The 72,089-nt window shown below is 29.6% G+C and overlaps 1 protein-coding gene across 1 annotated transcript; it reads left to right on the plus strand.

Annotated features, from left to right (window-relative positions):
• Positions 1–15,416: 15,416 nt before the first annotated feature.
• Positions 15,417–53,757, plus strand: LOC129960738 (homeobox protein Nkx-2.2a-like). Its single transcript, XM_056074353.1, has 4 exons — positions 15,417–16,239; positions 43,934–44,369; positions 45,567–45,668; positions 52,358–53,757. The coding sequence occupies exons 1-4, from the start codon at positions 16,023–16,025 to the stop codon at positions 52,647–52,649; spliced, it is 1,047 nt and encodes a 348-aa protein (XP_055930328.1). The 5' UTR covers positions 15,417–16,022; the 3' UTR covers positions 52,650–53,757.
• The last annotated feature ends 18,332 nt before the right edge of the window (positions 53,758–72,089 follow it).

Below are 72,089 nucleotides of genomic sequence, written 5' to 3' on the forward strand. Positions count from 1 at the left end.
AAATCGGACCTTCAGCGTAGAATATGCTTGGCCGGTTGGGACGGATTAGTAGTGAAAGTGATATATGCCATACAATTTCGACATATCAATCCATCTAATTCGTTCCATAGTTTTAATTCAAAAGCATTTTGCTAAATTACTTGGATTAGAAACTAAATATTCCGATAGGAACTATAACAGATCCGTTCTTCCCTTTCTATTGATAAGGGATACCGTAGGAAGGGTAAGTCAGGTCGGAGGAAGAGCAAGAGCTCCGATTCAAGTACGCATTCCATACGTAAGAATGTTATTCAGAAAATATGCAGTTTTGAGACACGACAGCGCAAATGCCAAATCGCAACTTCAAATGATTTTTTTTAACTTTTTGATATATGAATTATAAAATAAATAATGTAATCGTCGAAAAATTCGAAATCGCGACTTTAACGAATCTTCACGCTTTAAATCTTCCAGGGTTCGAAAAATGTAGTTTTGAAATTATATCTGTCTATAAACACGATAACATAAAAACGCTTTGAGTTGGGCAGATGAAATTTGGTTTGGGGGCAGACTATTCCAGCTGTTTTAAATTTTCAAATCGCAAATAAATCTCTTTGGAAATGACTAGCGAGAATTTTATGTCCCCCGATTTACCGTAAGTTTATCACAATTTGGTATGTTTTGTTTTTAACTTCGTTATATAATGAAGATAATCGACAACACTTTTTGGACATCTTTTCTTTCACAAATTAAGTTGATAAAATTTTACACATATTACATAAGATACAATACTTCAATATTTTGTTTTCAGTCTGCCGATTAATTACAGTTTTAATTTTATTTCACTTAAGAGGTGCTGTATGGTAGAAATTTTTTTTTAAAAAATGATAATATTCCACGATATTTGCATTAATAATTTAAGAAAAGTATTGAAAACAACAAAAGAAAATAAAATTATAAAAGAATTTTTTTTAAATACACTTTTACTATTGCACATAAAAGTACGAAATATATTTTGAATCAAAAATATAAAATTAAAACAGTATTAGGCAAAGAAAACGCAATTTAGCCATAATGAATGTCATAAAAGGCATCCATTAAAATATACCATCCATCCTAAACATCCATTAAAAACATGCTAGCATCACTAAACATCCATTAAAACATACTTACATCACTAAACATACATTAAAAATAGGTTACAGGGTGATCAAGAAATAAGAGGAGATGTTCGGAGGGCTGTAGCGTGTTATGTATTGGACAAAATATAACAAAATTTGACCACCATACACATTAAAGTATGCGGTTTCGATTTATCAAATAATAATAATTAGTACCAAAAAACGCCAACAAGGGAAATCCTGGCGCTGAGATGGAAAATTTTATTATGTAATTTGCTTATACGGGTACTTTGTGACATGACATCAAAAATAAAAGGAAGGGTTGCGGGAATTTAATTCATTCTGCAAGAATTCGTCCGTCGATTGCGTTGTCATTTCGTGAACGCGCCATATTACTCAAGCTGTTTTATCAACGGGATGAAAATGCCACTGCTGCTCTTCGTGAATACCGGTGGTTAAAATAGTTACGTAAAGGACCGATGACCACAACTAACTTACGAAGGATGGTTGAAAGATTTGACACAACAGGAATTCTTGGTGTGCAGGTATGCTGAGGACGTAAAGTTATCAAGCAAGAACAAGTTGAAGAAGTTGCAACTGCCGTTATGGGTCAGGCGATAGCTAATAAGCAGGTTATGAGCAGTGCACGTTCAATATCACGACAAACAGATACCCCGTTCTCGACGATGCAGAATATATTGCGTAAGATCCTGAAATTTTATCTGTATAAGATAACACTCATTAACTGACGACACTGATATGAATCTTGGCAATTTCTGGTTGTGAGGTGGTTCTAGTTCACTTGAAAGGAGTTGTGTATCAAGGACATGTTCCTGCCATTCCTACTTTAAAAGAATCAAATAACGTTACAAGTCAGACGAATAAATGCCGATATGCTGCGAGCCACCGTCGAATACCTCGTGTACCGCATGCAATTATTGAAACATCAAGTTGGTGTCCACCTTGAGCCAAATTTGTAAGTTGCTATGATAAACGTTTTTCATTGGTATTTGGTGTGTTGCTATTTACTGTTTACATTGGCAGTTATGTATTCTTTTCACATATTATGCACTTGCAGTGCCAGGATTTCCTCTATCGGCGTTTTTTGGTACTATTTTTTTTCTTCTTGATAAATCAAAAGCGCACACTTTAATATATATGGTGGCCAAATTTTGTTACATATCGTCCAATACATAGCATGCTACAGGGCTCCGAACACCTCCTGCTATTTCTTGATCACCCTGTATAAATGCGGTTATAAATTATAGTTTACGCGAAGTATTTCCATTTGCGTATGTGTTAACGATTTTGTTTTGATCATTATATTATTTTTATTCGAAATTGTTCAACCTTTCAGAAATTATTTTTATTATTTTCTTACTAAAATGATTTTGCTGTTCTTTCTCTTTTTTATATTAAAATTGTCTTCCTTTCAAAAGAAATGCTTATTTTAATTTCATATGAAAACTTTTTTGCACATGATAGCGAAACATGAATGATAGTTTCTTATTCAGAGTGTATTTACTTTATTAAGAAATGTTACTCATAATTAAAGTCCATTTTCAGAGATTTTGACTTTAATCAATCACTTCCTAAAATAAATTCAAAGATTTCTGGGGAGATAATAAGGTTGAATATTAGAGAATTACGCAAGTCAGATTTCATGCCATTGTTTCTCAAGGCCTTTTTTTTTATGGAATAGGCATTTACTTAATTATAAGGCTATTGTCAATTACGAGAGCGGTATATTCTGTAAGAATGGAACTGAATTCAATTTTTAAAAGGAAATTTTATCCAGGGATAATTCTTTTTAAAATCTCAACGTTGTAAAGAATGAGAATTTATTTTTTATGATCGTGTTACCTGTTGGAACAATATGCTATTGATTATGCGAATATGAAAAACAGCATATAGTTATCAAAAATACAACTGTTTCAGTTTATTTTGATCAAAATGCATGCATCTATGGTATTTTAGTATGTGTTTTTAAATTTTCTTCATGGCAGTCAATTTTTTAGAAAACAGAAAAATGGTACAATTTTACTGAGCATTTTAGAATTAATTACTGCAGTAGAAGTTGAATTGATTGACTATGGATACAAATGTTTATAAAAAGTCTCTAATTTCAAAATTTTTAAAATTTTTACTTTAATTGCAGGATAATGTCTAAATTGATTAGAGGAATATTTCATTGATTAAAAGAGCAATTGATGCAATTACAAAGTGACGATTTAGGACTTCTGCTTTGCATCTCGTTATCTTGCAGCAGTAGAACTTTTTTCCCCCTTGCGCTATTGAAAACATAAATATCTGCACCTTCTCCTCTGTATAAATTGAACTGATTTTGAATTAAAATAATTTAAATATACCATTTGAGAATTAATTTCGCTTTTGGACTTTTATTTTTGACTTATAGTTATATGGAAAAGGTGTCATTAAAATCAACAGCCATATCATCTTCCAAATCATAGCAATGGAAGATAATATGCTTGTAACCTCGACGTCAGGTTTAACTTGTACAATGCTTAATTATTCGAAGATTTCCTTAGAAGAACTAGATTTCAAAACTGGAATTCTTTGGTGTCAAAGTAAAACTTTATCAACAGTCCACAGCGAATCTAAAGGTTTTTAATTTCATTTTCTTTGAAAGTAAAAAACAAAGTCTTGTATTTTATATGTACTCAAGTACCTGATGTTAAAAATGGCTACTTATTTAGAATTGATGCTTGTTTAATTTTCCATGGACTTACCGCTAGCTAAGGTGGCGTCATCTCCTTCTGATTATGGCTCAAAATGAAAGAAGTTTTATAAATCGTGTGGCTTCGAAACGGGGAACTTTAACGGGCGTAAATTCGGAAGGTGAAATGAAAGCCAAGAATTTATCTTACAATAAAACTTATGAAGTTTATTAAGTAAAACAAATGAATCTTTGAGATGGACCTTAATTGCTAAGAGAAGTTAAATCAGATAATTATATTTTTAAATAAATCTTTTTTTTTAATAAAATGTAGACGAAATTTCAAGTTTAACGGGCTTTTAACGTGGTTGCTCTACTGAGGACTTCCAAAGGATATTCTTCAATAGGCAACAGTCGTAGTCAAACAGAGAGATTATTTCCTTTTCAAATCATACGTAAGAGACTGAAACTGACATGTATTATTAACTAAAATACATGAAAGTTTCAGTTTCTGAAACTTCAGGAGTGACTTATTATCATAAATGTTAAAACTGAAACTCTCTTTTCTGATTTTAAACTACATTTAATTTTGAATTTTGTGATTTTAATTAATTCTGAATTTAAAAAAAACTCATTTAAAACTTATATAATGCTTGAATTATTGTCTTTTTTCTTTTAATTAATTCTTCGTATTTAAATTATTGTAAGGAATCCAATTAGAGAAATTGAGTTAGTTATTGGAAAAATTGTAATGTTTGGAAGTTATTTGTCTCTTTCATCTTAATTGATAAAAGTTGTGTTAAAAAAATTATATGACCATCAAAAGATAATTATGAGCCTATTAATAACCCAATTTAGCTAGCTGATACTAGTTAGTGAAATAGGTGAAAGTTGCCTAATAATAACCCAATTTAATTACCTAATAGTAGTTAGTGAAATGGGGGAAAGTTGCCTGAGAACCGAGGAACGAATATTGACCTAAAATCTGGATCGGATCCAATAGTAGCATAGTCCATATTTTAGTAAAATTAATTTGTTTGGACAAAAACTGATTCCTCACGCAACAATTACAATACTGTACTTCGATATACAATTTTGCAAGATTTCAATGTCTGATCATAGATTGAAGTAATTTATCATGACTGAGGTAAAATAAGCCAAGATTACTATGTGCTGCAAAGACTCTTTATGATTAAAAAAAAAAAAAAAAAAGAAGATTATCAATACTTATTTTAATTCTGCATTTTACATTTATATTTTTTGAAGTAATATTTGTATTTTGAAATTGTATTTTTATTTCTCGTTCATAATAAATTTTTATATGATTTAAATTGCATACAGAGCACGACATCTATTTTGAATCCATTGACATCTATTTCTAATTTTGGCTGATGCATTTCATAAAATTTCAATTAGCCTGTCATTTTCGATAAAATACCAACAATACAAATATTATAAACTATCCCTCAACTGTTTGATGAGATAGTTCAAATAATTACATTTCTGTTCAAATAATTACATTTCTGTTCAAATAATTAGATTTCTGTTCAAATAATTAGATTTCTGTTCAAATAATTAGATTTCTGTTCAAATAATTAGATTTCTGCTATATAAATTCGATTTTAAGCCCCATATTTTTTTAGTCATCTTACTCATACACTGCTACATATAACATTTACAAAAAAAAAACCTACAAAATCATCAAAACCGGAAAAAAAAGCGAATTTGAATTTTTCCCACTGTACTGAAAGGCAAACTATAGACGTTCGGGGGCATTTGAATGCTAAGGGAGAGGAAAGAGGACTGACCCTACCTAGGATGTCCACTTTTCGAACAAAGTGACGAGCAAGACAGGTGTTGACATTTGTGACAGCTTCCTGTTGACAACTCATGTCACAAAGGAATCGTCTCTGTCAAAACCACTTTTGATGGGAAATCAAGGATTCACCTCAGGTGACGATCTGCGCAGCCTCTATATCGGGAACATCGTTTGACACGTTTTCCCACCAATATATTGATAGTGAATAAAAAAGAATACAAAAGCAACATTTCAGCCAAACAGAAAAAAAGAGCCCAGATGTTAGAAATATTAGCAATCAAAAATGTTACACCTAATCAAAAATGTTACACTAATCCTGCTTTCCTTTGGGAAAGCATGATTAGTTTGAGTTGCATTTTAGTAAAATAGATATTTAATCGTTTGTGTAATTAAATTATTCGTATTTCCGCAATTAAAAATATATAAATAAACAAATTTTGAAACTGAAGTACATTAGGAAGAGAATGAGAAATCTACTGCAGAATTCTACCTTACAGTCATGAAACAAGTTTATTTAAATTGGAATATTTTTTTTAAAAAAATGACTTTCTGATTTTTTTTTTCCGTTATAGAAATTACAGTATAAAACCTTCTCTTTTTGTGTTCCAAAATATAAGTATTTCTCTTTTAAAAGATTAATACTTAAGATTTATTGAAGTAATCATAATATTTTGATCATAAAATATGCATAAATAATTGTTGATGTCTCTAAAATGATATTATATATACATAGGAAAAAAGATTTCGACTGAAATTCTCAGTTTCTCTTGCTGAATTTTGTCATCTGGTGTTGCAAGTATAAAGAAAAATTATTATAATCGACAGTGAGTTCCTAATTTGATGAATCTTTATGGTTTCCTTGAATCCGAGAAAAACATTTTTGGAATTATATTTCTCTGTCGTGAGCACAATAACTCAGATTCTCAGTTTCTCTTGCTGAATTTTGTCATCTGGTGTTGCAAGTATAAAGAAAAATTATTATAATCGACAGTGAGTTCCTAATTTGATAAATCTTTATGGTTTCCTTGAATCCGAGAAAAACATTTTTGGAATTATATTTCTCTGTCGTGAGCACAATAACTCAGATTCTCAGTTTCTCTTGCTGAATTTTGTCATCTGGTGTTGCAAGTATAAAGAAAAATTATTATAATCGACAGTGAGTTCCTAATTTGATAAATCTTTATGGTTTCCTTGAATCCGAGAAAAACATTTTTGGAATTATATTTCTCTGTCGTGAGCACAATAACTCAGATTCTCAGTTTCTCTTGCTGAATTTTGTCATCTGGTGTTGCAAGTATAAAGAAAAATTATTATAATCGACAGTGAGTTCCTAATTTGATGAATCTTTATGGTTTCCTTGAATCCGAGAAAAACATTTTTGGAATTATATTTCTCTGTCGTGAGCACAATAACTCAGATTCTCAGTTTCTCTTGCTGAATTTTGTCATCTGGTGTTGCAAGTATAAAGAAAAATTATTATAATCGACAGTGAGTTCCTAATTTGATAAATCTTTATGGTTTCCTTGAATCCGAGAAAAACATTTTTGGAATTATATTTCTCTGTCGTGAGCACAATAACTCAGATTCTCAGTTTCTCTTGCTGAATTTTGTCATCTGGTGTTGCAAGTATAAAGAAAAATTATTATAATCGACAGTGAGTTCCTAATTTGATAAATCTTTATGGTTTCCTTGAATCCGAGAAAAACATTTTTGGAATTATATTTCTCTGTCGTGAGCACAATAACTCAGATTCTCAGTTTCTCTTGCTGAATTTTGTCATCTGGTGTTGCAAGTATAAAGAAAAATTATTATAATCGACAGTGAGTTCCTAATTTGATAAATCTTTATGGTTTCCTTGAATCCGAGAAAAACATTTTTGGAATTATATTTCTCTGTCGTGAGCACAATAACTCAGATTCTCAGTTTCTCTTGCTGAATTTTGTCATCTGGTGTTGCAAGTATAAAGAAAAATTATTATAATCGACAGTGAGTTCCTAATTTGATAAATCTTTATGGTTTCCTTGAATCCGAGAAAAACATTTTTGGAATTATATTTCTCTGTCGTGAGCACAATAACTCAGATTCTCAGTTTCTCTTGCTGAATTTTGTCATCTGGTGTTGCAAGTATAAAGAAAAATTATTATAATCGACAGTGAGTTCCTAATTTGATAAATCTTTATGGTTTCCTTGAATCCGAGAAAAACATTTTTGGAATTATATTTCTCTGTCGTGAGCACAATAACTCAGATTCTCAGTTTCTCTTGCTGAATTTTGTCATCTGGTGTTGCAAGTATAAAGAAAAATTATTATAATCGACAGTGAGTTCCTAATTTGATAAATCTTTATGGTTTCCTTGAATCCGAGAAAAACATTTTTGGAATTATATTTCTCTGTCGTGAGCACAATAACTCAGATTCTCAGTTTCTCTTGCTGAATTTTGTCATCTGGTGTTGCAAGTATAAAGAAAAATTATTATAATCGACAGTGAGTTCCTAATTTGATAAATCTTTATGGTTTCCTTGAATCCGAGAAAAACATTTTTGGAATTATATTTCTCTGTCGTGAGCACAATAACTCAGATTCTCAGTTTCTCTTGCTGAATTTTGTCATCTGGTGTTGCAAGTATAAAGAAAAATTATTATAATCGACAGTGAGTTCCTAATTTGATAAATCTTTATGGTTTCCTTGAATCCGAGAAAAACATTTTTGGAATTATATTTCTCTGTCGTGAGCACAATAACTCAGATTCTCAGTTTCTCTTGCTGAATTTTGTCATCTGGTGTTGCAAGTATAAAGAAAAATTATTATAATCGACAGTGAGTTCCTAATTTGATAAATCTTTATGGTTTCCTTGAATCCGAGAAAAACATTTTTGGAATTATATTTCTCTGTCGTGAGCACAATAACTCAGAAATGAAAAGAACTATACAAATGTAATTTCATATGCGATCTTTGTTTTAAATTGTAGGTTTCTATTAAATTTTGTAAGAAATACAGCTACAGGAAGTCTGTCAGTCCAAATTTTTGCACATGAACACGATAACTCAAGCACACAAACAATTAGACGATGAAATATGGGATTTTTTATTACTATAATCTAATTTAAAACAATCCTATCATAATACTGTTTATCTGTTTATTCGTACTACAGCAAACACAATAACTCCAAAATTTAAACAAGCAAAATAAATGAAATTTGGAATTTAGTCTTGAAATAACACTTTATATCAAGACCAAACTTTGTATACCAATATCGCTTTTTTTTTCACTACAGCTAAACATAAAACGCGTCGTATTGTGTAAATTATATGAGAGAGTTGATAGAAGTAACTTCTGCTGGTACTAAAATGTAAGAGTTTTTAATCCTTTCGTTGATAGTTTATAAGGATATGAGTATTTTTGTTCTTTGTGATTTTTTTTAATTCCTAGCATGTTTTGCTTTAAAATATGGATACCAACCCAAAGAGTCTTTCCCTAAAATTAAAACTCGAATAAATTCTGAAGGCATAAAATCAAACGAGGTTTCGATTTTGTTTTAGTTTTCATACACAATCCTTGGGATATGTCGAGTTTAATCCTTCAGACTGCGGCCGATTAAACAGTTGACACATTTATCAGATGATGCCAGAAATAGATACATTTCAATGCAGAAAAAAAGTTAAGCTACTTATCTCAGTCCTTATGGTTGAGTAGTTCCGGGAAAATGCCATCTTTCCCCTTAGCTTTCAAAAGACTGTTCGATGCAAGGTAGCTTTGAACATGAATACGAGCATATCTTGTTTGAAATTTCTTGTTGGCAACGATATCGATGTTTGTAAAATAATATTTAATACTGCCTTAAATTTCGCACAAGCAAAATTTAGCTTGAGGCATTTACAAGCTATATAACAATAAATTATATAAAATCTACATATAGTGCAGATTGGAAAAAATTAGATTAACCCTTAACTGGGGACGTGCGGTCTGTGAGACCACTAGCGATGGATTTTCTGTCACCACTATTCTATTTTTAGCTGAATTGAATGGATTGTTAATGTAGCTTCCTGTTTTGTGACCTTCAATACACGTGCACTTTTTCAACCGATTTCAGCAAATGCTTTTTAAAATAATTCAGTTATTTCTTCGAGTGCGGTCTCTAAGACCGCATCTCCCTGTTAGTGTCCCAGTGACAAACAAGGCTTAACAGATGGCACAAAAACGTGGGCCCGAAATATCATTCAGTTTACTGATTCTATAATGAAGCAGTGCTCCAGACACTTTTAAATGAAGCAGAAAGTGGTTTAAGTGATAAGATTAATTGTACAGAAGAGTTTTTCGATGAAAGTTCGCTTTCAACTGATTTTGATATGTATGTTCAAACAAAATAAATTTTCTAGTGATAATGTATTTTGAAAAATTTATAAAATATATTAATATACCAAGAGATATATATACAGAATCTATAGGTTGATTTTTATACTAGTTCTTAAATTGTATGTTTAAAACGTGCTATGAAAGTCAAATAAGCCGATAGAAAAAGGGCCAATTTTACCTATTGTCATTTTTTGTATTTTTCATATAATTGTTGAATTTTACATTTTATTGTCTTCTATATACCTTCATATACTGTAAAAATAAATATGATTTAAAAAGTAAAAAGTAATATGTTTTTTCAAGAATATTATTTATTGTAACATGTCATTTGAGAAGAAAATGTATGTTCCAACGCATTTACTTTTTTCAATGATAATATATTTTGAAAAATTTCTAAAACATATCTATATATCAAGAAAAATATCTGCAAAATAGATTGGCAGTTTTTCATACTAATACATTCATTAAAAAATTTAATTTGAGTGTAAATGAAATGCGGTCTCGTAGACCGCACCTCCCCAGTTAAGTCCTAAAATTTCACCTCCTCAGTTAAGGGTTAAGATTATTTAAATACCACCGAATAATCTGCTCAGAGTTAGAATCCTAGCTCTGAAACATTTCAGGAGTAGTCAAAGAACCATTCAGCCGATGGCTCGGCTCGCAGTTAAGTCAAATTTGCTAGTAGATGTTTTTTGGACTACAAAAGTATTTAAAATCTGATTTCCATTGCAGAAAAACCAAATGACTCACTTGTAAAACTTTAAAACGCTCGTTCTCTCACACCCTCTGAAATATGAGCAATGACTGAGAAAAATAGACTCTTGCTGTGTTTGAATAAGGAACTTTAAGCGATATATTTGGCGGAAATAAATGTGCTATTGGAGAAGAATCAACTGAGAAATTTACAAACTGCTTAAAGAGACGGATATTATTAAATCTAGAAAAATACAGACTATTAAATGGGCAAGATTTTTAATAAGATTGGACGACAACTGAACTACTAAAAAGATCTTTCTTGGTTGAACCATCTGGTACCCGAAAAAAGGAGGCCAAAACTTAGGTGGAATAACTGCCTGAAAAAGGAATCGAAAACTATTAAGGTGATAAACTGGAAAACCCTAGCAAAGAGCATAACTGCATGGAATGGAATTTGGAGGAAAGTAGGGCCAATTCTGAGCTGTCACGCCAGTGAAGAAGAAAGAATAAGAACTTTCAATGTAAAGTTTTTGAAAAAAAATTGCAAAATTAAACATATGATGTTACATCCCGAGCCGAAAAAAAGCTTTAATTTTAAAAATAACAATGACATTTACAAATGCAATCGATTTATATGAATATTTGTTATAAATGGCATCTCATATTTCGAGGAATATATCTACGAATCTATTTGCACGATCTGTCGCTGCAAAAATGTATTAAAACAAATAATATAATAGTATATACACTATGCAGAAGCACAACTGAATCTCTTTCTGAAATAGAATACTACATACCAAATCCTTTAAATGTTTATATAAAAGGAAAATTTAAAGGTCAGACGTTGCGATCGTTGCGATCACACAACTGGATCCTGACTTTTAATCCAATACTCCATAACAGCCGCGCAATTGTTGTTTCTTTGCTTAATCACCTACCATCCACCTCCTTTTCAATTGCTCTCTTTTCCTAAACCAATGGAGCACAACGACCAATTTTTACAATAAAAAAAATGTTTCTCAACCGTTTGGGGTTTTTTTTGAGTTCAGATTAGTTTATTTTTCTACTCAAGTGGCGGTTCGCAATGTTTCCAATGTGCAGATGCGACTCCATACCTTTTCTTTCGCGTTTTCTCGAAAACTATGCGTTGTAAAACTATGATCATTCGGACAATTTTAATGTATCAAAGCGGGAATTCTCTATCCGTACAGTTTGTATCGGTGTATTATATAATTTTCCATGAGACAAGGGCTCGCGATGAAGAAAGGGCAACCTTTTCTGATGGTTGAAACAGCCCCAAAGCATCTAGGTATCACCTGAGGCATAAATCTACTTCATCTCCTAAATGCATTCACAAATGTGCTTCTCAAGGGAAATTAACGCATTTTTGTGTTCCGTTTTGTGGAAAGTCCTCAGAAATCTCTCCAGTAATAACGAGTAATTTATTACTAAAGCGCTCATTGGTCTTGCAGTATTCAAGTAACACTTGTTAAAAATACAATCAGAAGATAGAACCCAGAACCTCCTTCGTCCGTTTCATATTCCTCAGACATTCCTAAACCCAATAATCAGTGCAAGTTACACAATTTAATTAGTCTTTGAAAATATTTGTATGAGATACAAGTTTTCATCAATTATTATTAATTCTAGATAGTAATTTCTGTCCCTTATACTTTTGTAATTATATTTTTGAATTATTTATGAGGACTGGTTATTCTTCAAGGCATTTTTCTGATTTATATTTATGCTATTTATAATAACACTATAACTGTTACTTCGTAATTTTATTCTGTTTGCAAACTTTCGTATTTGCAATATCTATCCTACCATTGTGTTCTGCCCCGAGATGTGGTTGTGGGAGGTAAGAAACTAAAAATACATATTAAGAATTTCAATTATAGAATTAATATCAACAAGAGATCAATTTCTGTTTCACTGACATTTCAGCTATGCTCTGTCGTCTTTTAACTCTGACCATCTCTATCTCTCTTTCTCTATTATTATTATTTTTTGTATAAAAATGCAGTTTAACAATTTAAATTTAAGCAGAGCTTAAGATAAAATTTCCAAATAAGGAAAGAGCTGAGTACGAGTTGTGAAGTAATTGCCAGATAAAATCCTTTAATAAATTTTGTTCAAATATATATCATGGAAATTATTATTATTTTGGAAACTGTCAGATTTTATCTACTTTTGCTTTAATTGTATTTAAAAAGCTTGATCAGCTTTTGATTTTAACGCATACTTTATCGGGAAGAAAGACGTATTGATATACTTCACTATATCATTACGTTTACCTGCATTACAATCTTAATTTTGAGTGCGATTTTATTTATTCATTTATTTTTGGATTAAGAAATATCGAATGTCTATACGAAAAAGATACCTGTTTCCATGTGTGTCAAGTAAATTATTTTCAAACGTCATGCTTGAAATAATTTTCTTGAGTGAGGTACTTGAACTATTTTACTAAACAAAACTGATGCTAAACAATTTGCAAGTGAGATACTTAAACTATTTGTTGCCGAAATTGCGTTTATACATAATTATGGAAGAGAGAACCATTTTCAAAGTACATATTTTGATATATCACTCGTTTGTCTGAAGATTATCACAACAGGAAAAGCAGGAGCTTTACGAGAGATGCATTAGAATGTTGACGATTTATACTTATTTTCCCTTAAGATCAAAGGCTGTTGGTTACATTACTTTTCAGTCTCCGAACTGCCTTTTCTATTTATCAATAGTAAAATCAAGATTGTGAAATTATGCCTCAAAAAATAAACGTAATCAATTTTTTTTTTATGCAAATGAATGATATAACTATTTTTGCAAAACATTTCCAAGGAAAATTATAATTTAGTATTTTTCAAAAACTAGGTATTGTATCATAAGTATTCAATAGTGCAGCTGATTGAAATGTGAAATGCAATTTGAAATTTATAAAAAAATGCAATAAACCTGAAATCCATAGTGCATTTCAGTTCTCTGTCACAAGAAGATAAGATCAATTCATAATTTAAACTCCATTCGCCACACTGATGAGAATTTTCTGATCCATGGTATATTTGAAGCTGATCAGGCTCACATTAAAAGCGGAATTTTTTTGGATCGAATGGGATCAAAACACAGTCCACCGATCCCGAATCCATGACTTCTACATCTATACCATCTTCGTAAAGTCCTAATCAATAAAACTACTCTAAATCGAATCTTCTATTAGGATAAAAGTTTGCAAAACACAGTAATTTCCTGTTAGATATTCTTTAGTTTCAGTTAAATTATTTTTCAATTATTACTCAATTTTTTTCAAAAGTTCTCGATAAAAGTTGAAGGCACACGAATAAATATCTGCTACAGAGAAAATTTTGTTCTCTCTGGCCCTCTCTCATCAGTTGAATGAATTAAAAAAAAAAATATCATCAGGAATTACTCAAAAATAAGTAAATTATTCTGAAAACATGTAAAGAAAGAAGGAATTAAATTAAAAATATTAACAAAACTCTGTAATATATCTTACTAAGCAAAATCTGACGATTTTAATTCTGAGTAATACAACATAAATAATCAGAGTTTGCGACTGAAAATTCTTTGATTGATATTAATCTATAACTCACTTTTACCATTATTTGTCAATCAATTGTATAGACTAACCAACAAAACACGAAGCTAAACCCCTTCGTAAAACACTAACCTGAAAAGAGTCAACCTACTCAATCGTCCCGTCCCTTTTCCTCCACCCCAAATCGAATCACTTCCCACCTCCACCCCCTCACTTCCACCAAACGATATCACTCCCGCAACCTGTCAGCAACTCCTTTCACTGCATCACTTGCCTCTACAAAACATTCGAGCGAGCAAACAAACAAACAACGATCGAATGGCAACGAGGGGGGACTAAGGGGGTTTCTTTCCACCCCTCCTTTCTCCTTCTCCAATAGGGGGAAGGTGTAAATACACCGGCGCCCCCCTCTCTCCTGAAGGGGTGGTTCCGTACATCACGAGGGTGGGAAAATACAAACGCCCATGCGCGGATAGATAGTCTGCGTGACTTTTATCCTGCCCGCCCAAAGTCCGGAGTCCGGCCGCTTTTCTTGGGTTCTTCGCTTTCCCGGACAGAGCACGTAAAAGTGGCTGCAACCATTGTTTGTTAACAAACACTGTGAAGCAAAATACTTGTAATGCATTCACCATAGATAAGCCTCAGATGGCTTATCTCTAGAAGTTTAATCTGTTATCTACGGAGGAATTATCAATGTCCAGGAATCTGTCCATTGATATGAAGTGAGATTTTAGATCTTGAAGTGTTTGGAAGAAAGTGAGATGTGTTCTTAAACAAGTGGAATAAAGGAAGGAAAAGTTTTGCAGAAGCGAACTAATAGGGCAATTTATTTTATATTGATTAACAATGGAAATGAAAGAGAAAATACATTAAATGGAGTTTTTGTCTTAGAAATGGACTGCTAAACAAGAACGCAATTTTACGGAAGTTGTTTTGTTTGAAGACTAAGTATCCTTGTCTCAAGAAAGGGAGAAAAGTTTTCGCTTCTTTTCTGAATTAGCGGATGGTAAATACTTTTTTGTAACCTTTCTCATTTTTAAAGAAACAGGAAAATATTGCCAAATGTTTGTGTAATTCCTGTGATCATTTGCAAGAAAATATGCTTCTTACTTGAAGTATTATTAACTTTCATGTTAGGAATCGATTCTTTCTATAAAATATTCCTTTATTAAGAGAATTATTATATTATATTATTTCTTTAATATAATTCTTAACACGGAATCATCAGAATTGTTAATTTAACTTGAACATCAAAGTGAAATTTTTAGTTTTAGAAAACTTACGTTGTAAATAACTAAGAAAGCTGACATAATATTATCTGGACCAGTGGCTGTGGATACAATAAATTCAATACACCTTAGTCAAGATACGGAACTTTTTCTAAGAATCATCGTCCCCTTACTTCAATATATTTGCCATAAGCTGTATTTAAAAAGACAAATCTATCTGCACTTTAGTGCCAGTATTTAGGATACTATCCATCATTCAAGCGGATCCCTTTATAGAATTCTTTGAAGTAAGGAGAAAAGTACTTGGAGCGAAGGGGAAAAAAAAAAAACATTTACCGTTGCAACTGTGACTCTGTGTTCCCAATCAACCAGTACATTTCTTCAGAAGACAATAAAAGTGCATTAACCATCCTTGTCTAATTCCCAAACGTAGAGTGTGCCCTTAATCAACCAATTCAGACGATTGTAAAAGTGCATTAGCCATCTTTGTCTAATACCCAAACGTAGACTGTGTGTCCCCAATCAACCAACAAAATTTCTTCAGAAGATGGTAAAAGTGCATTAGCCATCCTCGTCTAATACCCCGATGACCATGACGGCTACCACCAAATCAAGCGGCTTCAGCGTGCGGGACATACTGGAACTTCCCGAGCAGAAGGCCGAACGAAGGACTAGCCCAGTGCCTCGGGCCCTTGATCTCTCCGACGTCACTTTGCCTGCCTTTTGCTACGGAGGTTTGTGCCCCGATGTCACCTACTCCAGATGGCTGGCCTCAGAGATCATTCCTGCGTATGCCGCACTGCGTAAGTATCTCTGTCATTTTTGCATTTTTCAGTAAAAACTCAGATTTATTTACTTATTTAAGGGACAGAATGTATAAATCAACCATTTATTTAATTTAAAAAAAAGAAGCATAAATTTTGAATTTTGTTATATTTTCTATCATTCTGAAGAGGAAATACAAACTTGGTGACGATACGTATGGCCATATAATATTTATATTCTTATTATTGATACTATAAATGTGATGAAAACCGGGTTTCTAAAAGACTAACTTTAAAAAATATTCTATGTAAAAGAGTAAAAAACATAACAGAATTCAGAACAGATAATAAATATAAATTGCTTTCTTTTCTTTGTTTTTTTAAACATATTTCTTTTTTTTTTTCTTCTTTTATTAACGATGATCTACAGGAACAAACTATTTTTACTGAATGATTTAATCCAAATATTTTTAATAGCTTGAGTTTGAAAATTAAACCAAATATATGAAATTATTTTTCGACTCTTTTTTTCCTATTTTATTCATATATAATGCCGATAAAATTCTATTTCTGTACTGTATGAATTTATTTGTCGACCTCGGATCTTTCTCATCCTAAAATCTGATACATTTCATAACCAAATATTTCATTTTTTTATAAATAAATTAGTAGGTGTGTCCTAAGAAGTAAAAAGAAAAAAGCCGTGAAATTCTAATTTTTTTTTAAAAAAAAATTTAAATCTTAAGAAAGAAATGTTTTGTAAACACACAAAATATAAATTTGTGTGAAATTGGAAGTCTAGGAGTGACGAATTAGATTAATATGTAGAAACTCTCTTGTATTTATATAAGAATTTAATGCCGCAAATAGTTTAAATGTGAATTAAATTCAATAATTAATAACTCAATAAACCCATAATTCAAGATGATTAATTTTATTCATTCAACTGCATTTACTCTCCTTAAATTTTGTCCGAAAAAAAATATTATGCACTTATTATTTTTTAGTTTTTTTAATTTTGAGCAGACGATATTTTAATCACAATTTATTGAAATTTTTAATTATTAATTTCACGATTACGGACAGTCTGAAAAAATTTTCCTTTTTAATTTTCAAATAATTTAAACCTACATTATGAGGCAGTAAAATTATAGTTATTCAGATATAAACCGCTACTACTATTTTAAGTTTAATTTGTTTACAGATTAAATATATTAATAACGATTTTTAAATGAAATATAAAGATTTTTGCGAAGAAATTTTAATTGAGCTATAATTTTTACTTCATTGTCCAATTTTAGTTTAAAATTCAGATTCAAAATTAAATTTTCTGATATTCTATTTTAAAAATTTCATACTTTGAGACTTACTCAACTTTTCAAAAAAATTATATTTGTACTTAGTCTTTTAATATAAAGTAATGGAAATAATTAAATGTCATTTAGTTTCCTTAATGAAAAAGAATTTAGAACAATTGACAGATTCGCCTTTTTACAGAAAGCGAGCTATTTGTTTTAACTTGATAATTTTAATGGGATTCTACCTGTAAATTGCTACTTGAATAATTAAAATTTTTTGCAAAAAAACGCTGCAGATAAAATCGTTAAACTTAAAGTTATAAAATTTGACAAACTATTATTTCTCAAGAAGTAAGTGATCAATTAGAAATGTTGTAAAAATTATAAATGGTTTTTATTTAAGAATTTAACTTAATTAGTTTTAAAGCTTTTCCTAAATTTTTCTAAACATATCTGTTATAAAAATCATTTATATATTTTTTTAATTAAAAAATACCTTTCTAGTGATATAAATTTTATTTCTATACGTAGCTGTTTTGAACTTTAATAATTTTTTTCAAAACATTTTAAATATATTTTGTAATTAGACATGTCATTATTTTAGTACATTAGACTTAAATACGCTGCATACAGTGGCATTAAATACACATTTTTGTCCTATTCCCATTGTTATATAATTACGAGTCAGTTTAAAAAATGAAATAAAAATAAATTAGAAATTGTATGAATAAATCCGTCAAACCTAATACATTATCATGCAATCATGTTTCAGACTAGAATTTTGACATCCTTTAATGTTTTTTGGTAACATTTATAAGATTCTTCAAAGTGCCCTTCCTGAATTCTCATTTTCAACTTAATTCTCAGGAGCAATTCTGAGGAATTCTCATTTCCTCATTCGAGTTCCCGTTTCCAATTTCTTATTAAAAAATTTCAAAATCATATACCCTAATTAATAACACTCAGTTAATCACTACTCTGGACTATTCCGGCATACTACATTATATTTCAATATTTTTCCGATATGAGTAAAAAAAAAAAAAAAAAAATTGCTTCGAGGATGGAATTTCTACATTGATATTAAAACATTAAGATTCCTTTTCATATTTTTATTGGAAAGTTATTGTCAAAACAAAATGAAATGGAAACTGAAGATGTAGGAAGTCGTACGGTTATCTATTTGAAATGGGATACTTGTGACGAATATAAACATGCTCCCTTTAGCTTTTACTTGTAAGGGTCGTTATATGAATTACGTTGGATACAAGCTTTTGGGAAGCATATTTCTTATTAATTTTTTCAAAATGAGTAGTGAAACAGAATAATCAGATGAAGTCAAAATTAAATTTAAGGATATGGCAGTAATGGTTTGTAGGAAAGGACTGAATTCTTTGTATTATAAAGTTAAAAACGGGGCAAGAATTTGCAGTTAAAAATTATAAAGCTAAAAACTGAACGTTGAACAGAAGCATTTTAAAAAGTGTAACTTTGCATTAAATATATAACAGTGCAATAAAAACTAAAGAATTTTGAAAGAGAAACAAAATCTTATTCATCGAATCTGTTACCAACTTACCTATGCCTTATTTTTTGAAGAGAAACAGTTGCTTGAAAAATTAAATAAAAATCTTAAAACCATACTTCGGTATTTCCAAGCAAAAAAATTGAAGATGAAGACAAAATTCTATCATTTTCTTACTAACATGTAGCCAATAAAATAAAATTTAATGAAATTTAAAATATTCTTTACATTAAGTAAAATATCATTCGTAGTATCATTATAAGTTCACGGTTAAAAAAATAACTATTAGAAAAATACAATACAAGAGATGGGAACATTATAAATTTAAAAATCTAAAATATGAGATAAAATTAGGTAAAAAAAAAAGAAAGAAAATTTAACAGCTTTAAAAAACACTGTTTAAAGGTACATTTCTGCGAAAGTATATAAATAGGTGCTTAATTATACATAGTAAAAGCAAACATGAACATATCCGAAGACAGCAGCTTGGCTTTAAGGTTAGAAAAAGTACGTAAGGGTTAAATGTGATTAAAAATAATGGGAAAAATCTAATATTTAGACAAAAAAGATTGCTACAAAATTTATGATTTAAAAATATATATAAAAACTGTGCCAAAAGGATTTGGAGTTATTAAAAAGTATATTTCTCGAATACTAAGATGGTTTAAAAATAATTTTTGTCCAGTGTTGCGTTCTAAAATTATAGCTGAAAAAGAAAACGTTTAAACCCCATTTTACCGCTTTTAGAGTGGTGTGACGACTTTTTAATAGTGGAGTTAACTCTTCTAGCAGCTAAGGAATATACATACTAAATTTCCTTTGAATCTGTGAAGTAGTTATCTTATATAAGGCTTAGCAAAAAAAGCTATTTAATTGCATTCACAGATAGATAAATTATAAGACATTCAAGCATTTACACTATAAACATTACTACACTTAATTTCAAAGATTTCCAAATATATATATATATATATATATATATATATATATATATATATATATATATATATATATATATATATAAACAAGATTGAAAATGATTATAATAATAATAGATCATTAAATATTTTGCTAAAATCGGCCTCTAATCTCTTAAATTAATTTAAGTAACCGCTTCTGGATTTAGAAAAATTATAAGTAAATAAAAACTTAATTTCATGTTAGATGCATAATTTTTTCTCTTTTGATACTGAAAAATCAGTTTATATTCATGATTTTAAAAAATTTACTTATCGTGATCAATTTCAATTTCCGTATGATTTCAGATCGATATAAATTTTGAAAATTTATCATGGCCAATTTATTCTCATAGAATATACTAAATGATCGTATTATGTTTTCCTTTTTCCGATTTCTAGAATTTCGGCATCAAATTTCAACCAGAATATTTCTGCGGAATAATTTAAAGACGCAAAGCGCGTATGTTTTCAAAAAGTAAGATGTAAGAATACAAACATTCAGGAACCCGGAAATTGGTTTTGATGGAATTTACTTTTGAAATCTTGAATTTAGAAAAGAAAAAAAAAAGAACATTATAAAGCCCTTTGTAAGATAATTTCATCGTAATCTGAGAGAGCCAAAATCAAATATGTTAATAGTACAAAAAAAAAACTAATTTTAAACTTAAAACATTTGTTCTTGCTTGTAGTTTCAAAGAAGCAAAAACGCGAATAGCATGGAAACAATAATTTGAAAGCGAACAGTACGTAGCCCTTGCATAATGTCACCAATTAACTAAATTTAACTCCCACGCGAAAATTTAATGCAATTTCTACAACCTACATTCTAATTAACTTAATTATCATCAAAAGAATATCAAATTATGCCGAATTTAAAAGTGTTAGTGATAAATTGTATCAGTGTCAGATTAACTAAATCGCTGCACTTGAGAATAAATGCATATGAAAAATTAAAAAAAAAAAAAAAAAAAAAAAAAAGAATCCCATTAACTCTATGACTTGATTTCAATGACTTAATATTTTAATTTTGTCAACTATAGCGTTGACTTCATTTGTGTTAATGGGTTTAATACATGTAATATTAATTAATTTAATACATACAAAAAATTAATGAATCTTATACAGGCAGACAACATGGCGAGTTTTAAAATTGTAATTAAAGCTAATATTTTGTGATTGATGGATAGTTATGGAAGTATGTTATGGAATTTAATTTTAACATTTTTTATTACTTGTTCGCAATAAATGTCGTAGATAGGCATAAATAAAATAATGAAATAATTTCTTTTTTTCGTATTTTATTTGATTAGAACTATAAACTGTTCGGAAAGCCTCTATAAAATTTATAACGAAATTTTATAGCAAAGTTCGAAATTTGTAAACATTACTAATTGAAATTGCAAGCATATACACATTTCTCAAGCGCTGTAATAAAATTATTTGATTTTATAGACATATTTTATACATTTTTAAGTATTAATCGAATATGTAATTTAGTGTATCTTATTAAATAAATCCATTTATTAAGGTATAAGAGTTAATAATAAATCTATTTTTGAGGTTAATTGCAAAAGTTAATATACAAAAATCTTAAAATTTAAGTACATAAAAATCTTTTATGTACTTAATGATATCTTACGCACTAAATGCACAAATCTTATTTATCTTGCTATAAAATATATTTTAAGAATCAAATAATACATCATATATTCGAAATGATAATTTTCTAATGAAATTTATAAAGCAAATATTGTTCTAACTATAAAAAGCTCATTTTTAGGATGCCAGAAAAATATATTATTTAGTGTAACATTTAAAGTTAAAATATGTTAATTATTAAAAATAAATATTATAATTGCTTTTTTATGTATTTCTGATGATGAAATTTATGTTACTCTACAAGAAATATTTAAGTTGTTATTATTTGAACAACTCGGCCCTTTCTATCAGTTCTCTATAATTGTTGGTTTTTCTTGAACCAGAAAAATGGCCATAAAACGAACATTGATTGATTAATCATTGATGTTTAAAGAATCAAAGGCGAAATTTGGATATTATACAACGAATATATTTCGGATAATACAATGAACTTATATAAAGGACTGTGAGAATTAAAAAAATTAAGTAACTAAAAACTTCTACCTTAAAGACAGAATAAATTATTTGCCAGAAAGAATGACTTAAATAATAAAATATACAAGTAAAAAATTTTCAACCTATTTGAATGTTTTTGTCTGCCTTTGGTACACATACCTTTTTCTTAATGGATATTTCTTTTAAATACGCAGCAGCTAAAGATTCTGTTCCAAAATCGGAACTAAATTCTTTTTTCATCTAAAACCTACCGAAATTTCATTTATGTGGAATTTGGTTCATTTTTTTATGTGTGTCTGAATTTTTTTTTTAGAAAAATCATGGGAATGCATCTTCTGTCTTTTAAAATCATTTTGGAAAAATCCCTGTAAAAGCAAAGATTCCTGTCGATAGTCAATGTGAGATAGTCATATAGATTTGAATAAAATAATTCTACATATAACAAGATCATTAAAAAATAATTCATTTTGAACAATATTGAACCAGCAATCAGAAAACGTTATAATAGTTTAAACATAGTTGTCTAGATCAAATCTGTCTTCCGTCATTGTGTATCTACACATATACCTATAATTATATTCTAACATCTATGTTATCTATAATTAAGTTAACTTAAAAAATAGCTATCTTCAAATAAATTAATGTTATTACTAATTTCAGCTGAAAACGAATGAGAGTCATTTTTCATAATTTGAGCTGTTGCGCAACTATGATAAGTCATTTCGATGATATGCTTTAAGTGCGAGGATTACTTTTAACGTCTCTGAAAAATTTCAATGAAACAAATAACAGTATTAAAAATTCGTTTTTCCTAAGGGGAGATAGAAATGCTTTATCTGCAGTCCCTCCCACCCCCTATGTATGTAGGCTAGGATGTACGAAACCATACTGAAAAATCCCTCACCCCTTCCTTCGCTTTGCTAAACCGCTGAAATTTTAAATCACTCGACAATCAGTTTCACTTCTCTAATATATTGTATTAACTCATGTATGATGGTTAGATTGCTATGGAAAAAGGGGGGGAAAAAGAACTGAAATTGTAATAAGAAAGAAGCAAGGAAGAAATGAGAGAGACTTTTTTATATCTTCGCCAAAATATTGTCTTAAGTCTTTGAACTGAAATGTCTAGCTCGTCATGAACACTTTCTTGGGCAAACACTGACAGCTACACTCGCCAAAAATTAAGAATTGACTATATATATATATATATATATATATATATATATATATATTAAATGTTGTTACATATGCATCTAACAGAATACATTAAAAATTATTTAAATATTTAATATCCATTTTCGTACATGATGTGGACACTTTTTTTTCTTCAAATCTTTGTTAAACCAGTAATAAACAGTAATAAACCAGTAATAAAAACATTTTGATATGCAAAGGAAATGAAATGTATGCGAAGCTTAAAAAATCACCATGCTTTAGTGAATAATTACAGAATGCGGCAGAAAGTTTGCATGCATTCTATCCCAAATAAAGTGCACTCGTACACATATATACACACAAGAAAGAAGAAAAAAAAGGCTTATTTGATTTCGCAAAATTACAAATACTAAATTTTCTTTTTCCATCACTACCTGATTTCTATAGGAAAAACTTTATCGATACCACAAACTGCAAGATGAGAAAGAAATAGAACTGTTAAAGATAACTAAAAGATGCCCAATTTGAAATTCATATTTAGTAATTTTTATTGAAATGTTTTATGGCAAGGCGGCTTTCTTAATCATTCTTGTTTAGAACTTTTGAAGAATGATGTCACTATGAAATATTTTGAGATGTCAAAAATGTTTTATATCGCGATGCACAGTTAAAGATGTCTTAAAAAGAGAAGTAATTGCGAGTATTCATATTTGCTTTACTTCTCAACAACGATAGCTGAATAGATGCGTGGATCGGTTCAACTCAATAGTCGCAATGCATGCTGTTATTAAGCACATGGTTTTTTATTCCAATTATTTGCATTAATTTTAAATAATTGAAATGCGTGAGCACATGATAATATAATCAAGTAGCTTCTGCGGTTAAAATTTCACCTGTCGCAGAAATAGCAAAGATTCATCACCTGCGCCGCATTCATTCTTAAGTGTTTCCTTATCGGAACGTTCAGCCTACAACAGCACATGCCTCTCAAGAGTCCGATAATGTCTATAAACATCCTTGTAAAGGTCGCATCTCGAGAGCGCCACTTGAAATTGTCTGGATAAGAAGTGACAACTTGAGCTTTCAATATTTGCTGGGCAAATAAAACACTCGGATAAAATAACCTCTGTCATTAAATGCCAATGTTGCAAAATAGTATTCTTTGTAGGAAAATAGTATTTAGAGAAAAAGTTTATTCCATGAAGGCTTTCTTATAACAGACAATTCGGAAGTCCAATTTTAATCTCAAGGCTATTATCCTCCCCCCCCCACCTTTTTTTTTCTTGTTCATTTAAATAATAGAATGGCTATGCATAAACATCTTTGGGATAAAAAAAAACAATATTAAATGTAAATTCTAAGAGAAATGTAACTTCTAAATGCTATTAACTTCTAAGAGAAAAATGTGATGGTTTAGTTCTACCCAAGAATATAAATAGCCATTTCTTTACTATTACATTTTTATAAACTTTTATTTAACTTGATTAATATTTAATTTGATTTATTTAGTTTTTTAATTATTATTTACCGTATTTTCTCATGAAGATTTTTAAAATTTGCACACTTGTGTGCTCTCTATGCCACACTTACTAAGTTTACTAATTTTACATACTTACTAATATCTTACTAATTTTATGATTAATTAATCGACGAATTCAAATAAATATTGTTTCCATGTATTTGAACAGCATCATGATCTTATGAAAAAAATATTTTAACAGCTCCATAATTAATTTTTAAAAAATCAAATTACTAACAAAGAAGTAGAAAATAAAATAGAAAGACTCTAATTCTTAGAACATCAAAAAATCTGTATTTTAAAGTAAATTTATATATAAAAAATTTAATGGAAATATGTGCCTTTTCGCCAAGGCTAATTTAAACATTATTGATAAATCACAAAGGTCTGAAAAAGAATAAGCCACTTGTGTAAGAAAGTAAATTGCTATTTAAATGTAAATTTAGAGTTGAAACATTTGCTACGAAGGGGAAACAATCTATTAAAAGGGAGTTTTGAATGACGGTTTTTTTAAAAAAATCTTTCGTTTGTTGCAATATTCTGTATTATCTATATATAATCTAGCTTTATCGTTATTTTCGTGTGATCCAAGAGATGGTTAAGACTATATCATTAATGGAAGCTCCTGGAATTAAGTAATTTGTCTTATCTCTTTGACGTTAAACTGTCTTCAGTAGCATGTTCCCACTTCTCGCCATTTAAGATTGCAAAATATAAATATACCCGCAATTATTGCTAGAAAGTGGTACATGTTTTAACGATGGACTTCAATTAAATAACGCAACAAAAGAACTTGATATTAATGAGGAAGAAGTGACTAGTGAAAAACATAATATTCTTTTCATAAAGTCAAGATACATGGCACACTCCAACTGAAGGTTTTTTTAAAAATAAAATTTTATGATGGATGAATTTTTTATGAATTTTTTTTCCTCAGATGTAGATGAACATACATTTTATTCTAAGAAAGAGATAGCTTCCATCAAACGCATGTCACATCCCTTGAAACATATTTTTGAATGAAAATAATTTCCTAAAGTGTAAAAATTTCGAAAATCGTAAGCCTGCATATTGAAATTCCCCCTTTATATTCATAGCTTTTGATAAAGAAAAATCCTTATGATTTTTAGGCAATATGTACCTAAGTTTAACCAGAAAAGAAAATAAGATAGATTTTCTCATTGTTAGCTAACCGATATAACAAAAGGGAAAACAATTATAATCACCGAAAATTCCGACCTCCAGATTTTAATAGATTTTACAATTTAACCTCCCCCATATAAATGAACAACAAGAATAAACTATTTATCATTTTTTTAACAATGGCAGATAATATATATTGCTATGTATTTTAATATGTTGCTTTATATACCATAATAATTTATTTAAAGGATACCTGGTCATCGCTTACGATTGTCTTAAAGTGTAACAGGAGTGAAAATTCGACTCATTCGTGACCTTATTCTCGATTATCAACGATTAACAGTTCAGAAAATTATTGATAAAATGACCCTAAATTATGAAAACGAGCATTTAATCGTTTAACATACGACGGAATTTCGCAAAATCACCAGAAAATAGATGTCTCGAATTTTAAATGTTTTTTTCAACAGAAAAAAAAAACTTTATTAGGGAACATTCGAGCACCTTTTTTTGTGTATAGAATAATACCTTCGAATTATTATTTGTCTCGACTTCCCTCCCTCCCCCCCAAAAAAGCATTAAGAGGGGAAAGATTTTCATTAAATGAAGAAGTAAAAAAGTTTGCATAAAGTTTGCAATTCTTTTTATCAAAACAGGAACAAAAAATACAATAGCAAATAAGCTGGAAATGGTACATAGAAATTAAAGGAGAGTATATAGAAAAATACCATTGGTGCCATTTTGATAAATAATATATCTGAATTAAAAAAAAATGGAGTTTATATCTGATTAGGCCTTATTTTTAGAATTGTTCATGTGTGAATTTCTGTCTACCTCTTTATTCACCCAAATAATGAATAGCTGCAATAATTGTATGAACTAGGTACAGGACGGCGTTTTGTCTGCTCTGCTTTGTGCATGCATGATAACAAAACAACAACAAAAAAAAACCGAGTTAAATGGATAAAATTTGATTTTGGTCTTAAAAAATTCAAACATAGTTTAAAGTTGTAAACGATATATGTCAAAGTGAATACTATTCAGTATATGGTTATTTTTATGCGTGTGATTTCGATGATACATAAAAGGAATAGTCTAGACAAATTCAGGTATGTGGTTCTTAACACTAAATTAAAAGATCTGTAATACATTTAGAAGCAAATTTACCATCGGAGTGAGGAACTATTCTGAATTCTATTCGTTATACAGTGAATATAATCTCAAAATGCGCTACATATTTAAATAAGAGAGTACGTCGAAGTTAAGAAACTTAGGAAATTCTTTTTATATACTATTGCAACATACAAGAAGAAGAATACGGGTACCAAGAAGTTAAGTGTAAAAGTTATTTAAGCGATTTAATTCATATTATTGTAGAAACAAAGTTAAGTATTATTAATCCTTTTCTCAAGGTACTGCTGTAAAAAGAAGCTCTCATAAACAATTTTTGTTATTAAAAATTTGATGCTTCTAATGCAAATTCGCTTAAAAGAAATAATTTTTGCATTTTTTTTTAAGGAAATACGTATTTTTTATTTTATACAATTCCTGTGCAAACAGGTAGGGGTTTAACCCTTTTTCTTACAGTCATGAATCGAATTACTCACTCATGAATTTAGTTGCTGAATTTTTAATTTTAAATCAGCAGTTAAATGAAAGCATTAACTAATTTAAAATGCAAAGATCATACAAAAACGCTTACATTTCACAAGTGGTCTTATGTTATTACAGGATTTTAAATGATAACAAATCTCACCAATAAGATGTGTCATCTAATTAGAATTTTAAGTTAATTCTTAGGTCAGGGGCTTTATTAAAATTAATATTGCATCTGTGTATTAATTAGGGGAATATGAATCGAATTAATTTCATTGAATATTTTTTCATTAGCGTTTGGACAAACAAAAGAAGTTCGAAGTTTTATTAATGGGGTTCATTGCATCTTTAAAGGATGATGAAATAAAAAAAAAAATCCTCACTTTCTTCGTCGTCATTGCTTAAATTAGCACCAGACAACTGGCTTTTACAAATCATTTGTCCTGTATTATTTCGAAATTATGATATTGTTAAGATGACGTACTCTTTGAAAATGATATCTGCTCTCAGGATATTCCACACATCTTCATTTATGTTTACACCTTCATAATCTCATTCGGGAACATCATTTTCGTTGATAACTCATTAATCTATTTGTCTTTTAACAGAACAATTCTTTATTGTTTAAGATTCCACTTGATTCCGATTTAAGTTGATAGTATTCCTCGCTTAAGTACGTTTATCTTTCCATAGGTACTTTCTGCTGAGATATTTTGAAGTGCATGTTGAAGTAAAAAGCTTTCTTTAACGCAAATTTTACCTTTTTTTTTTTCTTTTTTTTTTTTTTTTTGACTTTCTTATTCAAAGTATTAAAGTTTGCCTCTACAGCTCTATGAAAAGAAAATCCTTTCAACACTTTCCAAAAAAAAAAAGAGTATCTTGATGTTAAGTAGGACAATGATCCATAAAGAACAAAATTTTATGATTTGTTTCATGTTTTATCAGTTTCAATAAAGATGTTAACAGTCATCCATCCCTTATTTTCTTTAAAGATTACTGAAAATGTTTCAACATTTTTAAATCACTTTAGATACTATAACTTCCTCTGATATAAAAGTACCATCTTATCACTTCCGTCAGCGTAGACAAGTTAAAAAGTGGTGCAACCTTCAGAATTCCTACTACCATCATCAATTGTCACTTTCAATTGGAGAAATTCTTGCAAGCAAGAATGGTGATAAAAAAAGATACCTTTATCAACTTTACCATTAGCTGATTTTCATAAATTGCACTTGGACAGTCTTTGACACTTCGTCAACTTTTGTAGCTAGCAAATCTTTAAATTCTGCTTTCACCACTTGACATAAAATAACATATTGCACTTACAGAACCAACTAGCTGAAAGAAATGAAACCTTGATATACAATTTCAATTAATTTTTCTCTAAACTTGAGTCGATTTGCGAATATTTTTACGTGTGATATTATGTTAAAAATATAATTAAATTATCTTCTACCTCAAAAATTTTACCTTTTTCTATTCTGAATACCTTCGATGGGAAGTTTCTAGAAGCTCTTGTCTACTTCTCTAGTTTTTTTTTTTTTTTTTTTTTTTTTCTCAGGGAAAAGTTTTTCATAGCTAAAACTGGAAATTCATTGGTTTTTTTAAATTATTATTCTTGTTATTTTATATTCTTGCCAGATTTCAGTTTTACTTTTAAACGAAGGTGCTTTACACTTTCGGCACATTTGGTTTGGTTCGGGTTTTTAAAAAACAAAAGAACAACAAAATAAAAAAAGGAAAAACGTGAGTATTCAATGACATAGGAATTCGAAAATAGAATCCCTATCAGAGAAATCAGTCTGCGAAGTGACCTTGATCCTTCGATTGCTTACTCCCCACTGTCCAATCAAGGGATGTTTCCAGGTGCTCTACTTTCTGGTTCCTTTGTTTGGAAATGAAAAGGAATACGATGATGGAATTTCCCCGTAACTCCTCTTTCCTTGAAAAAGTTTTATCTTTGATAAGAAGATGAAATGATGATTGAGGTGAAAAATTTGCGAACGTTAGAATGCAAGAAAATGATGTAAAACAGAGGCTTTTTGGCGTGATAACGAAGTATTTTATGATTACCGTAATTATGAATGAAACAAGATTGTGATGAAATGACCTATAATTGAGGAACATACAAATGGTGCTTTACTTTATATCAACTTTTTTCATCTACTTGTATGCAAGCTTGCAAATTTTAATCTACAGTATAACATAAAAGCATCTCCTGTATAACAAAAATTTATTCCCTCCTATATTATTAGATATAAATACATAAGTATATTTGTAAAACATAAGTTCCGTAATTGAATTTTCAATAAGACTAATTATCTTAGAAAATTTCACCACGTATTTCTTTGGTTGCTAAATGAACGGCCAGAGTTTACTTTTCAACGTATATTGTCCATCATTTCCTCTGTAACACTAGACACACTATTATCCTTTGCCTTCAATGCTCTACTGTTCTGACCTGGAGTGGCAAACATCGTTACAATTGCTGTGTTCTCTTTAACACAGATAGCCAACATGAATTTACGGAAGCATAAAATACATTGTATTTTTTCCTCTCAACGGCTATTTTTCATTAACATTTTTTTGAATCACTGCTTACATTTATGTACTAATTGAATTATTTACTAACTGCTTACATTTATGTACTAACTGCTTTATTTTTGACATTTAAAAAAACTGAAATTATGTCTATGGAAAAGTAAGTGAGCGGAAATTATTTCGTTTTAACATTTTGTATTTGGGAAAAGATTTAGTCATCCATATATAAAGTTTTTTTTTTTTTTAAATAATGGATCTTAACAGGAATGAAAATGTATAATGAATAAGGTGAATAATCGTGAAAATATTCAAAGCAAGTATTTATTCTAGATTTTTTAAAAAATCAAGCTTTTTTTTTGTATATTTTTAATCAAAAATTAAGGCTTTATATATATATATATATATATATATATATATATATATATATATATATATATATATATTAATTTTAGGGTTCTGCCTTATTTTTTACATGCATTTAGAGAGAAAAAAATTATTCGCCGGGAAGGGATCAAAGAATATTCCTTATTTTTCCTTATTAAAGAATATTTAATATTCCTTCCTTTTCACATATTACAATATTTAATTTATTCCAAATTATTTTTAAATAATATTTATATTTATCATTTAATTTTCTTTTAAATAATTCAAGAATTACTCTTATAACCTGTAGCAGTTTTTATTTATTATTAATATTTTAAAGAAATCATAAGAAAAAACTGAAAAAAACTATGAAAAGATTTCAAAAAAGTTTGGGGGAAAAATAATTCGAATACTAAGAAAAGTTATCAGTGTCAAAGAAATATTTTTGGATAAAATTTGCAATAAGAGGAAATAACGACGGAAACAGAAAATAAATGAGTTTCTTAAAAATATGAATCTTTAAATATTATTCAAATATAGCCTAGAAATATGGATACAAGTGCAAGTCGTCCTATATGTACCTTGTTTTCTCGAAGAAATTTGAGAAAGCTTTCTGCGACAAATATACAGCACAATGTATGTTTATTTGTATAGATTTTCGATATAATTGATAATTTCAAATGAGTAGTTTTTTTCTGATTCAATGAATTTAGTAATTGTAAAATTTTATTCATTTGTAAAAATTCAACTATTTAATAAGGTAATGACAATATTTAGAAATTTTGAATTATCATATAATTTTTGTTTCAGAAATATAATAATGTGTGAAGGTTTAGGACCTGAGGAATCTGCATACTCTGCTAAACCCAACACATATTAAACCCTTATTTTACCAAACATAATTGAGGAAAGATTCAAGCTTCTTACCATTTCATGAAATACTTTTAAAAATTATTAAAAGATTTATTTCGAATATATTACAAATGAGATGGTCGAATTGTTAAATGCGTGTAGTAAAAGGAAAGGTATTAATTTTATATGATAATAATACAAAAATCAAAAGTTTAAAATAAAAATACTTCTAGCAAATTTGAATTTTAATCACATTTATAATATATTTTCAGATTTAATGAATATTTAGGAATTTTATTTCAGATATTCCTTACAATTTAATTTTTTTTATAATATAATTTTCAGTGCCTCATATTTAATGATTTGATTCTGATTTATATGCATTTCACAAGAAATTAATCTTCCATTTTTTTAAACCTTTTCATCAGTATTTTTTTCTGCATTGTAGTCTTTAATATATTTCACAATTATTACAATTATTATGAAGTAATATAATTAATTTTTTCCAATTCTCTACCATAACGTACCTTTTATTTTGTTTCATTCAAAATCAAACAAAATTAAACAATTAATCTATTATTAAGTTGTAAAAAATATGAAAATATTTTGTAGTGAGTGAAATACTGATTTTAAAATGCCACGTTCATTAAATATGAGGAAATATGAAGAAAGATGAATGAGCTCAAGGTAAATAAACATCATATTAAAATGAACACCTTACACCTATTTACTCTTTCCAACTACTTCTTTTACCACGAAGCTAATTCCTTTCCTCCACGTTCACAAACGAACATTTTGAATTGGGTAACTTTACAGACACGAAATCGTAAATATCTATCCAGAATCCAATAATTTTTTTTTCAAAACTGGGAAAGCTCATAACATATTGGAATATTTTATCATTCTCAATCATTCTGTTCTTTGTACTCTTAAAAAGGCATTAACGAGTAGCGGGAATCCGTGGCTCCCCGGGCGGTCTGATGGGATTACCGCGGGCCCGCTTCCTGCGTCCTAAATTAAAATGTCCACTGAAGAATGACTCATGTCAAACACCAGTCTCAATCCAATATCGAAGACGCGAAACATAAAGAATGCAAATCCTCTTTGCAACTGTCAGCATCAAACGCTGTGTTCAGGTGCAGTCAAGTGGGCGACCTCTGTGCTTAATGGTCACGGTTTTCGACTCGAGCTCTTCCCGATAGAGAGTGGCGATTGTTCAATGATTAAGTTACACCCAGGGCTTCTTAAACCATGCGCCCCAGATCCAAGTGAGATTGGTGTTTATGAGTTTGGGATGGAATAAAGGAATGACAATGAATGCCTCTACGAGAAAAAATGAGTGAAACTTGCCTAATTCGAAGCTCAAGGCTTTATCATAATAACCACGATAGTAAAAAGAACTAACAATATTTAAATACAAAAGAAATGGCTTTGAAGTTTAATTTTAGTATGCATTTAATTCTCTTTTTTAGTATATAAACAGTAAATTTGATATTAAAGACCATAATTCTTATTAAAATTATTTAATGATATTTAAATAATTATAGCAATTCACTTAGTAATTTTAGTAAATAAATAATATATAGAATTTTAAACACAGCAAACGGGCAATAAAAATTCAAAACAGGCTGTGCACTTCGGATCTTGGTTCTTTTAAAAAGGGTGCAAACTTTTAAAAACTGTTTTTAATGATTGGATATATAGAAAAGCAGTGAAACCTCTTGAACCAGGGTAGTTTCTCATAAAATTATTCATTCACGTTTATAAGAACATCAGAATTTTTTTTAAAGATTCAAAGAAATCAAAAATAAAACTTTTTTTTTTGAAATTTTAGTTTTATTTCGAACTGACCAAAATATATTCGAATCGTAGATGATATTATAATATTAAATTAAAGATGAGGTTCGAAAAAAGATTTCAAATTGTTAATGAGCTCGAATTAGGTTAACTACATTGTAATTCTGAAAGTTATTGCAAGCTAAAATATTTAGCTAAATATTTATAAATAAACATGTCAAAGTGAAATTCGCTTTTTGGGTTATTAATTTATCCTTTATTAGTTTGCATTATTTGTATATTTAAATGTACACTTGAAGTTATGGAAGAATTTTTGGCACATTAATGCTCAACTGAGAATATTTATGCTCGAAAAGGCTCCGGAATGTTTCTAATGTTTTTTGTTTGTTTGTTACTTCCTTTTTATGTTTTACACATTGATACTCACCTAAGTTTGCGTAATGATTCATGTAATTTATGAAAACTTTTGAAGATGCTTCGAGTAAAAATATAAAATAGAATGATATAAAGAAATTACCCTAAATTTATTTTGGAAATTGAAATGCCAGATCAATCTTTTGATTTGATCGTAAATATTTTATTTGGAAAAACGCTACGTAGCAGTATATATGCAACTCATTTGTACAAATTATTTTTGATGTTAAAAATTTATGCTAGAAACAGTACACAGTAAAGAATAAAAAAAATCTTTAAAGAACTGTAATTATTACAGAAATTGTGTTGAGCAACAAGATGTTTTTCCTTGATGGTTTATATGATAGATAAAAATTACTTTAAGACTTTTGATTTGTTATCAAACATTTTAATACGTATGAAAAATGAACACTAAGATTAACACTCTTTATCAGATTACTTTAAAATGTGATATGTATCATTCAATTAACTTTTACGAGTCATCAGAAATAAGAAAAATTGTGATAACAAAGCAACAACAACAACAGAAAAAGGTGAAACCAGGTATTAAAAGCTAAAACTTTTTGTTCTGTTCCAAGTCAACAAAAGTATATTCTTGTATATAAAAGAAAACCTTTGATTTTAAAATAATCACAATTTGATAGTTAAAAACATTAAACATTAATATAGTTTAACTTTGTATAATTAAGGCATTTATAACTCACTTCGAACATTTCCATATCGTAACTTTGAACAGATAGATTCTTGGATTTACTGCGACAATCTATTGGTTTTCATAAATAATTTCATATTATAGTTTGAAATACTCTTTATTCTTTAGAACGCGTTGATAACCTCGAAATCCAGTTACAAATCTGCTGTAATCTAGCCTCAAATCTACCTAGGAACATTTATTTATATTATGCAAGAGAATTATTTCTAAGACCTTTTATCTAATTAAAACTGATTACATTTTAAATATATTTAATTATAATTTTTATAATTTCATATAAATTATTAATTGTTATATATATATATATATATATATATATATATATATATATAACTCTCTTTGTGTTTTACTCTCTTTGTGATTGTCACTTGATCCATAACCTTTGAAGTTTATTTTGCTAGTACTGATTGTAATATTTAACGAAAATTATTATTCCATAGTAGCAAATATTTATGTTGCGCTTGACGTGAAATAGTGACAAAAAAAGGAAAAGAAAAGATTTAATTAATTCCAAATTAATAGCAAATGAATTTGAAACAATATTATTTGTCAATTTTACTGTAAGACATACTTTTTGTGACAAAAATAATGAATAGCTTTCGAATGGGTTTATTTCTTCGAGTAACGGAAATTTTTCATTATCTCGTTTAGCAATCGTCTGACTGCTTAAGCAATACACCCTGCATTGTTTTTTTTTAATGGGGCATCCAACGATGCTTCTCGGTTTGTGGTCAGAAAGAATTAGAGATACGCTTTACATGTTAAGATGCCGGAGAGTCACACAAAAGGCACAATTCTTTATATACCACGTATTACTACTGATTCTAAAAATGATGCTATTTAAATTGAAAAGATTGTAACTTGCATTGAGACCAGCTACCGCAATGATCATCAATAACTCATTAGATCAGAGTTTTGATAAAGTTGGTCTGATGATTAATGATGAAATGCAATTTTTCACAAGCGTTCAGAGGGAAATCTAGAACTGAAATTATAATCCAGGCTAAAGTAGGCAGCATTAAAAATATTGTTTTTAAAGATGCTCTTAGTTATAAAAAGAATAGAGCAAAAGGCAATATTATATAAGTAAGTATCATTTAAAGGTTTTAAGAAAAATTTAATTTGTTTAATTTTTTTTTTAATTTCATGTTTTAATTCATCATTTCTGCCAAAAAATGTAAAAATTATGATGAGATTAATTACTTTTTAACTTTAATTAACTTTAAAATATTTCTTTTCATTTTTATTCTTTGAAATTGAGCTTTATTGTTCATGGTATTTTTAAAACAGTATGTTTCCATTCACTTTTGTTGTCTGAAGGGAGGGAATCAATCCTTCAGCAAACCCCACTAGCTTGAGAATATGTATGATTCGAAAACAACATTGGGAAATGTGAGCGAAAGGGAGCAAGGGGCGAGGCCCGCCTCCTATATATATATATATATATATATATATATATATATATATATATATATATATATATATATATATATATATATATATATATATATATATATATATATATATATATATATATATATATATATAATACAGGGAGAACCTAAAAATTACTAATAATCCTCTTTTTTACTTATTTCTAATAATACGCAGTTCATACCGGATACTTTACTTCAGAAAGTCAATATATATATTTATGTGTGTGTGTGTGCATTTTTTGTATAAAAAGAAATAAGTACGGTATTTCAAGTTAATTATAATTTTTCCATGTCAGACCATAACTAATATATAAGGAAGAAAGCTGAAACAATTCGACAGATTTCTTTTCTTTTGTGTCTGAAAGGCATGGCCCTTTAGTTATGTAATACATAATTTAGCACATTTTTGTCTCGTTTATTTATTATATTTCATCATTTTAAAAGTATATTTAATACCAATTAATTTAATTTAAGCCATTATTAATATCGTGGGGGAAAAATTCATTAACAGAGCTTCATGGTTTAAAAATTTTGTTTTGAAGTTCATATTTTTAATTAAAAAAAAAATTATTTCCTAATTTGCAGTAAGTTTATAAGATGGCATTTTAATAAACCGTTTTATTTTTATTATTAATCCTTTCTTTCCTTTAATTTACAAAATGCTGTCTCAATTATCTTCTCAATAAACACGATTTTAAAATGTACAGAAAGTTCACAGTCGTGGCAACATAACAGCTCCTAACTCTTTAAGAAAAGCAACCGTTTTTAATTTTTTGTCATGATGTGAAAAAAAATCATTAAAGTGATGCTAAAACCCTAATATTTTATCAAATTTAAAGATTTAATTAAATTAAATTAATTTAATTTTTATTAATTTAATTAAATTTAATTTTAATTAATTAACTTTAATTGTAATTAATTTAATTTAATTTAAAGATCTAATTTAAAGATTAAAAAAAATTCTTTTACTCTTGGCTAAACAGATGTTCTTATAAATTTAATTGTTCTTGTCTTTGTTATCGATGTATTGATTGTAAATATCAAAAACTATATTAATTGATGCAAAAAATTGCATTAACACACTTCATTGCATATATAGAATTGCAATGAGGAAATTTTATCTAGAGAGCTCATGGATATTTCAAAATCGAGATCGTTTCTTTCTCTGTTAATCATAATCATTTGATTGCTCGAAACAGCTTAAACTTGTATTATAAAATTAAAGAGTTTATATTATAAAAAAAAAAAATCCATATCCGGGTTTTTTATGGCAAAACATTTAGCTTCAGATTTGTTAAATCTCATCTTAAAAGTATTAAGAATATTTAATTCTGTATTTGTCTTTCTAATTTAAACTTAGCATCGAACTTCTAAATTTTAAAGTTTGTTTCAAGTTTAACCCTCGGATATTTTAACTTTCTCACATCCAAGTGGTTCTTTTTTCTCTCTATCGGATAAAGTAATTTAATATCTTCATATATCTCTTTCTTTTCAAAAATTAAGAATTTCTATAGAGGGTTTTGTTCCAGAATTTCCAAAAAAAATTTTGTTCCATCTGCAGAATATTCGATCTTCGATAATCTGCATTTCTCATATATAATAAGAGCTTTTAATATAGAAACATCGAAAAAGAAATGAAGAGATTTCTCCATTCTCTTATATGAGTAGTCATAATAATTTACAAATATTTTTCTACTTTTAAGATATTTAGTAACCAAAGACTTTATTCTCCAACTGTAGTTTTCATAAGGTTTAAAAAATTTACTTAGCGAGAAGATTGATTCCTATGATTGAAAAGCAATAGTACCATAGAATAATATTTGGATAACAAAATAAATACCTTCACTTTAATGACAGTGTAAACAATTCGCATTCTGGTAATACTACAATACAGGGTGGTCACATTTTCCTCATTGCCAAAAATTATTGCAAAAGAACAATTAAATAGAATATTGTAAAATTTTTTCTATAGTATAGATGTATTCTTAATTTTTTTTTAGTCGCACGAACAGTGCAAACGCATAAATAGAAATTTTGCATCCGATTTTATCAAAAAGAAAATGTTCAATGAATTCTTTGGTTCATGAATTCAAACCTGCCATTATTATTCAATGTCAAGTTTAGAGTTGCACAGAGGACAAAATATTTGCAACGCTAGTTAATGATACTGATACAATTCAAAGTTAGGATCATAAATGCTGTTATATCTAATGCGATAGCCAAATGTTGAACAATAAATATCGAGAATTGCAGAAGAGCTTTGCCTTTCTTCGAACTACTATGGGTACTCACGCTGAAATTTATTAGCGTAAGTGGATTTATCAAAAAAATTATAAACGATAATAACTGGTTGTTTTAATATAAAACTTGTAATATATTTAAACAACCATTATATGTAATATATTATTTGATAGTTCTTTTGAATTTTTATTTTTGTAATTAGGAAACGGCTTTATGATTACTTTCATAAAGCCTTTTCATATAGACTTTCTATTGATTACGGGATCGTATGTTACATTAAAGAGCATGTTATAAAATCACAAAAATCACGATTTAGATAATGATTCCGAGATTTTAATTCAAATCCTTGTCTTATTCTAACAAAAAATCTAGATGTCTTACCCTTATAGGTTTTAATATTTGAAATGAGTCTATATTCCATAAAAGATGGTAATTATTTTTATTTTATTTTAGATAAATTCCCTTTTAATAAAAGAAAAATGCATTCATAAAACATATTTTGCGTAAATTCGAAATTATTTCACCATAATTAAATCCATTCAACCTGAAAAATATTTCTTCTCTAAGGACATAAGATATATAAAAATATAACTTGCATGAATTCTATGTCATAAATATCACTGTGTTGTTATCCTACATAATTTACTTACGACTATACACTAGTTAACTTTTACCTTGACAATGCAGAACAGAGTTTAGCATTAGAATAGAAACTTATGAAAGGTTAGTTCATTGTGTAGTTCAAAACTTGCAAAATAAAGAGTATCAGTTCCTACTATTTACACTGTGCACACATTACCTTCGATATGTCCAATAAACATTGGACAATTTTTTTAAACTTAAAATATCCTTTTTAATTACGGGTGAGGGAATGTAAGGGCTTTGCTGGTACATTGAAGTTAGTTTCTCTCTCTCTCTATATATATATATATACACACACAAGTCCATTAATTTCCCAAACGTATGTAAAGAGAATAGAGTCGAAATACGTTAATTTAATGTCGATAACACGTACTGTGGTTATAATAGAAAGGTATATTAAAATTTTTGTCATAAAAAACTAATCTTTAGTTCAAATTATAGATCTATGTTTCAATTGCACACCATTTTTATTGAAGTTCAGTTTTATATTTCCCTTTTATAAATTCATAAATTTCAGATTGAAAGCAGGAAAAAAAAGTCGGAAATTAAAGACTTTGCCCAATATAAAGACTTTAAACACTCTATTGAACATCTTATATTCAATTTAGGTAACAAATGTATACATATTAAATTCATGAGGCCTTTCTACACTCTCTGCAGACGACCGACAGAGAACTAAAACCATCTGCAGTAATCCGTTATAAAATACGAGAAGCAATTAAAAAAAATCATTTCGTTTTCCGTGTTTAACTGAAGTCTGCTGTTAAGAGCGAGGCACTCAAAGTCGTTTGGTAGGAGTGTGCGGCCTTCGATATTAATCGGTGGCGTTTTACACCTGAACCCTCTCCAAAGTGTATCTGTAATGTCATTGAGCTTTCGGTTTCAGCCTTTCACCTTTCTCCCGCATCACGCGAGCAACCCGCTCCAAATAGAATAGCGGCACGCGAAAGAACAATTCGTAGTAGCTGTCTGCCCTTTTCATAGGCCGAATCAATTGGGACCCGATCACCGGCTAAGTGAATGTTTCCACTCAGAGCTTTTAGGAATTCACGCAAAAGTCACTGGGTTATGAGGTGATAATCAGTGAGTGTTCTGCCATAAAGGCCGTAATCAATCAGGGGAGGCCTATCGATTCGAACGACACACATATTGCATTAGCTCACACACACTTTTCTGCACAAATCCACAACTTTAATCAGACGTTTCATTTTCCGATGACTCAGTGTTTTAAAATCATAGCAATAAAATGATAGATTTAAATTATTCTCTTGAAAGAATGCAACTGATAACGCTTTGGTGTCTTGGTGAAGAATGGCAAAAATGCTGACTTAATTCAGAAGTAATTGTGTATGCGTTTTTAACCGGAAACTGGACAAATAATCGAGGAATTGTGACTAAAAATTGTTGAAATGGGAAGATTATTTGAGGCCTCAGATACAAGATCTTCTGCAAGGACGTCACAACTACGTATCTAAGAAAATGATTAGCAGTTTCTTGTTTCCCCATAAATTATAACTGTATGATGTGGTTATGTTGATCACATCTCGGTCATACCTCCTAATATGAAGGCTGATGTATAAACTGATGGTTATTTTGTAACTTATCTTAATTACTATGTAACTGTAATTGACAGAAGGGCATTCAGATGCGTTAAACGACTCAACGCTAAATCGAAGTGATTTTTCTATGTCTTACAACAGACACCATCCACTTAGGCACAGTATTTATAGCATCAATCCCATTTCACCATCTTACATTTTACGAAGTTTTATTGATGATAAGACCGTCAATGCCCGTGAGAACATAAAATCATTCTAATTGCTCTCTCCTCCCCATTTTTTTACCACTACGATAAAAAATTCTTGTGACCATCGATGCATGAAAGATCCTGAAATTTAGTGTCAAACAATCAAATTCAAAATGCAATATACTATTGAATAAAGAATTTTTTTAATCTTTATGAAAAATTATACTTAATAAGATAAAAAGAAACGTATTTTTTGACAGCTTAATACGAAAAAGGAAGTTTTAAATGCCAGCAGAGAACAATTATTTTAAAAGATTCATAATTATACAATTTATTTGAAAGGGAGACTAGATCCAAAAATTTCTGTTCATTCTTTTAAAGAATTTATAGCAGAGCTCTTAACTATATAAAATTACTCATTTTGTGAAAATTAGTCTGAAAAATTTGGTTAACCTTTCAGAATTCATTGTTAACCATCAGATTCACTGTTAAACTCCTGTAACTAAAAGTGCATTTTTGAGAGTCTTATTTAAACTTTTCCCCCTAAAATTCTATTGCTGATATATAGAAATGCTTGAAAACTCTGACTTAATTGTTTCGAAAATCTTTGAATTTCGATACAAAAGAAAAACTGCATACATACTCTCAATAATTTTGATTTTTGTCTAATCCAGCGTTTCCCAACCTTTCAGTATTCGTGGCCCAGTTTTCAATTATAATTTTCATCTCTCCCCCCCCCCCACCGCTTGCAATAAAAAGTATACAACAATAATGTATATTGAGTATTTTGTATTCTGTTTTTTAATTATTTTTAACTAACTGCCAAAAAAAGAGTGAAACCGAGCCAACATTGCCGAGAAATCACATCTGGCATTTTGCAAAGCGGGCACTTCCATCGCTATCGAATATATCGTGAATGTGTATGTTATATATGATTTCGTGTTAATTGCAATTCACCATATTAAATATTTACGGCAGCAGATTTATGCAGACTCATGGATAAATTTTTAAGCGGAAGTAAGCGAGTATTAGACGATAGTCAAGTATCAACAAGTACAAAGACGAGCGTGGTTCCGAAAATAAAATCAAGAAAATATTCTCAAGAATGCTTAAATTTTATGTTTACCAATACTGAAATAAATGAAGGAGAAAGGCCCCTGTGTATCATTTGCTCAAAAGTGTTGGTGGCAGGCAGCAAGAAACCTAATAAACTTAAAAGATATTTGGAAACGCTTTATAGTAAGTACGTCAACAAACCCAGAGAATTCTTCGAATTAAAGTTAAAATCATATAAAAAGCAAAAACCATTTTTTAAAGAAATTTTGTCTGTGAATAAAAATAACTTTAATTGCAATCTTAAAAAGTTTCATATAAAATAGCCAGATGTAAAAAACCTCACACCATTGGTGAAGAGCTTATTTTGCCAGCAGCATTAGAGATTGTAGTAGAAACTATATTTGGAGATAATTTTTCAAAACAATTGCAGTCCATATCTGTTTCAAATGATACTGTTGCTCGTCGAATTGGTGATATAGTAATATAGCTGAAGATGTACAGTGTCAGCTTTTCTCGAAGTTGCGTGACAAATTGTTTTCAGTACAGCTTGATGAAGCAACAGATACTAATAAAGATGCTCATTTAATTGCCTATGTTCGAATTTGTGATAATATGTCAGTAGTAGTGATAATATGTCAGTAGTTTCAAAACAACGGCCCTCGCATTGTTTGCTATTTTAAATGATTTTATGAATTAGGCAAACATGGAATGGAAATATTGCGTCGGAATATGCACCGATGGTGCTCGTTCAATATACTGAAGATCCCATGGTATACAAGAACTTGTAAAACAAAAATCGCCTCAGTGCGTCTGGACATCTTGCATGATACACAAAGAAGCTTTGACTGCGAAAGAAATGAGTTCTGGTCTGAATATTGTGTTAACTACGGTTGTTACCGTTGTAAATTATATAAAAATGAGACCTCCTAAAATCGAGAATCTTTTCCGCATTTTATAAAGACATGGGTTCAGTACATTCAGCTTTACTATTTTATTGCGAGGAAAGATGGTTATCAATTGGAAAATTTTTGCAACGTGTTTATGAATTAAGGGAAGAAATCACCATTTTCCTAGAAGAAGAAAACAGACCGGATGCCGAGAATTTTCGCGATGGTTCATTTGTGATGAAATTGAGCTATTTGGTTGACATATTCGAGAAATTAAATAACTTGGATCTTCATCTTCAAGGAGCAAATACACATATGTTGGACACGAGTGATAAAGTTAATGCTTTTTGAGGAAAATTGAAATTCTGAAGCAGAAATTTAAAACAAAGAAATCTAACAATGTTTGCAAATGTGGATGATTGTACTAAAACTTACAAGGTTGGAGAAGAACATGTAAAACTTGTTTTTGTAACCACTGAAAATCATTTAGCCATGCTGGCAAAGAATTTTTAAAAGTATTTTCTTGCTGACGACAAACTGATAGCAAGTTACGAGTGAGTTAGGGATCCATTTCATAAGACTCCTGAAGGATTCTCAATTGATGAAGAAGAAAAATTCATAGACTTCACGACAAGTGGCGAAACTAGAAGACAATGTAGTAAAAAATCACTATTTGAATTTTGGGCAGGAGTAGAGGATGATTTTAATTGCACTAAAAACAAGGGCATTTTGCATTCTATTACCATTCTCAACATCCTACCTTTGTGAAACTGGATTTTCTGCTGTGACTACTTTGAAGACAAAATATAGATCTCATCAGAATTGAGAGTGGCTATTTCTAATATTAAGCCTTCCTTCGAAAGACCTTGCTCTGCAAGACAGGCCCCAGGAAGTCACTAATAATTATTCAATTTGTTTTAATTTAGTATGTTTTGATTAAGTAAGTTTTTATTTAGTAAGTTGTTTTACTTTAATAAGTTATTAAATATGTCGAATTGTACTTTGTTTTCTATATGTATGTGTGCTTTCCTTTCAGTCAGTTAACCAATTTTTTAAATAGTATTTTCTCTTGGATATTCTCGCTCCCCCCCTCTAGTGAAGCGCGCCCCCCTAGGGGGGCACGCTTCACAGGTTGAGAATCGCTGGTCTAATCAAAATTTACTATATCGAAAAGTCTTGGTATGCGTCTAAAGTACAAAATGAAAAAGAAAGAAAAGATTGATCATATAAGTAAGAACCTAAAGCTGTATTGTTTTTGCAATAATCTTTTAAAAGTTAATAAAAAATTAATTCTATTACAGAATACAATGAAGCAATACATTAAAAAATATTAATTTTATATTTAAAAGCTTCAATAAAAATGTCCTTCAAAATTACTCTCTTTTAAACAAAATCTTTCTTTCAGAAGTTATTTGGGCTAGAACAAAGGAAAATTGATTACTATATACTTTTTTAGAAGTTTAAGGAGTATTTAAGTAGTACTTGGCATTTATTGGACATTTTATATTGAAACTAAAAAAATACACGTTTATTATTGTTTTATCTAACAAAAAATTTATATTGATAAATTTATGAAGTCTGTGCGGCTTGTAATTTTTAAAATCTAGTTTTCAGTGCTTAATTCGTTCTGAAACTGCTCCTCTTCTCTTAGGATAGTAAAATTTTGCATCAATAGACACTAGCGCAGGGATTTCATTTCGCTTCGCAAAACTACATCATAAGATGTACGAAAGGAATTTAAATTCTTTTTCATTTGTAGCTTTCGCCCACATGGGTCTGGACCCATGCCTGACCAACTCCGAAACCAATTTCCTTAACCACCAAGAACTGACCAGGAGCACAGACGAGCGGGATGACCTCGAACTGGAAGATGAAGACTTGGAGGATGAGGAAGACGAGCTTGTGGACGAAGAAGATAGTGCCCTGGAGGCCCCCACATCCAGCCCGGCGACTGGACAGACGTTGAGCGGCCGGAGAGCGGACGATTCGTCCGATTCGGACGAGGTGACTTCTTCCCAGCAACCCATGTGCGGCAGCGCGGTCAACAGCAGTAACAGCAACATTGGAAGCGGGGGAGGCTGTAACAATAATACTCCGACGAGTTCAACGTCGGGAGACAATGCAAACCCACCCCTCAAGAAAAGAAAGCGAAGAGTGCTCTTTTCGAAAGCACAGACTTACGAACTAGAGAGGAGGTAAGTTTTTATCAATGAACTCTGGTGCGCTAGTTTTCTTACCAGGAGAAATGCGAATACTTAGAGCTCATCTTGAGTATATATAAACATTGCTTATGGATTTAAATTTCGGAAAAAAAATGGCAAAGTCACTGTCATAAGGACTTCATTGCTAAATTGAACATGGCAAAATTGAACAACTTTCTTAAGGCATATATTTCAGAAAGGCCATATCTAGTACCATTCCTCAAACTATTTTAAAACAAGAAAAATTCAACGGTTGATCGATTTAAAAGGATTTTGTTGTATTCAAATTCGAAACCAAATCCATTAATTCGTTAAAAATTCAATTTTAGTATTTTAGGCTTGTTACCTTGTTTCTTCATAGGTTTTTTTTTCTTTTCATATTTTTTTTTTATTATCAACATCAATGTAGTAACCCATGTAGATCGACTCTGAAATTTTTAATTACATATTTTACCATAATAGTACTTGAAAGTTTTCTCTCTTCTGCTTCGCGCAAAAGACAAAGGCATGATTCCTAAAACTTCTCTATGAATATTTTCTGAAAGCTTTGTCTAGGTTTGTTTAATCGATTATTTAATCTTTTAATCTTTGTTTAATCGATTTATAAATTCTTCATTCGTTTTCGTTATATTAGGTTCTTCTTTTTTACTTTTTACCATGTTTATTCCTTCCCTAATAACTGGTTGATTTTGCGCTTAAATTTTGATGTTGATAATACTAATCCCAGCTTACGGTTTTTTTTTCATATAACTGAATTTGTTAATTTTAATCAAACACTGATTAATTCTTTTGTATTTAAAAAAAATTTGGATAGGAAAACAGTGTTCTTTTCTTGAAAAGTATGCTGTTGGAATTTTTTATAATTCGACTTTTAATGAAATTTCAAAATTTATATTTCACATATTAGCTTTCTTGCTTATACTTTCAATGTCCTAGTTATATCATTATATTATATTATATTATATTATATTATATTATATTATATTATATTATATTATATTATATATAATCATTTCATCGCTAAACCAAATGACTGGATCTAGAAAAAAATTGCTAAACAATTTTTTCTTTTAACTTTTGTGATATTTCTCAAAATGGACTAATGTATCTCCCGGATTAGTAGTCATAGACGAAATCTTTCATTGCTTGATGCGTATCTTCAAGAATTTAACATAAGAATTATATTTCCAGATTCCGTCAACAGAGATACCTCTCAGCACCGGAACGTGAGCATCTGGCCAGCATAATCCGCCTCACCCCCACGCAAGTCAAAATATGGTTCCAAAATCACAGGTATCTATTTCGATAAGCTCCGAAAAACTAATAAAATTCAAAAGAACGTGTTTTCAGATGTCGAATCACATAGTTTGCTTTTAGAATCCTTCTTTTGTTTTGAAATGGATGTGTAAACCACTTGGTAGATTTATCTATTTGCAGTTTATATATATCTTGAGATCGAAAAATTCCGCATATTTCCAGATTGTAATTAAATATTTTATAAAAATTTACTCATCATTTTTACATTTAATTCCTAAAATTAAACTGATAATTTATAAATTATTTACTTTTTAAAATAGTAAGAATTTCTGACGATTTTCTGAATTTCATAGTCATTTTAGTGACTATAATTAGGGTTTCCTTTCTTTCTTTGTTATATGATTTTAAGAAATTATTAGATATCTTAAATTAGGATAAGCATTGAAAGATGTATCTGAAACGACGCAATTCTACCGTTAGACGTGAAAATGCGGGAATCTGCACTTAATTATTTCTTCTGCGAATCTGATCTCCTAATTAGGTTATATATTTGGGGTATTTATAGTTCTTTATACCTACATCAAGGTATACAAAATATTTTGCCTTTGCAACTTTTTAAAATCAGTTGCGACTTAATTATAGAAATAACAACAATTCTGCAATTCGATGCGTCCCCCCGGGGTGCACTCAAACATGGGGAGAAGGATCTTCCGGAATAGTGGTTGGTTCTTGCCGGCTTAGTGGGTACAAAAATGGTGTGTGGACAGCTACCCCTTACCGATGAAGAGACGTGACCTTATCCGGTTGGCCCTTAGGACTTAACCTTAGACCTAAAGTTGCAATGCTGTCGCGGAGTCATTTAAATTTTTCCGTGTGCCTTCGGGAGGGGCAGGCTAAATGCTTTTGATCACCATTACATGCAAAACAGTTTATATACAATTCACAATATAAATAAAACCACACTTTTCCTCTTTAAAATTTCGATAATGAGCAGAAAATGAGCAGCGATTTCCAATTTTTTAGAATCCCGATATGTTTTCCAAGATTATTATTTTTTATGAATGTCTTTATTATTATATCCCATCTCTGATGCTAAACCAACTCTCCATTTAAAAATGTTTTATTAATAACGTTAAAAATTAAGGTTAGCTTAAAAGTCAAACAACTCGAATCAATGTTGAAAAGTTTGCAAGAATTTATTCTAATTTTATCCCCTCCCCACCTCTTTTTTTACTAACAATACTAATTCATCAAACAAATAAAAATAATTTTGTATTAATTTATAATGAAAAATACCAATAACTCATTATGTTAATTATTTTAATTTTCATTTAATCTTATTTAATTCAGAACTTCTAAATAAGAGCTAAAAAGAATAATCTATTTATACTTATAATAAAGCTCAATGTGTGTGTGTGTGTGTGTGTGTGTGTGTGTGTGTGTGTGTGTGTGTGTGTGTGTGTGTGTGTGTGTGTGTGTGTGTGTGTGTGTGTTGGCACTCTACAGGCCAAACTGTTCCACCTAATTCTACCAAATTTGATACGTACCACATTTGGAAAGTTTGGGAAGTGTGCATCTCGGAGCGATTTTTTATATTTTTAATTAGAATTTTAGTTAATTCAAAATTAGGCGAAATTTCGGCGTTGTTTCGCTATAATTTCCGAAAATATTATCGCACAAAAAGGATTTTTACATCAAGTTAAAGTTTAAAAAATTATTTTTTCAATCATACTAATATTTTGATCTATAAATTAAATGTCTATTTTTAAAATAATAATTTAATCATATTTTTCAACAATTTATTTCGCACAAAATACAAATAAAATTTAAGCTGCATGAGCACATTACGTGCGCGCATAGGAAAAAAATTAGCTTTTATCAACGTGTTGCCATCACAGTGATAAAAGCTCAAATAAAAAAAATAAGTTAATTGTTACTGGAAATTAATCAAGAAAAATGTAATATGCAGCACGTATCTGTATGAAATGAAATAAATATAAAATGTGAGATTTTATAAAAAATAAATGCAAAAAAAAATCTATGATCTTTTACAATATTTGTCTTATTTAAGCTGTATTTAAGGCAAACATGGTTTGATTAATTATATTTAACATTAATTATAGAAATACAAGTGTTAAAATGGTTTAAATGAAGTAAATAATTATATTTTCTGTAATTTCTGGCGATAAATGCTCTAATAGATTATGAATGTTTAGATTTTATCTAGATCCACTGCTCTTTGAATCATATTTAAAAAATATTCTTGAGACACTAATAATTTTAATAAAAAATTTTTCACTCCAAATAAACTAAATCAATCACTAAAACTGACTGATTTATGAACATTTGAATATCACTATTCAATAAAAGTGAGCGATTTTAGACCACTTCATCGACCGTCTAAAAGATGATACCCCAATCAGTGCCCAGGATTTCTCTAGACTGATTGGCCTAAGATTATGAAAATGGTGATTCTTTTAAACTATTCTTTTCAAAACTTCATAAATCGATTAGATTTGATAGCAAAGGATATAAAAGGTTAATTAATTTATTTAAAAGTTGAAGTATCAAGAATATTTTGCTGAATAAGATTCCTTAGGGCCAAAAGACTGTATAAAACTTAGATCTCATAACTTTTTTAAGCATATTTATAGACCGAAACAAAATAAAATATTGTTATTCGTATAATACAATCCTTTTGAAAATAAAACAAAAAACTGAATTCTCTGATGAATCTGAGGAAATCTTGAGATTTTACATACATTATGAAAACTATTCTGTAGTACAGATACGACTTAAATGCTGAATGCTTGTTTTCAGTACTTATATTTAAAAAATATTTGGTTGCAGTTTAAAAAAATGCTTTTTATATTAGAGTAATCCATTCAGGTATCGTAGTCATCATTTGATCATTACTCAGAAATCAGGACTAAGCGCGCAAGCCATTTCAGTAGATGCTCCTGAAATAGCTTGCGGTAGCTTCAAAACGGGACATTAAGATAATGAAATTCCACTGAAGGCATTCAATACTGAGATTTAAAAAAATCGAAACTTGGAAAGTTCAGAGAATTATTTTGCTGTATTAATAAGCTAAAATCACAGAAGGGCAACTTGAATTTCGATCAAAATGTAGGCATTTCACATTTTTACTTCTAGAAAGAGATATGTGGACGCATCCGTTATTTAGTTCTGAAGTGTTTATCCTATTGGAAACGGAAATCTCTTAAAGGAGCTTACAGAATTTTTTAAAGAAATAAAATGTTCAGTATATGTGGGGTACAATAATTTGGTAAGTTACTGTGCTGCCGATTCTGTTATATTTGTACCCAAATATATCTGACCGGATGAAAAGGAAGAAAAGTTAAAACATTCTTTTCTAGCATTTAAAAAGAATTTTTAAATAGAAAAGCTATAGACTTGAAGAGAAATATCAAATAAGACTTGAACATTGATTCTTGAATTAGGTCAGAAATAAATAAAGAAAAAAAAATGTGAAAATATTTTTGAAATTTTTTTAATCTGTTTGAATTATTTTTAAAAATGTCATTAAAGTACATGTTAAGCAGAAAGAAAATCCAATAACAATTTCAGATGGATATCTGTATTTTTCGCAAAATTCCTCATTGACGTGAAAAAATAAATAAAAATCGTTATAAAATGACTATAAATATTTTTCTATTTATTGAATTAACTGAGCGAATAAAAACAGATAGCTGGCAGAGAAGTGCGTGGAGTATTTTTGGCTATTCTCTATATCTTGAACAAAATTAATTTTCTTTAAATAATGAATATGACGATCTAAACTTTTTTAAATAGATTCTTCTGTAAAATGTATATAAATGCATAATTATGTAGTTGGGCCTCTTTCAAAATAAAAAGAAAATTAAAAATATTTATCAAAATTTGCTTTTCTTAAGTTTATTTCTGGCGTCAGCTACTTCGATGGCTTTTTTATTGATATTTTTCCATATCGCTTATTTAAACAATTCCTTTCAGATCAACTGCCTTTTATTAAAAGCCATCAACAACAACAGCTTCTTAATATTAATCTGTGATCGAAATAAGATATTCAAAATACAAATGGATAAAGAATAAACTTGCATATGTAAAATATATGTAAGCGAGCACACAGAAATGCAGTCTAAATAATGTTTTAAGAAATACTATTTACATATATATTGTTGTTGTTTATAATGGCACTTGCCATGCACAAGCTCGCTGACGAAGTCAGCGATTTTAAGCCAAGGGAGCGTCTCTTGTTTTTAGTAGCGCCAACTAGGGCCAAGAGTACGTCTTAGCTACTCATACATCTCATTCGCTTGCACAACCCCTTTTTACATGGGAGCAGATTCACACATCTCACAGATAGAACGGAGGAAGAACAACCATGCCCGTACCGGGACTCGAACCCAGGACGCCCAGAACACGGGGAAGAAGCGCTACCCCTATGCCAGGACGCCGGCATTTACATATATATAAAATGATGTAAAGGATGAGTTGCTTTGAAAAAAAAAAGATTGAGAAAGTGGAGGCGGTGCTATATTGTTCTTTAGTAAACAGTTCATAAGTGTACGTCTTTTGACAATGAATTTGGTACATTCAAGTATCAAGTGCTTGGTACATTCAAGTAACAGTTAATTCAGTAAACAGTTCGCATTCAGTAAACAGTTGGTCAGTCAACAGTTCACATTCAGTAAACATTCAAGTATCAAGTGCTGGGTACATTCAAGTAACAGTTCATTCAGTAAACAGTTCATAAGTGTACGTCTTTTGACAATGAATTTGGTACATTCAAGTATCAAGTGCTTGGTACATTCAAGTAACAGTTAATTCAGTAAACAGTTCGCATTCAGTAAAAAGTTGGTCAGTCAACAGTTCACATTCAGTAAACATTCAAGTATCAAGTGCTGGGTACATTCAAGTAACAGTTCATTCAGTAAACAGTTCATAAGTGTACGTCTTTTGACAATGAATTTGGTACATTCAAGTATCAAGTGCTTAGTACATTCAAGTAACAGTTAATTCAGTAAACAGTTCGCATTCAGTAAACAGTTGGTCAGTCAACAGTTCACATTCAGTAAACATTCAAGTATCAAGTGCTGGGTACATTCAAGTAACAGTTCATTCAATAAACAGTTCATAAGTGTACGTCTTTTGACAATGAATTTGGTACATTCAAGTATCAAGTGCTTGGTACATTCAAATATGTTGGCATCTTGGACATCTTTACCATTGTAGCAAAAACCCATGTCAATAGGCGACACATTGAAGCGTTTTAAAAAGGTTTTAAAGTTTCCAAGCCCAGTTAAAAACTGAGTAGCCTTAAAATTAGGTTCAAAGCTCATTTTAAACTTCTCTGAATGGAACATATTACATGAGGTATGTTTCAAAGGAGGGGAGGGAGCACTCTTTCAAAAAATAGATCAAGAATATATTTCTTTGATTGTATATTTTCTTACATATTGGAAATAAAAATGCGTCAAAGGCATTCCAGTTTTCACTAAAAAAATTCTAGATTTTTAAAAATTGAAAGTTATTATCAGTGCAAACAAAAAATTTTAATGATTAAAAATATACAAGATTTCTGGTGTTCAGACATTTTTTTTAAATTTGATTATTATTGATGAAAATCAAAAAGTAATTTATATTTTAACAACTTAACAAAACAAAGGGTGAGAAATAAATAAAAATGATAATTTTTTTCCAGTTATCATATTGTACAGAATGTCATCCTATTGTACAAAATTTTAAGATTTTTTTTTTCTGTTAATTTTTTTTTCATTATTCCACATTGTGACGAGAGACAAACAGGTGTGACTTAAAACGAAATTCAATCTAATTTGCCTGTGAATCAGTCTGCATTTGAATTTGAATCACTTATGTATGGAATGGAGAGTTTTTGATGTAGACAGCCTTTGATTTTGAAATGCAACTTTTTTTGTTTCATTAGATGACAAATGTAGATTTTCGTAAAAATATTGGCAAGTATTTTTTTAAATATGTATCTTCGGATTGGAAATGTTTCAGCTCTTATCTCAAATTCTTGTGCTGAAATTACGACTATAACTAAAACAATGTGTAAGATTTCTTCATTTCGACAAGTATGTAAGAGCAATTCAAATTGGTATCACATCAAATGAATATACGGTATATTTTAAGAAAAAATAATAGTGCATTATTTAAGAACACAAAAGAATTCAGCTTCAACAGTTCAATTTGATTTTTTAACTACTGCTGTATAGATAAGAAGACGAACTAAAATAATATCTACTTAATAACTTATATCGAAATATTTTTATCGGCTTCAGTTACACAAATTCGCATAATAATATATAAGATAATCAGTAATAACCTGTATAGTAACAGTGTAAATTTCTTTAAAAGTTTTAGAATTCGTCTTTTGATCTAAGAGTTATATTTATTATTTTAATATTTTATATTACATGTCTTATATATATATATATGTGTGTGTGTGTGTGTATGTGTGTCCTTTTCTTTAATATATCTTTTATAATTATACTTTGAGCCTCAGTGAATAACTGTATCTAACAAATAAGGAAATTCTAATAGATAGGTGAACTGAAAATTTGGTTGCCGTAAATTTGGAATTCCTTCATCAAATTCTCATAAAATATTTATAGCATTTTTCCAATTTGAATTTCAGTAATTGGATAATGCATTTTAAGCCTTCCATTAACAAGAAATGTGTTGTTATCATATCCCAGGTATAAGACGAAGAGGGCTCGCCAAGAAAAAGGTTTGGATGTAAATCCTCTACCATCGCCTAGAAGAGTAGCTGTACCCGTGCTGGTCAGGGATGGCAAACCCTGTCAGCCAGCTTCCTTGAAGCAGCAGCAGCAAGACAACAGCACACCTCGAAGCACCAACTTAACTGCAGATCTATCCTCCATCACATCCATGACAAACATGGCTGCCATCAGCAATTCTTGCATCGGCACATTCAGCATGATGCCGACATACACGCATCCTCTAGTGCACCAACACAGGTGGTGGTGACACAGATAAGACATCTATCCCTAAATATCAGAAGTTATTGTTTCACTAATAAAATAAACTATCCGATTTGTTTGGAGAATGTCAAAACTTTAGTGTCTTAATGCAACAATCTGTGCAATGGCGATCCTACTTATTCCATTGACGTTTGAATAAAACTATATACATTTTCATTGGTTTCAATCAACAGAAGTTTCATTTGCATAGACATAAGAAACTGCTTTGTATGGTAAGAGCGGGTAACCACATGAAAATGACATATATTCTGTGGCATCTTTCATTTGAGAAGATGGACATTCGTCTTTTCTTCAGCCTGAAAATTTTGATTGAAGATTGTCTATGATCTCGGAGGTTTTCAGTTGACTACTCAGTATTCCTAAGATTCTTCGGCAACGTTAAAGTACCAGACTTGCTATTCCTAAGCTGTAAAATTCTCCATCTTTACCGGGAAGATTCACTTTATTGACGATTTGAGCAACCATAAATCCTGGCGAGAGATATATGGAACTTCAAATATTTCTCTACGAGATTAATACAGATGGCACATTCTGGTTCTAATGGACTATATAGAATAAATTTCCTTATAATTTTACTATTTATTAAGCTATTAAAAAAAGCCCTATTTATTGATGAAATTGAATACGACTGAAACTGATTGTTCTCTAGATGGATTTTTTTTTAAATTTAGGTCAGTTCCTCTTAAAGCTGAAAATTGTATTTCATCGTATTATTTTAAGAAATCCATTGCTAGTTAATTACACATTTTTATAGATTTATTTAATTTACTTTAAATTTTAGATAATGGTATGATTTGTAAGCGATATTTCCAACGAATATTAAATGATATTTCATAGAAGTATGGAAATATGATATGCAGTGCAGTAACAAACTGCTATTGGATTGCGATAAAACTCAAAACTCATCATATGACAGATTATTTATAAAATAAATTCTTTTTTTTTTTTCAAGAGGAATGCTCCAGACTTGTCTAAACTTTCAGGCATTTTTTTAATGTTGTTGAGCATAAATATCTCCCAAAAATCTTACAAAAATTATGACAAAAAGTTAAACATTACTTCCAGATCTTTTATTTAATTAAATTATTATTTTTTGGCTCTTCAGAATTCTTTCAGATCTTCCTCTAAATTTTAGAATAATTTCTGAAAACTAACAGATTTAATTAAATTAGAAAACTAATTTTACATAATTTTTATCACTGAAAAATAGTTTTAAAAAAACTTATTCTTATTTTTGAAAATTAATCTCTTAAGTAATTTATTGTTATGTATTGTTCGTTTTAGTATTTCAACACACTGCAACATATATATAACAAAGAAATATCATGAAAAATATCAATATATAGAACATGAAAACATTCAGTTTCAAAATAATTCTCATTTATGATTTTTTTAATAAATAGTGAGACAACATTAAGGTGCCTATGATATTTTCATCACTTAAAAAACTGACAGAAAGTCTAAATATTACTTAGTCAATAGTAATCAATATTGTGTCTTATAAATACAGCAGTTTTATTGAACTGTTAAAAAATTGTGTTAAAATTGCAAAATATTTCCATTGATTTCTAAAAACCGGTCTTTATCAAAAGTTTGTAGTATTAAGAAACAAACAGAAGACAGTACTCACAATTTTTTTTTTTTACATCTTCAAAGATTTTGTGGTTATGGAAAAAATTTATCTAGTTGTCTTTGCTATGAAAAACAATACACAGTACTGTTCGATTATTTTGACCGTAACAATACGAAGTAGTAACAAAATTGTGGCTCATCAAATTAAAAATCCTCCAAAAGGAATAAATCGTTAATATGTTCCCCAATTCGATAAAATCTAGAATCAAGGACGAAATTATTTTATGACATATCATTTGTGTAAGTAATTGTTTTGTAGATAACATGTAAATTATCATTAAAAGATGTGTTTCTGTTTTATGTGTGTGTTTTTCATTTCTTTTTCATTAATTAATTATTTCGCAAAATATTAAGAAATAACCACTTATTTAAAATATGAGGACAAATGTAAATATACTAACTTTTTAGATCTGGGTTTGTAACGAATATTTCAAAGCCAATTAATAATCACAGAAGAAACATATTCATGTTTTTTAAAAGTTTTAAGAATTGATAAGCGATAGATGTTGTTAGTTGGGAGATTGTTATTATGTTAAAACTGTAAGAGCATATATTTTCATTATTTAAGAGGGTATTTGAAAGTGAATTCAATATAACGTTTGTATATTATAATTTCTTGATATCCTAACTAAATTAATTTTCCAACTAACTATCGGAGAACATTCTGTTATCGCGGTTGCTTTTACCTTACATTACTATGAAAATATTTCGGTAATAATTATTCATCAAGGAAGCAGAGCAACACAAAAAGATTGTAAATTTATCATGTAAATATTTTCAATATTTATCGGGCAGCACATTTTTGAAATGAAATGAACATACCTTTATCATTTATCTTACTTGTTGAATAGAAGTTTTGGTGCATGCAACAAATCATATCAAACTGAACGTCATAAAGCGCAGAATGAAAAGTCACAGCACTAAATTGATGCATTTCAGTTATATTTTCTGAGCACAAATGCCGACTCAAATGGTAATAGACGCTTTGAATTCAAATGAGAAAGTTTTTTTGGTTTTTTACTATAAAAAATCTTTTTATTTGGAGACTTCGAAAATAACTATAATTGAAATCTAAGCCTGTAGTGCTGTGAATAGTTGCTAATAGAACACTTTTCTTAAATGTAAGAATATCAGTCAAAACATTAGTTGCCCTACATACGATAAAAAAACAGAAAACGAAATTTACAATAACTTTCTTTGTATCCAAAAATTCCATGCAAAATACACTTTTGATTTAATTGCCTCTGTTATTTAAGCATTTGTCTAGTCTTGGCAGTGTTTAAGTCCTTCTGAAAATACCGTCTTATGTCATTCAGGTGAGCAGCGATCTCAGAATTTGTCGCAGTTGATGGTTTTTCCTTCTCTCTCATATATATATATATATATATATATATATATATATATATATATATATATATATATATATATATATATATATATATATATATATATATATAAACATATACATACATACATACATACATACACACACATACAAACATATACATACATACACACACACACACACACACATATATATATATATATATATACATACATACATATACATACACACACATACATACATATACATACACACACATACATACATACATATACATACACACACATACATGCATACATACACATACATGCATACATACACATACATGCATACATACACATACATACATACATACATACATACATACACATACATACATACATACATACATACATACACACACACACACACATACACATACAAACATACACATACACATACAAACATACACATACATACACACACACACACACATATATATATATATATACAACAAACATGTTGTACTATTTCATATTGCATTTTCAATTTGGACCCCACCAGTAGCTGCCGAGATATGTTTACAATAAATTACAGACAAAATAAAACTGTCGTATGAAAGCCGCTATTGCTTCGTACAGTCATCAAAATAGCCTTTCACTGAACATTATTACAAAGAAATGCAACTAATGTTTTGATTGGCCTACGTAAAATTGAAATTTTATATGGAGTGTATTACTCACAAATCTAACAAAACTTCATTCTCATTTATGTCATAAACACAAGATATTATACTGAACTGGTAATAAACATGTTTCATTATCAAAAAGTTTTATTTTGTGTAAATGATAGCTAAAATAGAAAGTCGTTTAAATATTACATAAAGAGAAAAGCCTTTTTATTGCATTGGAAAGTGACTGTAGCCTGAAAGATTATTGGAATGCAGTTTTTAATATCAGTATTAAAATAAATTTAATTGCCAAGTTCATCGAGTAAATGTAAAAATAAATAAATAAATAAAATAGAAAATTCAGCTGAACAGGAAAATATAACCCACACCTTGAATACATTTGAGAAAATATTAATAACTTGCTTATCTGAAAATCAGAGAGATGATCAAAAAGATCAATTATCACAAATGTCAATATTCTACATTTAGTCTAAATCAGATGTTTATTTTAGAATTTAAGATAAAAACATACATCTAATATTCTGTAACTATTAAATGTAACACATAAAGCATACATCTGATTTTATATCAACCTAATAATAATGGGCGATCGGTTTATTTTTATGTAATGCTGATTTGCTTCGCTTTTAAATTATTATTACAAAACGTATAACTATTTAAAAATTCACATTTTTTGTTAACAAAATTAACAAATAAGAAGCGGAAATGAAACGCATATCTGGAAAAGAATTTTTTCCCCTATCCCTGCTTTCGAAATGAAGCATATTAAGTGTTTAAGTGAATTAAATGTTTTGAACTAAATATCTTCAAATAATAAAATGAAAAGAAAGCAAAATCTGAAAAACAAACCTGTAAAATATGTACATCATTATGCAATTGTCGAAAGAATATGATTCAATAAAAAGTTATACAAAAATGCATGAAAAAAATTTCAAAAACACATAAAGAAAAATATTTGAAATATCATTTAAACTTATAGCTTAAAGTATTTAACTATAGATTCGAACAACGAGATTAGGGAAGTAGGAAAAATAATTAGCTCAGTATTATTTCTATGAAAGCGTTTCACTCTTTAATATCAAGAGCAATTTATAAAAGTAAACATTTCTAGAAAAAAATATGAAAAGTCTATTGATATAGCATATTTTTTGCTAATAGTCATGGAAATATTTATTCTTAGCGAATAAAAATTAAATCCTTTTTTTAGGAAGCAGAAACAATGTCGTAAAAAAACTTTAATGATAATTATAATTACAATTTATATCTGATTGCTACTTTAAAAGAGCATTATTTAGAAATTTATCAAAACAACCGCAATTTGATTAAAAAAAAATTCTTAAATTAATAATTCGAGTTCATTACAGAAGGATCAATATATTGTTAAGAACCAAATGATTTCCATTAACAGATACTAGTAAATACATTCATTAACGATATCATGTGTAAACATTTGTTTGATTTCTGATTCATGGATTATTTCATATGATTGATTTTTAAAAAATAACTCAGGGTGACAACAATTGCAAATAAATTCTGTTTACATAGTAATTCAAAGAGAACAACTTAGTTTTCAAACTATTTTCAAATTGATGGGCAATGTCTGAATAGCATGACCCTTATATTATTCTAATTAACTGTCGCATAAAAGCTGATTTTTAAGCTTTGTTTAAAAAGGCTTAGCTTAGTCACAAGCACCAGAGATGCGACTCGTTACTTTTTAATGAAATTAGACCCAAACCGATGCTTCAAATACAAATTTTCTACATCTGAGCCAAAACATGGTTTGAACCTTCTCATGCAAAAGTAGATACTATTTTTAATCACAAAAACAAAGAATATATCTAGTGAAATTAACTTTTTGAATACCATTGGTTCAAATTTCAAAATATCCCTTTAAGATGGTTCTATCAGACATATAGAAAAGAGCTTTCCTCTTTTTTCGGTCAATATTAGATAAGTCTCTTTCGACTGCTGATTGGTTAATCTATTCTGAAACTTCATTCATTTATAATAAATTAAATTGTCAATTATGAGGTAATATAATATGGCAGGAAAGCAAAATTATTTACAAAATCGTTTTCTCTCATTACCAGATATTCTCCGCAGCCATTTAGAAACAAAGTCCTGTTATAAAAGTATTTGATCCCATTCTGATATTTTGGAAACTTATGGCAAAAAGTAAAAGAGTAACTCAAATGCTACAGAATAAAATTCTCCATGTCATGATGATTACGCTTTGGCATGTGAGAAATAACGCCATATATTCAAATCGAAAATTGATAAAAATTTAATTGAAACCTGTTAGAACTTTTTCCAAGCCTTCTTTTTGGATCCGAAAGCAAGAATTATCCTCACACAAACTTCAGTTGTTTTTCGTCTACAATAAAAGGAAATTGCATAATCATAATACTATTACCGAATGATCCATTCTATTTTTGGAATTTTGAGTGGCAATCTTTCATCGTAACCTCAAAATTTATCAACCCAACTTGTTTCTAATTATATTCTAAGGGCTTCAGTAACAGATTTAACCCTTTAAAGGGCCATTTTTATCTAGTCATATTATGTTAAAATATTTTTAGGCTTGAAATTAGAATAAGAAAGGGGAATCATTTAGCTTATTAGATAAATTTAATTTGATTAATTAATTAATTTGTTTAATTAATAATTAAGTAACAAACCAAGACACATCATTTTGTGTGAGATAAAGCACTGAAGCATCTAACTTTCTGTCTTTCTAAAAACATTTGTCAGAGCTTATGCCAACCTACATAATTTCATACAAAGATTGATAAATTTGGTGGGAAGCATACTTCCCATGGCCCTAGAGAGGGTTAAAATACTTTTTAGCTCAATTTCCAAGATTTTCACAATGTACCATTTTGTATTCAGACTGGAGAAAAGTACAATGGCACTCAAAAAAATACATATCTAATGTCAGTACAATTAAAATTAACGGTTAAATATAGTTTGCAAAGGTATTTAAATATTAATTTTTTTTGTTTAAGTTATCCGAACACGTTCGGAGCCCTTTTTTAGAAAAACATGGTGTAGACATACTTTAACGATATTCATGGGTTAAAGACTATTCAAAATTAGTAATAGGATGTCAATATTTGAAATAAACATTAAAACTTTTTGAAAATTGGCATTTAATAACATACATTTAAGCAAATTCTTTAAAAACTTCAAATGGATTACACCAAAACCTATTACTCTCATCCGAACAAAATTTATACCAAAATAAACTACATAGTTTTCTATAGGGAATGAACTACAATCGTATGGTAATAGTAATAAATAAAAGTTTTAGAACCAGTCGAAGAAGTTATCATGAAATTTTTAGTAAATTCAGGACGTTATTGTTCAAACAATAAGCTCGAAAATTAAAAAGTATTTCCTCAATCTGTTTGTTGTTTGTTTCTTATGGCACTTGCCACTGACAAGCCCGCTGTTACGAAGACAGCGATTTAAGCCTGAGGGGGACGTCTCTTATTTTTTATAGCAGCGCCAACTAGGGCCAAGAGTACGACTTTGCTACTCACGCATCACTCATTCGCTTGCACAACCCCTTTTTACAGGAGGGCACATTCATACATCTCACAGATAGAACAACAGAAGAACAACCATGCCCAAACCGGGACTCGAACCCGGAACGCCCAGATCACGGGGAAGACGCGCTACCCCTATGCCAGGACGCCGGCATTTCCTCAATCTAAATTCTTTTAGTTCATTTTCCTAGAAAATAGTAAAGTCGACCAAAAACTTCACAATTTCATATTATTCTTCTCCACAAATGAGTGATATACAAAATGGAATAGTTTGTTAGGTACATTTTTCTTGCAGCTACTGTTTTCGGGCGGCGGTATTGATGTCCTTTTTCAATCATACTAGTTAGTTCTAATTCAAAAATTGTGCAGTTTTTCAGTATAGTGCTTGATAAAAAATAAACATTCCCTTCTACATCTTTTTTATCAACCATGTTTTAATGATATAAGAGCCGGGTGTGCATAACTAGAAACGCAGTGGGTTTCTGTATTTAGATGCATATAATATGTATTTTAAAATATTCTCTCACTCTCTCTTTTTTTTTCCCTTTTGATTGATATCTTCTGATCAGAAATTGTGGTGTGAATCTCTGATTATGAAAATCTTTTTTTATTTTCTGCATTTCAGAGAGTTATGTTCGCTTTCATACGCTGGTAGATTGATAGATAATCAATTCTTTGACATCCTTCATATAAAATTTGATGTACAATCTGTTGATAAAGCTATCATTCATCTGATTCTTGTGTTTTTACGTTTATCGCAAACAAAAGCTGGGAGTTATATAGATATTTTCCCTTTGATGTGCGCAATCAAAACTTAATACAGATTTTCAATGCTGGTATTAAGAACATAACAAATTTCATTTATCTAGCTCTTTCCGTTTCTGACTTAGACCGATTGCCAACATTCTTTCATGTTACTTAGAGATGCTCATATGAAAAGATCAACAAAATCCATTGATAATGACAAATAATATAGGGGAAATAAAAATGTGAGTAGAAATTAATAATCATTTAGAATTCAAATGCCAACGAAAAAGAATAAACAGTTAGCGAACAAGCTTACGCCTATCTTGTGAGTTCTCAAGATCTGACCATAAAACCATCCATAAATGCTATTCATTCTTATCCTCTCATGGTTATAACAACGCTATCTTGTCTATATCTAACTGCCCCTATTCCATCCATCCGATTTCACACATCACATTACGAGAACGAGTCCACCAGAACGGATCTCTGGAATGAAACCCGTTTAGAAACTCGTAAAAAGTGCCAGAAATGGCAATTCATTCGTTTTCGCAACCATAACGCCCACTAAATGGGATCACGTCCAACTCATAACCCATAATGCACTGGGACGAAGTCGCTATCTCCCAGATCTCGACGGCTCATTTTCACTTGCCGGACAAATCCGGCAGATTCTTTATGACGTCCGCATGACGGTGGGTGGTATTAAGAGAAAATCCAGCTAGGCGTCGGATGGGGAATTTCCGAGCCTTATTTTAGGGTGATTGTCCCGAAAGTAGATGGATTCGTTTCCGAATAATCTGCCGATTAGTTCCTCGATTCAGAGGATGAATGTTTTGTGGCTTTCACGGATATGGAGTGGACATCTCGATTTAGAATTTCAACGCTATTTTATCCTTTCATTGTTTGATGTACTTTAAAAAGTGTGTTATAATGTGAAAATAATATTGCACAATTTTCTTTTTTTAGAGGATCGGGATTAAAGTTACCTTTACTTGCATTAAAAATTAATTTAGTTAAAAAGTCAGGTAACTAATGAATAGTTTTAATGCGATAATAAATATGGTAAATTAATATTGTTAGAATAATTTAACAAGGAATTATCTGCAAAAGGTTTTCATGATAATCTAGGCTTTTTAAATAAGAAAGCAATTTTATTTTATATTCGATTCAATTTAACGAAAGTTAATAATCAGTTTTATTTTATTTTGTAGTAAGGAAGCGATTTAAAAACTGTGATTATTTTAAATTCATTAATTTTACGAATATAATTTTTTCTTGAAGATTTGATTAAATTAAATTATTACATAGTTATCAGCATTTATATCATTGACATAGATTTCTTATTCTTGTTTCTAACTCTCAATATGTTCTTTGCTGGCATAAAGAAATGTTTGCGGTGAAACAAATTTTACAGAGGCTGTTGTCTAAGTGGTTTAAGTTTTAAAGAGACAGAACGGTTCAATTTCAAAAACAGTTTAATGGATTAGTTTTAAAAAGTAAATTTCACGTTCAGGTATTCAAAATATTAAATTCATGTTTGTAGATGCAATTTTTATAATTCCTTTGTTTCAGAATAACTTAGATAGTTTGAAATCCCATGTCGCAGCTAAACAAATGAAATGTCTTGATAAATCTCGAAATTTTGAGATATGGTCATTTGAAGAAGATAAGATCAGGGCACCTTCTCCTCAAAACCTGCATATTCCATCACAGAGAGAACATTTGAACCTGGTGGATTTAACTCATATCAGACCAAGTTTCTTCATAGGAATCTGATAGATTTTACATAAGTCTCTGGTTTTGAAGTCGAAAATGTTGTCTAACCTATTTTCTGATTATTTTGATTTTGAAGTATCTATTTTAACGCATTTTATACACTAATATTTTTTAAAAAAATTGTTGTGCAATTTATTCAGAATGTTAGTCTTTTCTAAGTTCAAATTCAATAAGAAATTTGTCATTCAAGTTTAGTACACTTATTACAATTTAATACACTATTATTAAAATATCGGAAAACTAGGATGCATTTGATGCATATTGCTACAGAGTAAATGACTCCCTCCCCCTTTACTTCAGTTATTTATTTAATGCTAATTTTAATATAAATCATTTATAGAAACTTCCGCATTTCTAAAATGGCATTCTTCATAATTTATAACAAAAGTAGAAATATTATTTTCCATTTTTTATGTTGTATTATTAAGTAATAGAAAGAGAAATAAAAAATTATATTATCGAATTAAATTTTAATAAATACTATGAAAGAATCATTAAACGCCTTACAACTTGAATATTTTAAAAAAAAGGAAGTTGAAAGAATGGAATTTCATTAAAATGTGTACAAAATAAAAAATGAAGTAAATTTAAGCAAAAATATGAGAGTTGATCGATTAAAAATTGAGTATTGTATCAAAAAAAATTACTATAGCTGCATCGTATCAATTTAATTTTTTAAAAATAAATAAGTGATGGATCATGCATTTTCAAATATCAATCTTTATACCGATTATTAATTAAATAAATATAAAGCAAATGAATAGAGGAATCTAAAAAAAAACAGCTACAAACAAATAGTTAATTAAAATATCAGAAACAGCAAGTATATCCTTTCGTAATGTTTCTGAAGTAAACCCTTGAAAAATTATGTCAAATTTTTCAGACTTTTTGTTTAGAATTCAACCTTCCACCCAATTTTCTTCTGATCAAATCAAATCAAAATGGATTATTAAAATCAAAATGGATTATTAAAAATCAAAATGGATTATTAAAAATCAAAATGGAGATAATTGCAATCCTAAATACTGTGAGCTTTAGAAATTCTGTTTAAATTGAGGCCTAAAAGTTGTATATATATATATATGGTCGTTAAAAAAGAAAAATACTGCGAAATTGCAAGGACATGTTCGGACAGCTTTTATAACGGTATCACATTACAACCGCAATTAACTATATTTTTAACTACATAGCAGAATGCCAAGCACTTTTCACATTTAAGACTTTGTAAAGCATTGCTCATTTTATAATTTGATGAAAAAAATCCTTTGATTTTTTTTCTATTAATTATTTACCATTTCAATTCTACAATTCTTTAAACATTTCTTAAAATTCCCTAACGTACACTAAAACTTAATACGCATTTGAATAAAAGGTCTCTTATAGGGAAGTAGTAAAATCAACCTTCTCTAAATCGTGACTGAGAAGGCTCTCTCCCTCGAACAAAATGATCCCCGAACCTAGAGGGGCGGCAGGGCGGAAAAAGTCGCTTAGTCACTCGGGTCAGAGTTCAGGATCAAGCATAGTGACGACATTATTAAGAGCAGCTGATGGCGTATAAAGCCCTCCCTCATACTGACCCCGGGATCAACCCCCCGATGGCTACTTTGTGTCACTAGCTGTCGCTCCGCGAATAACAATTTCCTACCGAAGGGTTGCTTCCCTCGCCAATTGGCGGTTGACAAGCATTTCAAGCCACTTGCCCGTTGTTGCAGGTTATATGAATGGCAAAGTTGTTAGGAGATAGAAATGATAGAATGAGTGAAGTACCATTGATTAAAAGATATTTGTAATGTTGTATTTTTTCGCTTAGTTATAAATGAAAAGAATTCAGGAAAATTGAGTTGAAATGTTGACAAAGTGTAATATTTAAGCTAATTATAAAAATAAAAAACAATGCTTTGATCATAGTCGATAACGGAATATATGCAAGAAAAGTTCATTTTGTTAAAAGAGCCTAAAAAAGTCAGTTCTTCATCAACTTCGAAGTTTGAAAAGTGATTCACAATTAAAATATATTAAATGCGATTAATAAAAATGGAGTGCTCAAAAATTTTTTAAAATTTTGTTATTTATTCTTTTTTATTATTATTGCAAACTCGTAATTTTAAAATTAAAAATCTTAAAAAGAGTTAAAGGAAACAAACACATTTGCTAAAAAAAAAAAAAAAAAAACTTTTGGAAAATTAATTAAAGATGACAAGGTGTCTGCTATTTATAAAACTCTTATAAAAGCTTTATAATGTATTTGACATGCATCTTTAAAAATTTCTCAATCTAGCTTCATCAATTTCAATTAATTAATTAGGCTTGTAGATCAAAGATTTAAATCTTATGCCAAATGGTGCCTATTTTTGCCAATATAAATATTCTAAATATTTTGGTATGAAACTCATTCATTTTGCTTTTAATAATTTCAACAATGCGATCAAAGCCTATTATTTTAAGATGAAATGTTTTAAATCTAAAATTTCTGATAAAATATTAAAGCATGAAAAATGAAATCATAATTATTCAAATTCATAAAAACTTATCCTAGCCTTTTATTGAATTTATTTTGTTCTATAGCATTATATTTTCAAAAGAATCGATGATATGTAATATTATCATATATATGAATATACTAGAGTAATTCGAAATTTAAAATAATGAGTCTCCGAATTTCCAATATTTAACTTCAAATGAATGCTTTATTATCTGAATAAATATTTAATTATTTAAAATCAATTAAAAATTTTAAGTTTTAGCTGAAAACTATTAACAATTGTAGAAGTGCTCAAAATCTACAAAATTTTAAGTACTTATATTTAAGTAATCCATTTTTTTTTTAATTTTAAAGAACGCGTCATTGTTTACATAAAGGCATTCATTATTTTTTAAATAATGGTTGCATTGGTTTTAAAATTATACAGTATAGTATAAGGGCAGTCACAGACTTCATACTCAGCGTTATATTAAAGTTTAAAATAAACACTTTGAATATTCAAAGAAATATGAAGAGTTGTAGAAAATAATATTTAACTGACCTTATTCAAAGCTAGTTTCAGGCTAGCTTTTTTTATGGGAGAATAAATATTCCTCTTCAGCATACTAACTACAAGAATCTAAAATGAGCTTGAGAAATCAAATTTATTTGTCTTAATAAGCGTGAATATAAATTGTAAATAAAACTTGGGCTATACAATCTAAACGAATTGGGCTAATAAAACTTCATCTCACATCGAAAATTTTTTCTTTAAATTTTAAATTTTAAACAACATCTATATAAATCTATAAAAATACAGCAGGAAAAAGGTTTTAAAAAATATTTTTGGATTGATTTTTTAATGATTTTCAAGTATATTATTATTCAATTAACAAGAAAATAACTATTTAATTAATAGATTTTTTTTGTTAAACATTTTTCTTATTTCAAGTTCAAAGTGCATTAAATGCATTTTTATTTAATAAAAGCGCTAAATGAATGCTAGTTAAATTATAAATGTAGAATATGGAAATATGCATCAATTCCAACTGTATTTGCTTTTAACTTAATTTGATATGATTTTCAAAATGCTTTCCGAAATAAATTTCAGGAAATTCTATAGAAAAAAATTATAACGAGCAGATTTTTACAAAAAAAAAAAAAAAATCACATGTTTTTATCAAATTTTAATTAATTTTAACTCATGTAAATTGATTCATTTACACATTAATGCAAATTAGGCGAATGAATTTGATTTGCTGTTTCTACACCAAATTTGTAGATTTTTATCGCATTTTGTACGAATCTGTCAAAATGAATAAATTTAGCCGTGCATATTTCTATGTAAATGAGAACATAATTCCAAAATGCAGTGAGCTAAATCGATGAAATATGGCGTGAGATTTTACTATCAGAATTTTAGATATGTGACAAAAGAGTTGATCAAATACTTCGAAGCAAAAAACTCTAAAATACAATGAAGTTAAACACAAAATGTGCCATATTGCATAACTTTACAAAAAAAAAAAAAAAAAAAAAAAAATCAAGGGAAGGAATTTTTTCTGTTATTTATATTCATTAGTTATTTCATTTTTAAAGAACTTTAAACATATAAGATATCACGGTTTGGATCAAATTCACTCAACGTAATTTACTAGAAAACATTATGAATATGGATAAGTCGTTTACAACGGACTAATATATGAGCATGAGAAAAATTTTAATCATTACTGCATTATTTTTCAAAAATTAACTGAAAAATGCTTTCATTTCAATTCCTGAAAGTCTTTTTCTCCTCCTTATTATTGTAATTCTTTTAAAAAAGAAAACAAAACAAAATAGTTTTGATTTTATTTCTAAATTTTTTAGGGCTTCTCTTTCTCTTTTCTGTGGGAATGGGTAGAATTGTGAATGTTCCGTAGTTAATGCGTCCTTGATTATTTCTGTGGCATTCTTTTAGAAAAGGGCGCTAAAAAGTGAATGTGGCAGCCTCCCCCTGTTCTATCTTCCATTTCATCCTCATCTGATAGAGCTTGATGGATGAGATCCAGTGGGATGAAAAGAGAGTTTTGGGGCGATGTGGTAAAAAGGAAGGCAAAGCCAAAAAGAAGTGATTGTTGGCGAACATAGTGGACTTACATGCCGCTCAGATAATGCCCAGGGTTTATTTGGCACGAAAAAAAAATTAATAGGGAGCAGTTATTGGCGGTTTTCAAAACTCGTCATGAAATTTTAATTAAACCTGGGAAATGATGATTCAAAACTGTGATTCTTTTTTAACACGATGCACCGTCGCAATAACCTGCTGAAAAGATGATGAATAGCTTAAAATGAATGCAATTTGTTACACGATATGGCCGTAATCTGAATAAGGATCGGTGAATTCTACCTTTTTGAAACAACGGGAACGAATCTGGTGCAGATTCGGCGTATTTAAATGCGCCTTTTAGTTTTTGGAGGTTGGTGTTTTGTCTTTCTGTTTCTCTGAAAGCTGCTGTGTTGTTTGACAGAAATTAATGGAATTTATTAAATCAAAGGAAGAGATCAAAATGGTTTCCTTCTGTATGATTTAGTTAATGGCAATATACAGTTTTGTCCTTTATTTTAATTATTGGGATTTTTCCTTTTATGATTCGTTTAACTTCTAAATCAGGTCACTGGAACAGCGCACTGAATTTCATACAAAAATGAACCAATCTATGAAAAAAAAATTCTAAGATTAAAATATATGAAAAAAATCGTGTCTTTTCCTTTTCGTTTTTTTTTTTTTTTTTTTTACCCAATAAAGAGTGTGATCCGGAATTGCGGTGATAAATTTAGTACAGATAAGGGTTCAGAACAAGCAATTTTCACAATGAAACAGAAACAAAAGAAGACCGTTATAGTCAGTTCTTTGTCAATGAATTAAATAAAAAAGAAAGATACACTAGTAAAAGACGATTTTATGAAAGCAAAACTACACAGTTATATGAATAGCTGCAGGTGTAAGTTTGTGCGGCAAGTCCTTTCAGCATGTACTTTAAGTATTAGTCCAAAGGCTTGTTGTTGATGTTACGTTCTATTTGCTATTATATCTGTCGTGCTATGCATGAGTTATAATGGCATTATTTAAGCAATTGTACCGTGTTAATGTGAATTTATGCATCATTAAATGTGTGTTGAAAACTTTGCTTGATGAATTCTTTTCTTTCATTTAATTCACAGGCAAAATGCTTCCAGTTGTCTTCGCCCTTTGCATTTGCACTCCCTTGTTCCATCGTAAAAATAGTTCCTGTATGCTCTTCAAATTATCTGTCGAGTTCAGGTCTACTCTATATTTTTGCTTTTGAGCATTTTTTTCTTTCAATTTACAAGGTTCTTGTTCGCTTTATTTACTACAAATAAAAAATAAAATAAAATGAATTTAATTACAAAAGATTAATTATTATATTACAACATGCCTTAAATGCTTTTAAGATCGTTTGTTCATCGTGGAAAAGACCGTTTACTACATCGCGTTCATCAACTAGGAAAATGTGGGTATTGTCCGTGTCTGAGTGTGAATCATGGGTAAAAAATGTATCTATAAGTGGCTTGGAAATATGATTCATTTGTGAATTAACTCATTTATTTCATTTTTGAAGAGACGCAAATACGTAGTTGTGTTTTTTGCATTTTATTTTTACTTTATTCAATCGGAATTTTTTAAACATTGTTAAAAGTAACATTATTTATAAAACATGAAGGACTGCATTAAATGCAAAGCTCAGAGTGTATTTATAGGCCTTAAAAATAAATATATCATTGTGTGAGGGTGATCACAACAAATGCCAAAGTCTGCTATTAGACGGTATTTTTGAATTGCTTTCTCAGTTCATCACTCAAAAGAAAAACAGTTCGCGCAAGTGATCAAAATTGTTCTTAATGAATCTCCAATTTTATTGATTTCGGCATCTACTTTAGTTCCTGATGAATTCTTAACATATCCTTCTCGTTCAATAGCTGATGATTTTGATTTACTTTTGCCACTGGTCTTACTTCTGACAAGATGCAATATATATTATTCGGTATATAGTCTTTGAGCTAGCTTGACAGCCCGACTGGTAGGATATTTCTAACTAGTTCTCAGAAATAACTACTAAGCTTGATTGATTTTCATAGCAGTTGTTTTACATATATTATATTAATGGAATAAGTTAAGTTTGATTTTTTTAATCATGGGATTAATTGCTCATTATATTTGTCGAAATGTTGATTATCTACACGCATAAAACTATTGAGAATTTAATGTTATTCAAATAATTTATGCCTTTCCCTGATTACCCCCAAAGCTTCCTTTGATATCATTTATTGATAACGCTAACGGATTTAAAAAAGAGGCTTACCTTTCTAACAGAAAACTCTCCTTATTTAGATTAATTTCGCCAATCATTGCTCTCATCGTTCCTTATTCACATTTCAAAATTATATGATAATTAATTTTTATGGAAAGAATAAAATACAATTGACATAAAAAGAAGATAAGTATTACCAACTTCACAACTATTTTGAAAGGCTGAAAATAAAATTTCTTTGAAAATATTTAATAGAAAAAAAAAATAACAGTTGTAACTGAGGAGAAAACAGAGTTTATTTAGTTTTGTCTTTAAAATTATTTTTCTAAGAACACTTTTTTAACTAGATTTGAGTGCTGTTCATTGTAACGATAGTTTACTCTATATATTTTTTAAGTTATTATTTCTCTTCCGGTTAATAATAACTTAATTTTAAAAAAAGTTTATGTATATTCACTCTTTTTGTAATTTGATGAGACATAGTAATAATATGGTAAATTTAAAGAGGGGGGGGGGAGTCGCCTATATCTTTTTCTGGTTTTTGATAGGACAAAACTACTTATCTCCCCAGTGATTATTAAACTTTATTTGCTTTGATTTACAAACTGATGAATGATAAGCAAATCGAAATGAATTTCAATAACAACTGAAACAAATAATTCTTCAAATTATCCAGTCAGCGAGAAACAATTTCTCAAAAATTTGGTAGTTTCTTTTAAAGTTGCTTCTTAATATCAAATAAAGTTAGATAAAGCTTTTTTGTTTGTTTGTTTGTTTATTTGTAATATTGCTGAAAGCAAACTTAATCCCCTATTCATTGCGATAGCTCTTTCTGACTAAAAATGTCTTTAATACGCGAATGAAAAATAAAAAAAAATTGTGAAGTAGCACCTCTACATACCTCTTAATACTTTTCCTCGAAAATTATCAAAAAGGCAGTGCATATATATTCTTTTCCTATGAGTGAATAATTTATAAAAATTCGAACAATAGTTTCCATCCAACACCCTTATAATAATCCACCATTATCTGACAGAAGAAAAACCTCCCTTTATCCACATTTATCAATTTTGCTGTAAGTAGAAAACCTCAACAACAGAACTTAAAACATGATTGATGTACAAAATTCTTCAGGTAATCGCCGATACGCTTTCACCTTTTCCCACAAACGACTTTAATAAAAGAACACTTTACAATGAAGGGGTGTGTAGTACATGAAAGAAAAAAATATATACCTCGTGCTTCTTTTTAGAAAACTTTACAACCAGAACAGCCACCCTTAAAAGGTATCTATCGCATTTACCTCCACAAATAAAGCAAAGCTTCCAGCTAATAGCTCCATCTTTTGAATTGCCAACAAAGTGGTTTCCATTACTGCTTAGGGGGGACGGAGTGTTCGCCGCCCTCCTTACCCCCTAAAAGCTATTGTACTCGATTGGGATATTAATTGCCTCCCCCCTTGTCAGCGGCACAGGAAGTGGCAGACAACAATACGTCACTTCCGGCACTGGGGAACAGCCGATAGCCAATCAATGCAAGCATATTGCGTGCGTACCCTTTTAAATGCTCCGGCTGGCTTAATTGGTGGTGCTGTTAACTGACGAAATCGCTTGCGTGGGGGTTTGTGTGAGGGGTGGTACACGAAGACAGACAGACAAGTGTAGCGTAGCTAATTTATTAAATTGCGTCAGTTTTCTGGTTTTGGTTTCGGAGACGGATGATTACATCTGCATGGTTTTCAGTTTTGTTTGGAAGTGGGGGTGGTGGGTTGGCTGCTTTTGTAGAGGGGAGGGGTATCGGTAAAAGAGATCCGACGGGCGATAAAGCATCCCTAGAAAAGGGATTATATATTAAAAATCAAGCTTGCTTGTAGATTTTCTAATTTATCTTTTGATGGAAGCGCGATTTCAGCTATAATTTCAGAAACGGTATAAATGTTTATTTTCATGTAAAAATTCTAAAAATTAAGAAAATTACATTCTAAAATATAAAAACTTCATTTTCGGAGGAATGAGTGACTTATAACAATTTCAAGAGCTGATCATAGTATTAAAACTTTTTCCTAAAATCCATTTTTCTTAATGTTGAAAAAAACACTCAAAATGCAATATTTCACTTTTCATTCTATTTTATTTTTACCCGTACATACCATATTTTGGTTTAAGGTATGAAAACTTTTAATTTAAGTATATAAAAAATACTGAAAGCTTTTCCCAATGCGAAAAATCTATTACATTTAAAGGGAGAAAAACGTATAATTTAAATCTTTCTTAACTATTAATTCGTCAAAGTTATTGTAAATACTAAAATCGTTTGAATTGCCTCTAGTAACGATTTGGCGGGGGGGGGGATTTCATTTTTAATAACATATTTTTTGTTAGCATGTTAAGCACTTAGATTATTTATAGATAAACAGTATATATTTTTTACATAGTTCGCAAAGAAATTATTGAGTTAATATTGAACTTTGGAAAATTGGCTTCCACTCAAATGTTCTTTGAGCTTGCCGAATACGTGAAAGTCACAAGGCGCCAGATCGGGACTGTACGGCTGATGCTGCCAGACCTCCCATCCAAAACTGCGAAGCAAACTCTGTTGTGCTTGCCTTGTGCGGTCTTGCATTGTAGTGCAAAAGGACAATGCCTTTGCTTAACTTTCCACATCTCTTGTTTTTCGCCGCTTTGAGCAAACCTGAATGTCTCACAGTACGACTCAGCATTAATGGCCATACCCTTTCGCATAAACGCGGTGTAGACATCTCCTTTGCAATCGAAAAAAACAGTAGCTATGACTTTACCCGCTGAAGGGAAAAGTTTGGATTTTGTTCTCACAGGCGATGATGTGTGTCTCCATTCCATTGACGCTTGCTTCGTTTCTTGGGTGAAGTGATGCAGCCATGCTTCATCGCTCATAATGATACGAATTAAGAGA

Source organism: Argiope bruennichi, chromosome 2, assembly GCF_947563725.1.
Source record: "Argiope bruennichi chromosome 2, qqArgBrue1.1, whole genome shotgun sequence".
NCBI classification, from domain to species: Eukaryota; Metazoa; Arthropoda; class Arachnida; order Araneae; family Araneidae; genus Argiope; species Argiope bruennichi.

Bases quoted from the DNA above. Each gene is read 5' to 3' on its own strand.
- LOC129960738 (XM_056074353.1), top strand. From the start codon at position 16,023: ATGACCATGACGGCTACCACCAAATCAAGCGGCTTCAGCGTGCGGGAC. The intron at 16,240-43,933 runs GTAAGTATCTCT...TTTCATTTGTAG, and splicing joins TCCTGCGTATGCCGCACTGC to CTTTCGCCCACATGGGTCTG. The intron at 45,669-52,357 runs GTATCTATTTCG...ATCATATCCCAG, and splicing joins ATATGGTTCCAAAATCACAG to GTATAAGACGAAGAGGGCTC.